Source organism: Erythrolamprus reginae, chromosome 2 (assembly GCF_031021105.1).
Source record: "Erythrolamprus reginae isolate rEryReg1 chromosome 2, rEryReg1.hap1, whole genome shotgun sequence".
Classification (NCBI taxonomy): Eukaryota; Metazoa; Chordata; class Lepidosauria; order Squamata; family Dipsadidae; genus Erythrolamprus; species Erythrolamprus reginae.
In genome coordinates, this window is record NC_091951.1 from 14493289 (window position 1) to 14565377 (window position 72089).

The window sequence follows — 72089 nt, forward strand, 5'->3', positions numbered from 1 at the left end:
AAATATCTAAAACCCATAATTTAAAAGAACATACAACACAAGCATACCATACATGAAGCTATATAGGCCTGGGGGAGATGTCTCAATTCCCCCATGCCTGGCGGCAGAGGTGGGTTTTAAGGAGTTTGCGAAAGACAAGGAGGGTGGGGGCAATCCTAATCTCCAGGGGGAGCTGGTTCCAGAGGGTCTGGGCCACCACAGAGAAGGCTCTTCCCCTGGGTCCCGCCAGACAACATTGTTTAGTCGATGGGACCTGGAGAAGGCCAAATTTGTAGGACCTAACCAGTCGCTGGGATTCATGCGGCAGAAGGCGGTCTCGGAGATATTCTGGTCCGATGCCATGAAGGGCTTTATAGGTCATAACCAACACTTTGAATTCTGACTGGAAACTGATCAGCAACCAATGCAGATTGCGGAGTGTTGGTGTAACATGGGCATACCTGGGGAAGCCCATGATTGCTCTCGCAGCTGCATTTTGCACGATCTGAAGTTTCCGAATATTCTTCAAAGGTAGCCCCATGTAGAGAGTGTTACAGTAGTAGAACCTCGAGGTGATGAGGGCATGATGCCACAGCTGAAAGATGGTTCTCTAATGTGAGCTGTGTATCGAGGAGGATGCCCAAGTTGTGGACTCTCTCTGAGGGGGTCAATAATTCCCCCCCCCAGGGTGATGGATGCACAGATGGAATTGTCCTTGGGAGGCAAAACCCACAGCCACTCCGTTTTCTCAGGACTATACCTATGATTTTGTACTAACATGCTGCTCTCCAGCTTCTCTTCTCCATGTGGAGTTCTTGGAGAAGCTTAAGATCTCCAGAGAGATCTTCTCTCTCTGTAATTATCACCATCCTGTACTTTGTCTGAAACTTTTCCTGTGACTGCCTTTGGCGTAAAGTCAGTCGAGAGCAACATGGAAGCAAACCTGCACCAGAAAAGGATAAATACTACTAATGTTGGGTATTTTGCACAACATTTAGGACAGGCAGGGTATGTACATTTGAGTGTACCTTTCTGTCCTTTTCCTGTGAAGCTCCATTTGTCTCTGCCTAACATAGAAAACCAGAGGCATTTCCACTTTATGTGAGGGCTTTGAATTCTTCTAACTTCTTGAGGTTTAAAGACAGAGAAGTGACTAATTTGGACAAAGGGGGAATAGACATCGTGCTTTTGCTTCTTATGTTGCTGCTGGTTCTTACCCACATAAACAGTGTGAAGCTCAGACCCAAATGTCCCCTGATTTTGAAGAATCATGACAAAGGAAATCCATGGAACTATTAAGGGGCAGGAGACCACATAATTAGTGTGGTTGATACAGTAGCAAAACCTTCCCCTGAGTCATTACAGTTCAATGGGGCTCGTTATATTTCTTCTCCTCCGTAAGTAACGTGGTGTGATGGAGTTGCTTTCCCTCCATTTGCATTTCTAACATTGTTCTTCCTATTTTTTATTTCATTTATTCTTAAATTGTATTATATGTTTTTTTAAAAATTCATTGTTTTTATTGCTTAGTCTCTACCTCAGTCCAAATGTGTGGAAAGTTGTCATCCTGGATTTGTCAAGCGGAAGCGAGAAGAAGAGCCAATTTGCTGCTATGACTGTGTTCCCTCTCCAGAGGGGACTATCTCCACTCAGGAAGGTAGGAGACAGGGAAGGGAAAGGAGTGGGGCAGGCCTTGTGGAGTAGATACATCCCGAGCAGTTTCATGGAACTGCAAGTTAAAAGGCAGATTGAAGCTCAGCTATTTATTTTGAAATTGTGAAATTTCATTGGAGTGGAGTGGAATAGACGGGAATAGACTGGAATAGACTGGAATAGACTGGAATAGACTAGACTAGACTAGACTAGAATAGAATAGAATAGAATAGAATAGCTTTATTTGGTCAAGTATGTTTAGACATGGTGCAGAATCATGGGGAAGGTATTGCTGGTCCACTCTTTCCACTCATATTACCAGTGCTCTCATCAGCTATTCCAGAACATATCCATAGCTAGAGCTTTCTTGGACAACTTATTAGAGAAATATCCTCTGAATCCAGTATATTAAGAATGTCTATGAAGATCCAAATTATCAAAATTATGATTGTCTAAAAGGGACTTTTTCAAGAGGCAATTGCACTTTTTTCAATTTACATAAAAGAAGTTGGCGTGGACTGAAGAAGCCTCTTGGATGAGAAGTGAAATGTCTTCAAGGAACACAAAGAAAGTCCATTTGCCTCTTGAAAAGCACTTTTGGCACAGCATAATAATATGTGCCATCCTGTGGGACTCAGAAAATGTATCCACAAAGATTAATTGATTCATTATTAATCTCTAATATTGAAGTTCTCCATTAAGGTAAATCACCTTAAACAAAAATATTTCAGGTCTTAAGACCATGTATATATTACCTTACAAATAGTATTGTTTATCATCTTTAGTTTATTTTGATAAGAGATGTTAGATGTTTAAATATGCATTTAGGAAAATGTTCTTGATATCAGATGTTGCCCCAAGAAGCTATTTCTTGAAACGTGAGTGGAGAGATTTTTGAGAAAAAAACACAGATCCTTTTGGTATTCTCAGATACAGAAAAATGCACTAAGTGCCCAGATGATAATGAGGACAGAATCCACTGTATCCCCAAAATTATAACCTTCCTGTCTTATAAAGAACATCTGGGCATCATCCTGGTCTCCTTTGTCCTACTCTTCTTCTTAACAACAGGATTCATTTTAATCATATTCATTAAACACCGAGAAACTCCCATTGTCAAAGCCAATAACCGGGATCTCTCTTACATTCTCCTGGTCTCCATCCTGCTTTGCTTCTTGTCTTCTTTCCTCTTCATTGGTCAACCAAGGAAAGACACTTGTCTACTACAACAGGCAGTATTCAGCACTGTCTTCTCAATTGCAATTTCTTCTCTCTTGGCCAAAACGATCACAGTGGTGCTGGCATTCCTAGCCACAGAACCTGGAAACCGAGTGAAGAGATGGTTGGGAAAGAGCTTGGCCAACTCTATCATATGGTCTTGTTCTGCTGTCCAAATAATTATTTGTTCCATCTGGTTGGGCGTTTCTCCCCCTTTCCCTGATTTTGATCTCCATTCTCAGTCTGGAACAATCATTCTGCAATGCAACGAAGCCTCTGTTCTTATGTTCTACCTCACTGAGCTATATGGGTTTTCTGGCTGCCATCTGCTTCACAGTGGCTTTCCTTTCTAGGAATCTCCCTGGGTCCTTCAATGAAGCCAAACTGATCACCTTCAGCATGCTGGTCTTCTGCAGTGTCTGGGTAACTTTTGTGCCCACCTACCTGAGCACCAAAGGGAAATACATGGTGGTTGTTCAGGTCTTCTCCATCTTATCCTCCAGCGCTGGTCTGCTGGGCTGCATCTTCATCCCCAAGTGCTACATTATCATTCTGAGGCCAGACCTGAATACAAAGGAGCACCTTACAACTAGAAGAAATGTGGCAATGTGAAATAGAGGAATTTTAAGCCTCAACATTTTCCAACTCTATACACCTAGGAAGTGGTCAAATTGTTCTTCATACATAAATGGTCCAATTATTTTGCTTGTGATAACTAAAAGGCATTTGGAAGATAGCGTCCCCAACAAGGTATAGTAAAATTCCAAAATGTCCACTGAGCTTTTTTGAATTCTCAAGGTAGTACATCAATCTAATGCTCTTAACCTAGCTTGGAAAAATAAACCTCTGGTCCTAGTGACTGACTCAGATTGGATCCTGAAAGAACTAGTGTGCATTTCATCTGTGGATATCGAGTTGGCTGTGCAGTCCAAGCCTAAAGGGTCAGAGTTTAACATAACATGAAAGTCCATTGTTATATTAGCTGTGAGCAGAGGTGGGTGTTGCTAGGTAGGAGCATATGAGTTAATGGCCAACTTGACAGCACTCACACACACACAGTCACATGACCCACTACCAAGCCCCCCCCAAATGGTTGCATTTTTTTTACTTTTAGATAATGCGGTCCCATATCCTGGTTGGGATGCCGTGGGGTGGCGGTGGTCATCTCGGCTTTCCCTCCATTGCCCTTCCTGAATAAAAGGCACCCCTTCTCACCTCTGATGGGCCTTTCCTGTGGTTGCAGCCAGAGCAGCCCACTCCTGCTGGCGTATGTGAGAGAGTGCAGGAGGAAGGTTTCCCTCTGGACCAGCTTCACGGAGGATATGCCCAAGCTCCCAGTCAAGAGGATGAACCTATATTCATGGCCTGCCAACCATGGCTTTTCATTCAGGAAGGGCAAAATAACCAATGGGATGAATGAGGGGGAAGCAGCAGCATGGGTGGCAGAACTCTACGATGAAGCTGCCTCAGAATTTGAGTATGCTGACAAATCTGTTTAGTTGATGCGGGTCCACTTTAACAATGCAGCCTAACATGTGAAAGCTGAGGAATAGATTAAGCAGTTTGTTTGTTTGTTTGTTTGTTTGTTTGTTTGTTTATTTCCTTCCTTCCTTCCTTCCTTCCTTACTTATTTCCTTCCTTCCTTACTTATTTCCTTCCTTCCTTCCTTATTTCCTTCCTTCCTTCCTTATTTATTTCCTTCCTTCCTTCCTTCCTTCCTTCCTTCCTTCCTTCCTTCCTTACTTATTTCCTTCCTTCCTTCCTTCTTTACTTCTTTACTTCTTTATTTACTTACTTACTTACTTACTTACTTACTTACTTACTTACTTACTTACTTATTTATTTATTTATCTATCTATCTATCTATCTATCTATCTATCTATCTATCTATCTATCTATTTATTTATTTATTTATTTATTTATTTATTTATTTATTGGGCTTGTATGCCACCCCTCTCCAAGGACTCGGGGCGGGTCACAAAATATATAAGAAACATAGCGGTACATCCTATTCAATTAATATAATTAAAAACCCTAAAAAACCTACAATAATTAAATCATTCATATTCATTCCATAAAACACACTAAAAACCACTCATTGGTCAGTGGGAAAGATCCAATGACTCCAGGCCTGGCGACAAAGATGAGTCTTTAAAATCTTTCAGAAGGCAAGGAGGGTGGGGGCAGTGTGAATCTCCGGGGAGAGCTGATTCCAGAGGTCCGGGGCCCCCACAGAGAAGGCTCTTCCCCTAGGTCCTGCCAGCTGACATTGTCTAGCTGATGATACTCTGAGAAAACCAACTCTGTGGGACTTAACTGGACGCTGGGATTTGTGCAGCAGACGGCAGTCTCAGGGATAATCTGGTCCTATGCCATGTAGAGCTTTGTAGGTCATAACCAACACTTTGAATTGTGTCTGGAAACCAGTTGGCAGTCAATGCAGTCTGCAGAGTGATGATGAGATATGGGCATGTCTTAGAAGGCCCAAAATCTCTTGTGCGGCTGCTTTTTGGATAATTTGAAGTTTCCAAACATTGTTCAAAGGTATCCCTATGTAGAAAGCATTGTAGTAGTCGAAACTCGAGGTGATAAGGGCATGAGTGACTGTGAGCAAAGACTTCCTGTCCAAATAGGGCCACAACTGGTGCATTGGGCAGACCTGGGCAAATGCCCCCCTCGCCACAGCTGAAAGATGGTGTCCTAAAGTCAGCTGTGGATCGAGGAGGACACCCAAGTTGCAGACCCACTCTGAGGGGGTCAGTAATCCCCCTCGAGGGTAATGGATGGACAGATGGACATGACCTTGGGAGGCAGTACCCACAGCCATTCAATCTTGTCTGGATTGAGCTTGAGCCTATTGGCATCCATCCAGACCCTGACAACCTCCAGACACCAGGACATTACTTCCACTGCTTCACTGAGTGGACACGGGATGGAAATGTACAGCTGAGTATCATCAGTGTACTGGTGGTAACTCACCCCGTGCCCCAGGATGATCTCATCCAGGAGCAGGTTAAAGCAAGTGGGATACCCAGTTAAAGAGTTGATGTGGGAGTTCATAAGAGCAGAAGGGAAGGTGCAAGACTGGCCTGAGCAACTCATGGTGCACACATTCCGGGAAACCCTTGACCCAGAATTGATAAATACATGTAATATCCAGGCAGGTCCTGGACCGGATCCAGGACTGCTACAACATGGCCATCATGAGACCTGAGACCCCCAAAAACCCTGGCCAAAAGCCAAGCCAGAAGGTCACCAATCTGAAATAAAGCATGCTACGACCCCAGGCCCTGAAGCAACGAGAAGCGTAAAGTGCCATAGATGCGGCCAAACCAACCATCGCATTTCAGAATGTTTAGCACTGGCTCCAATTCTGTTATCGAGAGCCAGGCCAACCCCTGGGACATGGGAAAAGCCCCCAAAGCCACTGGAGTGGAGCTACCTGGCCCAAGAAGAATGTCCACCCCCATCTGACAAGACTGAGATATTGCCAGGAGAAACAACATCTCTGTGTTGGGATGAGGAGGGAAGTGGTGAAGACAACCCAATAGTGACTAAAGCCATCTCCTCTTTCCTCCTTAAGGTGAAAATTATGGTGCAACAGACAGGGGAGGAAGTTTAGTTTAGCTTAGTTTAATTGGATTTGTATGCTGCCTCTCTCCAGGGACTCAGGGCAGCTTACAGCATATGTAGAAAACAAACAATAAAATATATCCAATTAATACCATTAAAAAACTTTTTAAAAATTCTAAAACACTTTTAAAAACGTTCATTAACATTCACTCAGTAAATTACGCTTAAAACATTCGTCGGTCAGGGGAAAGATCTAATATCCCCAGGCCTGGAGACAAAGATGAGTTTTTAAACTGTTTCGGAAGGCAAGGAGGATGGGGACAGTGCAAATCTTCCGGGGGAGCTTATTCCAGAGGGCCAGTGCCCCCACAGAGAAGTCTCTTCCCCCTGCTGGCCGAAACCAGCCAGGAAGAACACGAATCCAGTAAACAGGTGGTGGAACTCACAGCTCCAATGGCCTTGTCCACTTCATCAGGTGTCACCAGATCAAATTCTTCCCAGACAGATGGACCCCAGTCACCTTGACTCCGATTGGATAACAGAGTCGACTGACAATGAGTCAGTCGACTCTGTTATCCAATCAGAGTCAAGATCTGCCCGGATCTGAGCGACCTTATCAGCGAAAAATGTATTAAAATCCTCGGCATTACTCTGCAAGGGCTCCCCAACTCACCCATGGTTAAGAAGGGAGCAGGTCACCCTAAACAGAGTGGCTGGGCGAGATTCCGCTGATGCAATCAAGGCAGCATGATATGTGCATCTTGCCGCCTTGAGTGCCACTTTGTAAGTCTTAATATGAGCTCTTACAAGTGCTCGATCAGATTCGGACTTACTCTTCCATCGCTTTTCTAGACGTCTCTTCTGGCATTTCAACTCCCAGAGCTCCTCGTTGAACCATGGAGCTCTACGGGGTCTAGTGCCGCAGAGAGGTCGCAATGGTGCAATCCAGTCAAGAGCCTCCGCTGCAGCCTTGTTCCAGGCCTCAGCAAGAGACTCTGCCAAACTGTGGACGAGTGCATCTGGAATAACCCCAAGCGTCCTCTGAAAGCCCTCTGGGTCCATCAGATATCTGGGAAGGAACCACCTAGTCAGTTCCGCCTCCCTGCAGGGAAGGATTGGAGCCAGGAAGTCAAGCCACAATAGAAAATGGTCTGACCATGACAAAGGCAACACTTCTAAGCCCCTTAGTCTCAGACCATTAGTCAGTTGCTCAGAGAGGAATACTGTGTCAGGTGCATGCCCCCCCCTCGTGAGTCGGACCCTGAACTACTTGAGTCAGGTCTATGGCTGCCATGGTGGCCATGAACTCCTGTGCCAGTCCAGAGGATTCACCGAGCGACGGCAGGTTGAGGTCCCCCAAGACAATAAGTCTCGGGAAACCCACCGCCAGCCCGGCTACCTCCTTGAGCAGCACAGGCAGGGCTTGTGCCACGCAGCTGGGAGGCAGGTACGTGAGAAACAAGCCCACCTGAACCCCTAAGTCCAACTTCACCAGGAGGGACTCACAACCCCCAATCTCCGGAGCAACGAGTCTACGCAGGCAAAGGCTCTCCCTGGCTATAATAGCCGCTCCTCCCCCCCTTCCCCGGGATCGAGGTTGGTGCCATATCTGAAACCCGGCTGGGCAAATTTCAGAGAGAGGAACTCCTCCCTCTGGGCCCAGCCAGGTTTCAGTTACACATGCCAGGTCGGCCTCCTCATCCAGGATCAGATCCCGTATGAGGAGAGCTTTATTTACCACCGACCTGGCATTGAGTAGCAGCAACCTGAGCCCAGGGCCAGATTTACACTCATCACCAGTATTCTGGGTTGAGCTCACGGAGCCGGAACAAGGGATCATTATTAAGCAACGATCCCTCCTTCCCCTGGAACGGCTAGCTCTGTGGCTCCCACCATATCTGCCTCTCCCCAGCAACACTGGAATATTCTGACCCTCTGCCACCTCAGAGATAGGTGCCCTCTCCCGTCCTGCCTCTCCAGCACCAGGTGGGCCTGTTATGTCAATCACACCATTTCCATTCACCTCATCCATGCCACACTCCCACCCACCCATATATATTCCTAGACCCGCCCCAATTTTCCATTTCTTAAAAACCACCCAATAATTTAATTAAGATATAGATTAATTATTAAAACAAGGAATAGAAAATCTAAAAATATAAATAAGTTCTGAGTTATTAGAATGTTCAGAGTCCCGAGGGGGAATGTCGCAGTCCTGGGTAAAAAGTCTCTTCTTGATGTTAATTACCCTTTTTCTGGCTCTTTGGTGCCGGCCAATGCCACCGGCCAACACTCCCAGGTTTCCCCTCTGCCACCGGCTTCTTGGCTCCCACAGGACCCCAGACCTCGCTGGTTGCTCCCCGATAGCTTCCAAAGGCATTGCTGATTTCCGAGCAACATCTCTGGTTCCCTATCTGCCAAACGGCACTGCATGGCCTCCAGACGTCCGTAGTCCAGTGGAGCAGCATCTCCAGTTGAATTTGAAGATTTGATTGGACCATGTGATGAGCTTTTGGGTGCGGGGCAGGCTTGTGAAATTTCAACTGGGTGGGAAAACCCTGGAAGCTTTCAGATTCATGTTTCCCCAGATGTGCCAACATGACATCTCTAATAAATTGGAGGTTTGAGGAACTTTTTGCCTTGGAGTTTAATTTTGTTGGGGGTATTTTTTCTGGAACCTTGACATTCAGCCATCTTTGTATGAAGGTTGTCAGAAAAGCAACAGATGAAAATGACCCAGAGATCTTACTAAGGCTTTTCAGAATGGGATAACCATTGCTTATTTCCAAGGGTTCTGAAAGAATGGCTGGCTTAGATTCACCAAACTGGCTTTGTGTCTAATGAAGGATTAGAACTGATGGTTTTCCAGTGCCTTAACCACAGGTGTGGGTTACTGCCCAGACAAGGGGGAACACAGTGGGGTAGGAAAAAATGGAGCTCCACCCCATAGCACCCAATTTGCACTGAAAGATGTCGAAAGAAAATGCAGGGTATCCTGCATAAGCCACACCCACAGTGTGGTAGTAAAACCTTTTGTAGCCCTTCACTGCTTAACCACTACAATAAAATGACTTCAATGATATTCATATAACCCATGTAACCCAGTCACATCACTAATGATGGCATTCACACTGCGTGGAAGCAAAAAAACCTTGCCGGAACACAGATGCACCTGCATCTTCGTGTGTGATTTGCCACCTGCATGGGCGCAGAAGCATAATTCCACTCAAACTCACGGTACCTCCAGAGCTGCAGAACTGACTCTAATTAGGCATCCTGGCTAGCAGCCCACCCCTGGGAACAATACTTGAACAATATTTTATTACTGAAATAAGCTAACTTTTCTTCTTGCAAAGAACATAATCACACAATATATTTCGCCAGACCAGGGAAATGTTTTCTCAGCTACCCTTAGACAAAAAACAACAAAATAAAACAAAACAGGTCTAGCTACAGCTTCCTAAAAGAATAAAACAAACCATAGATGACACAGGAGCCCAGGAGAGAAGAGGACACAACAAGGCTTCAGCGTAGGACAGCAGATAACACAATGGTCAAGAAGAGCCTTATTATGCATCAACTGAGTGTTCAGAAGCAATATCTGGAACCTGGCACCATCAAGGAGTTGGGTGCCAGGCACTGAGAATATAAAGTCAAGGACCATACAGTGGAACCACTTTCAAATAGCAAATCTGGAATATGGGACATTTTAAAATCATCTCCAAATTAGTATTACATTGTTATTTACTGCTGTTGTTATTTGCTGCTGACTGGGTTCACTTTAATCAACTGAATTGCTACACTATTACCTATATTTTATATATTCTATATTTTCTATTTGTATTTATTTCTTTTTTATTAGTATTTTAACCTTTAGTATTTTTAATTATAAATTGATTCATTTTTTAACTAAATTATTGGGGGGAGGTTTTAGTGATGGATAATTGGGGTGGGCATAGGGTGTATGGAGCAACTGATTGGTATGGATGGGACGGGTGGGATGGGTGGGGTCATAGTATGGGTGAGATGAATGAGAGTGATGTAAATAATATACTTGGCCAACCTGGCGCTGGAGAGGCCGGAGGGGGGAGGGGCGGCTATCTCTGGGGTGACAGAGGGTCAGGATATCTCAGTGGTGCTGGGGAGAGGCAGATATGGCGGGAGCCACGGAGCTAGCCGTTCCAGGGGAAGGAGGGATCGTTGCTTAATAATGATCCCTTGTTCCGGCTCCGTGAGCTCAACCCAGAATACTGGTGATGAGTGTAAATCTGGCCCTGGGCTCAGGTTGCTGCTACTCAATGCCAGGTCGGTGGTAAATAAAGCTCTCCTCATACGGGATCTGATCCTGGATGAGGAGGCCGACCTGGCATGTGTAACTGAAACCTGGCTGGGCCCAGAGGGAGGAGTTCCTCTCTCTGAAATTTGCCCAGCCGGGTTTCAGATACGGCACCAACCTCGATCCCGGGGAAGGGGGGGAGGAGCGGCTATTATAGCCAGGGAGAGCCTTTGCCTGCGTAGACTCGTTGCTCCGGAGATTGGGGGTTGCGAGTCCCTCCTGGTGAAGTTGGACTTAGGGGTTCAGGTGGGCTTGTTTCTCACGTACCTGCCTCCCAGCTGCGTGGCACAAGCCCTGCCTGTGCTGCTCGAGGAGGTAGCCGGGCTGGCGGTGGGTTTCCCGAGACTTATTGTCTTGGGGGACCTCAACCTGCCGTCGCTCGGTGAATCCTCTGGACTGGCACAGGAGTTCATGGCCACCATGGCAGCCATAGACCTGACTCAAGTAGTTCAGGGTCCGACTCATGAGGGGGGGCACTCACCCGACATGGTATTCCTCTCTGAGCAACTGAGTAATGGTCTGAGACTAAGGGGCTTAGAAGTGTTGCCTTTGTCATGGTCAGACCATTTTCTACTGCGGCTTGACTTCCTGGCTCCAATCCTCCCCCGCAGGGAGGCGGAACCAATTAAGATGTTCCGCCCCAGACGCCTGATGGATCCAGAAGGTTTTCAGAAGGCGCTTGTGGTTCTTCCAGATACACTCGTCCGCAGTCTGGCAGAGTCTCTGGCTGAGGCCTGGAACAAGACTGCAGCGGAGGCCCTTGACCAAATTGCGCCGCTGCGACCTCTCCGTGGCGCTAGACCCCGTAGAGCTCCATGGTTCAACGAGGAGCTCCGGGAGTTGAAGCGCCAGAAGAGACATCTAGAGAAGCGATGGAGGAAGAGTAAGTCCAAATCCGATCGAACACTTGTAAGAGCACATGTTAAGACTTACAAAGTGGCGCTCAAGGCGGCAAGATGCGCGTATCATTCCGCCTTGATTGCATCAGCGGAATCCCGGCCGCTCTGTTTAGGGTAACCCGCTCCCTTCTTAATCAGGGGGGAGTTGGGGAGCCCTTACAGAGTAGTGCCGAGGACTTTAACACGTTTTCCGCTGATAAAATCGCTCGGATCCGGGCCGACCTCGACTCCAATTGTAAAACAGAGTCGACTGACAACGAGTCAGTCGAGGTGACGGGGCTAAACGTCTTTGTCCATCTGTCTGGGAGGAGTTTGACTTGGTGACACCTGATGAAGTGGACAAGGCCATTGGAGCTATGAGTTCCGCCACCTGTTCACTGGATCCGTGTCCCTCTTGGTTGGTTTCGGCCAGTCGAGAGGTGACACGGAGCTGGGCCCAGGAGATTACCAACGCTTCCTTGGGGAGGGGAGTTTTTCCAACACTCTATAAAGAAGCGCTCGTGCGCCCCCTCCTCAAGAGGCCCTCCCTGGACCCAGCCGTACTCAATAACTACCGTCCAGTCTCCAACCTTCCCTTCATGGGGAAGGTTGTTGAGAAGGTGGTGGCACTCCAGCTCCAGCGGTCCTTGGAAGAAGCCGATTATCTAGGTCTCCAGCAGTCAGGTTTCAGGCCCGGTTACAGCATGGAAACTGCTTTGGTCGCGTTGATGGATGATCTCTGGCGGGCCCGGGACAGGGGCTTGTCCTCTGTCCTGGTGCTTCTTGACCTCTCAGCGGCTTTCGATACCATCGACCATGGTATCCTTCTGCGCCGGCTGGAGGGGTTGGGAGTGGTAGGCACTGTTCTCCAGTGGTTCTCCTCCTACCTCTCCGGTCGGTCGCAGTCGGTGTTAGTGGGGGGTCAGAGGTCGACCTCTAGGTTTCTCCCTTGTGGGGTGCCTCAGGGGTCGGTCCTCTCCCCCCTGCTATTTAACATCTACATGAAACCGCTGGGTGAGATCATCCAAGGGCATGGGGTGAGGTATCATCAATATGCCGATGATACCCAGCTATACATCTCCACCCCATGTCCAGTCAGCGAAGCAGCGGAAGTGATGTGCCGGTGCCTGGAGGCTGTTGGGGCCTGGATGGGTGTCAACAAACTCAAACTCAATCCAGACAAGACGGAGTGGCTGTGGGTCTTGCCTCCCAAGGACAATTCCATCTGTCCGTCCATTACCCTGGGGGGAGAAACATTGACCCCCTCAGAGAGGGTTCGCAACTTGGGCGTCCTCCTCGATCCACAGCTCACATTAGAGAAACATCTTTCAGCTGTGGCGAGGGGGGCGTTCACCCAGGTTCGCCTGGTGCATCAGTTGCGACCCTATTTGGACCGGGAGTCACTGCTCACAGTCACTCATGCCCTCATCACCTCGAGGCTCGACTACTGTAACGCTCTCTACATGGGGCTACCTTTGAAAAGTGTTCGGAAACTTCAGATCGTGCAGAATGCAGCTGCGAGAGCAATCATTGGCTTTCCCAAACATGCCCATGTCACACCAACACTCCGCAGTCTGCATTGGTTGCCGGTCAGTTTCCGGTCACAATTCAAAGTGTTGGTTATGACCTATAAAGCACTTCATGGCACCGGACCAGATTATCTCTGGAACCGCCTTCTGCCGCACGAATCCCAGCGGCCAGTTAGGTCCCACAGAGTGGGTCTTCTCCGGGTCCCTTCAACGAAACAATGCCACTTGGCGGGACCCAGGAGAAGAGCCTTCTCTGTGGCGGCCCCGGCCCTCTGGAACCAACTCCCCCCGGAGATTAGAACTGCCCCTACCCTCCTTGCCTTTTGAAAGCTACTCAAAACCCACCTCTGCCGCCAGGCATGGGGGAATTAAGAGTTCTTCTCCCCCTAGGCTGATACAACTGTATGTATGGTATGTTTGTGTGTATGCTGGTTTTATATATTAAGGGGTTTTAAGCTAGTTTTTTAGTATTGGATTTTTTACTGTATATTGTTCATGACTGTTGTTAGCCGCCGCGAGTTTTCAGAGAGGGGCGGCATATAAATCCAATAAATGAAATGAAATGAAATGAAAGCTATACAGATTTTTATTGATTTAGCCTATGACATATCATATCATACACGGACTATATCATACACAGAATTGGCCTTCTCCAGGTCCTATCGACTAAACAATATCGCTTGGCAGGACCCAGGGGAAGAGCCTTCTCTGTGGTGGCCCATTAGTTAATGGTTGTAGATTAGGCGTGATATCCTGAGAAGTTGGAACTTGCAGGCTACTTGATTGTTTTGCAGTACCAAATTAATTTATAAAACAGAACACTACAGCAAAAGAATAATCATGGAAGCCATCGAGATAGAAAAACATCCCCAAAATATGAACAAGCGGGATGATACCTCCCGCCTACCAGACATCTGGAAACCAGCCCTCAAACTTATCCCAGCCATAGAAACTGAAACCAGACTCAGAACACACATTGCAAAACAATCAAGTAGCCTGCAAGCTCCAACTACTCAGGATATCACGCCTAATCTACAACCATTAACTAATCAGCATACCTCAGTTACATCAACGATCCCTATACCAGGGTGATCCGACATAAAATAACATATAGCCCCTCCCTGGTACAGAGCTGGAAGGGAACTGATCTGATAGCACTACTGCTAATTCTCTGCCTTACAAGGCAGAGTCCACCAGATCAAATCCCAGTAAGGAAGGGTGTGGCTAGCTGATGAGGCCAGAACAAGGCCAAAATGGGACCATCCTAGTCTCCCTTAATTTTAAAATTCCAGCTAAAAAAACATTTGACACATACAGAATATAGTTGTTGGCTATAAAATAAAAATTAACTGCCTTGAAGTGGTTCTGGGTTGGGCCTAGAGGCAAAAAAGGAGCTGTGACGTTCCTTTAAATATACCAGAGTGATCTGACATAAAATAACATATAGCCCCTCCCTGGTACAGAGCTGGAAGGGAACTGATCTGATAGCACTACTGCTAATTCTCTGCCTTACAAGGCAGAGTCCACCAGATCAAATCCCAGTAAGGAAGGGTGTGGCTAGCTGATGAGGCCAGAACAAGGCCGAAATGGAACCAATTTTCTGTTTTGTGAAGTAATTTAGTTTTTTCAAAGTCAATTTCGTGCCCTGTTTTTTTAATGTGCTGGACAAGGGAGGAAGTCTTTTCTTCTTTTTTAATTGCAGAACATAAAAATGCAATTAAAAAAGAAGAAAAGACTTCCTCCCTTGTCCAGCACATTAAAAAAACAGGGCACGAAATTGACTTTGAAAAAACTAAATTACTTCACAAAACAGAAAATTTATATAGAAGAATTACTTTGGAAGCAATAGAGATTGAGAAAAAACCCCTTTGTATAAATAAAAGAGATGACACGTCCCGCCTACCAGAGATTTGGAAACCAGCCTTAAACAAAAAAACACCTCATAAAAATCACCATGTCAATCCTTCTAATAATTATGATTCCACCAACCAATCAGATCACTAAAACATAATCACCCAATCTATTTGCTACATTCAAACCAAATCTCCACCCCCACACTATATACTAGGAAGAAATGACAGTTGCAAACATTCCATTTTTACAACAGCACGAAACTTGAAACTTCAGCCTGATGATGGTGAATGTGATTTCACCGAAACGTCGCATAGACATGCAAAATATTACGCAGGGCAAAACCCAAACTCAGAACAATCTACATATATACATAAAAATATGTAACCCTTCCCTGGTGCAGAGCTGAAGGGATTGGATACTGTAGCCTAGAGGACAATTCTCTGCCTTACAAGGCAAAGGTTGCAGGTTCAAGTCCCAGTGGGTATGGCTAGCTGATGAGGCCAAAATAAGGCCGAAATAGATCTATCCTAGTCTCCCTTAATTTCAAATTCAGCAAAAAACATGTCACACACACACACAATATAGTCCATGGATGATATGTTAATGTTATATATTAACATTTCACCTAGATTAGTAGAACCCAATAAAATGTAGATGTTAAAAATATCTATGTTCAAATATCATTGTCTAGGTGAACTAACCATTGAAGCACAGGACTGGTCATATTAAAAAAAATGAGATAATGGACCGATATATGCCTTCAGCTTCCAGCTGGTCATGATGTGATCTACAGTGACAGAGTTCTAAATAGCATCCAAATCTAAATCAGAGTCCGAGGAAAAGTATTCCTCAAAATTCCTATTTATTAGCAGAGAAACCGAAATCTGAAGTCCCTGGGATTTCTCCACTAGGTTGAAAGTTCAAGCTCTTGTCTCCACATCCTCAAGTCCATTACATTGACCAATCTTCAATTGCCAAACTGCTAGAATCAACCCATCTCCTTCCATTAAAGGTGCAGGAGTGCGAAGGCAAAGGATGACATTGACCATCTAGAAATAATTTATTATTATTTATTATACAAACAGCTTTCATGCAATTCTTAAAGTCTTAAAGACATGGCTCTGCTGGCAGGCCTGGAGCTGTTGAGCAAACAATACATCTTTTTAGATCTGGCCACAAAAGATTTGAATGCTTTTATAAAAGGGGTTTTAAATTGTTTTTTGAACTGTTTTTTTTTAATAATCCTTGTAATCCACCCAGAGTCCTTCTTTACATAGGATGCAACCTGACCCCTCCAACTCTATTGTTGAATCTATTTTTTTTCTTTTTTGGACAATTGATATCCTTCTGGTTCTGTGATCCAATCATGAGTTTTATCCCACAATCAACCTGTGCTGTGTTTCTGGTACTGATGCATCCTACCCATTTCTCCACAGACAGAATAGGATGGTAATTCATTAAAGGGGACAGGCAAAGCAGACACATGACAGAACTTGAGAAATGCTCAGTGGTTTTGGAATCATGTGTGAGTAGACTGGTCTCCTCCACTCTTCCACATACTTACAGAAGGGTGATTTACCCAGCAATTTCAATATATGGATACGTGTTGAAATGGTATGATTTAGATTTATCAAGCAACATAAGGTATAGATAATAAAGCTGCTCATTGCAATGTAAATTAAGATCGAAACTTGAATAGAACTAATGTAATAATATGAATTGCTGTATAATAATGTATATATATTAAGGAATATAATGGATTTTTGTAATTTTTTGCAATTTTTACCTTCAAAATCAGTATAAATATATTTTCCTTTCCCCTCCTCTCCCCTCCTTTTGATTTTGTACTCCCATTTTCCCCTTCCTCTTTCATTAAATTAATAAATTATATTTTTTAAAAAGAAAAGAAATGGTATGATTTCAAGACAGCCATTATTACAGAAAAGACACCTCCCCTGAGATGGTCTGGTGGCCTGTAATAGTTTGCTGACTCTATTCCATCCAGCTCTGGAGTAGAAGCACCTCTAAAGTCCAGCTTGGTAAACAACAAGCATTTTGGAAGCATTCTAGGACAGTGATGGTGAACCTTTTTTGGTTCGCATGCCAAAAGAATACATGCCAAGTATTCTTTAAGAATTCTTGCTTATACTTTTGAGCACCAAACAATAGCGTGTGTATCTTGAAAGTCTTTAAATATACTTGAAGGGTTTAAAACAGACACCCAGACTGAAAAGAGCAATGTAATCCATAAATTTGCCACTTATTTAAAATCAGAGTTTTCCATTTTTCAATGTAATTGAACATATAATCAATTCCTTTTGTTTTATTTATTTATTTATTTATTTATATACTGATCATCTTGACAAGAGGTATCCCTAGGGGGTTTACAATCAAGAAAAAACAAGATTAAACATTCAACATTAAAATAAAAAAAAGCATATGAACAATAAAATTAACTTTAATAGTTTGATCACTTGCTTTCTAAAGTATTACATACACCAAATGGGCTCTATGTAACATTTGTTTCTGTACCTTATAAATCACTTGAACCACTTGAATACATTTACAAGTTGCAGGTTATGTATAGAATCAGTAACAATCTTTGGTGACATCATAGAACCAGTTCTGTTGGTGCTGGTCCTTGGACCCCACCATCTGGGAGGGGGGTAAAAAAGAAATTCTGCACAGAAGACAAGTTTCTTGCACTGCACATCTACCACTATTTTGTTTTTGGCTTGGGGGGGGGGATTTTTTGATTAATTTTTTGCACTGGGAGGATGTGAACCGGCAGTGAGGTAAGTTAGAACCCATCTCTGGTGCAAATCCTAATATTGTAATTGATAAATTTGCCGCTTGTGGAATGTTATGTGGAAACAAAGTTTACCATTATTGAAGTCCCAAATATAACCATTGTCTTTTAATGTTTGAACATATGCTTTCTGTTGTAAAATATATTGTATCATTTGTTTCTACCCAAAAAACCCATAAAAAGATCCACTTTTTAATAAATATTTTTTGTTTTGCCAAAATTATTTGGTGATTTGTCTTTTCAGATGGGCAAAAGTAAAAGTATTTTACTTAGAAAATTGGGGACATTAGCTTCCAAACACATTTTAATTACTTCAAGAAAAATGATTGGCCTTTATATGTATTGAGAGCAACTGGGGCCATTTTCTAAATGTGGACTGTTCAAAAACAGTCTTTGAATCTCCTTGCCTCATATTTCTTAATTTCTTCTGGTTGTAAGCTGCTTCTTTGTATTCAGGTCTGGCCTCAGAATGATAATGTAGCATTTGGGGATGAAGATGCAGCCCAGCAATCCAGCACCGGAGGCCAGGATAGAGAAAACCTGAACAGCCTCCATGTATTTCCCTTTGGTGCTCAGGTAGGTGGGCATAAAACTCACCCAGACACTGCAGAAGACTAGCATGCTAAAGGTGATCAGCTTGGCTTCATTGAAGGCCCCAGGGAGATTTCTGGCTAGGAAAGCCACTGTGAAGCAGATAGTAGCCAGGAAGCCCATGTAGCTGAGGGTGATGTAGAACATAACAGTGGACCCTTCATTGCATTGCAGAATGATCGCTCCAGGCTGGGATTGGAAGTCAGAGTCAGGATATGGGGGAGAAACTCCAAGCCACATGACACAGATAAAAACTTGGATAGTAGAACAAGAAAGGATGATGGAGTTTGCCAAACTTTTCCCCAACCATCTCTTCACTTGATTTTCTGGTTTTGTGGACAGGAAAGCCAGCACCACAATGATTGTTTTTGCCAAAAGAGAAGAAATGGTAACTGTGAAAATAATGCTGAAAAGTGTTTGTCGGAGAAGGCAGGTGGCTTTCCTTGGTTGACCAATGAAGAGAAAAGGAGATAAAAAGCAAAGCAGGAGGGAGACCAAGAGGATGTAAGAGAGGTCTTGGTTGTTGGCTTTGACAATGGGTGTTTCTTGATATTTAATGAATATAATTAAAACAAGGCCTGTGATTAGGAACAAGAGTAGAGCAAAAGACACTAGGATGATGCCCAGATCTTCTTTATACAACAGAAAGGTTATAACTTTGGGGATGCATCGGACTCTGTCCTCATTTGGATATTTATCATCAGGACATTTGGTGCATTTTTCTATATCTGAGAAAATAAAAACAACAACAACAACATTTTCTCAACATTCTGTCCTTTTAAATTTCAAGAAGTTACAACTTGGAGCTACAGCTGATACCATAAAGAAGCATTTGTTAATATTTGAAATAAAAAACTTCTAAGATGCAATTCTATCTATCTGTCTGTCTGTCTGTCTGTCTGTCTGTCTGTCTGTCTGTCTGTCTATCTATCTATCTATCTATCTATCTATTTATCTATCTATGAATGATCTAATCTATTATCTGTCTATCATCTATTGCCTATGAAATGTGTAGAACCTACATTGCCGCCCCGAGTTTTCAGAGAGGGGCGGCATACAAATCTAATAAATTAATAATAATAATAATAATAATAATAATAATAATAATAATAATAATAATAATAATAATAATAATTATTATTATTATTATTATTATTATTATTATTATTATTATTATTATTATTATTATTATTATTATTATTATGTCAGTACAACACAGCAAACGAGATCACTATGCTGGATTTCATATTTTATCACCAGTCGGGCGCTTCCCAAGCACGTAGGACTGCGTGATGTAGCGGCGAATTATGTTTGCCGATCCCAGTAAAGCGGCCTTTTGCAATTGACAGATCACTACGGACTGCGTGATGTAGCGGCAAATTATGTAAAGCGGCCTTTTGCAATTGACAGATGGAGATTTTGTCAATTCCCATGGTTTTCAAATGTCTGCTGAGATCCTTTGGTACTGCGCCCAGCGTGCCAAGTACCACCGGGATCACTTTCACTGGCTTATGCCAGAGTCGTTGCAGCTCGATTTTTAGATCTTTGTATTTCACTAATTTCTCTAGCTGCTTCTCCTCAATTCTGCTGTCTCCTGGGATTGCGATGTCGATGATCCATGCTTTCTTTTTCTCCACAATCAGGATGTCTGGTGTGTTATGCTTCTGAATTCGGTCAGTCTGAAGTCGGAAGTCCCACAGTAGTTTTGCTTGCTCATTTTTGACCACTTTTTCGGGCTTATGATCCCACCAGTTGGTAGTTCCGACACAGGTTCCAGTGGATCATCTGTGCCACAGCATCATGTCTATGCTTGTAGTCAGTCTCTGCGATCTTTTTGCAGCAGCTGAGTATGTGATCGATTGTTTCGTCTTTTTTATTATTATTATTATTATTATTATTATTATTATTATTATTACTATTATTATTATTATTGTTATTATTATTATCATTATTGTTGTTTAGTTGTTGTTGTTGTTGTTGTTGTTATTATTATTATTATTATTATTATTATTATTATTATTATTGGAATCTACAGTATTAGAGGTTAATAATGAATGAGCTAATCTTTATGGACTTCCTAAGCTCTGCTGGATGGCACTTCTTAATTTAATGAATTGAGATGATGTGTATCTTGACTCTAGTAAGCTTGGCAGAGAAAGTGGGGAGAAGTGGTAATACAGGAGATCCACATAACTGTCTACAGCACCACCTTGTAGACCAGCAATACCTTCCCACATAGCCCCCCATAGAATAATTGCAGTAATCTTTCCAATAATTATTCTCAGACAATTCCTCAAGTTTCAAAAGAAATCTGATCTTCCTAGAAGTCAAAATGTAGAAGGAAATTCTAAAATGAAAAACACAAGAGATATTTTACTTACGGGACAGCCTCCTGCTGCATGAATCCCAGAGACCAGTTAGGTCCCACAGAGTCAGCCTTCTACAGGTCCCATCAACTAGACAATGTCACTTGGTGGGACCTAGGGAAAGAGCCTTCTCTGTGGAGGGCCCGGCCTTCTGGAATCAGCTCTCCCCAGAGATTCGTAATCCCCCCTCACCTTTCATAAGAGTCTAAAGACTCACCTATGTCATCAAGGTTGGGGTCATTAGATTCTCTCCCATGACCAATGAATGTATAGTGGGTATGTTGATTGAATGGATATGTACATATTTTAATTGGATCTTTAGTTTTTTAAATGTATTATTTTTAATTTTAATCATTTGGATTTTGTTATATATTATCTTTTTTATATGTTGTAAACCACCCCGACTCCTCAGAGAGGGGCGGCATATAAATTCAATAAACTTAATTTAAACTTAAACTTTTTCAGGCAATAGTACATTGCCACACCATCTTATCTCTTCCTGGCCCTAGATCATTTTGCTGTCCAATTACAATAGAAATTGCACAGATCCAAAATAAAACAGGAACATGCTCGATCTGTTTTTAACTTGCATTTTCATGAAAATGCTCTGCATGAATCCTATTCCCCAAGGTCTCACCTTCTAACATAGAGATGGTCCCCTCCGGACAAGGAATGCAGTCATAGCAGCAAACTGGCTCTCCTTCTCGAGCTTGTTTCACAAATCCAGGATGACAATTCTCCACACATTTAGAGTGAGGCAAAGACTAAAGGGGAAAAAAACAAGGAACGCCAAACATTAGGATTAACCATCTATCAAATATATAAATAAACATGAACATTAATGAAATAATATCTGGCATACATTTTGACAGAATAGTAAAATAACAGAAAAACAGAGTTGAAAGGGACTTTGGAGGTCTTCTAGTCTACCTCCCTGATCAAGCAGAGCACCTTATATCATTCCAGATTGTCCAGGCTCTTCTTAAAAACCTCCAGTGATTGACACCCACAATCTCTGAAGGAAAGCCATTCAATATTTAATTATGTATGTATTTGTGTGTGTGTGTGTGTGTGTGTTTGTTTGTTTGTTTGTTTAAACCAAGCAAGCAAGCAAGCAAGCAAGCAAGCAAGCAAGCAAGCAAGCAAGCAAGCAAGCAAGTAAGTAAGTAAGTAAGTAAGTTTTAAGTTACTTACTTACTTGCTTGCTTGCTTGCTTGCTTGCTTGCTTGCTTGCTTGCTTGCTTGCTTGCTTGCTTGCTTGCTTGCTTGCTTGCTTGCTTGCTTGCTTGCTTGCTTGGTTTAAACAAACAAACAAACAAACAAACAAACACATACACACACACACACACACAAATACATACATACGTAAGTAAGTAAGTAAGTAAGTAAGTAAGTAAGTAAGTAATTAAGTAAGTAAGTAAGTAACTTAAAACTAAGGAGAAATTTCCTGACAGTTGATCATTGGAACAGCTTGCCTCCAGAAGTTGTGAATGCCCCAACACTGGAAGTTTTTAAGCAGATGTTGGATAACCATCTGTCCGAAGAAGTGTTGGGTTTCCTGCCTAAGCAGGGGGTTGGAGTAGAAGACCTCCAAGGTCCCTTCCAACTCTATTGTTGTTGTTGTTGTTGTTGTTGTTGTTGTTATACTATAGATAATGCTGGTAATATCTGGCCTATTTAATACTTTACTGACTATGGGCCTTCCTTTTCAGGAGACACAGGAATCCTGAGATACATTTGCCAGAAGGATATGGGGGTATTTATCCAGACTTGATTCATTTTCATTCAATTCAATCCAAACCTGAATTGGGGAACTATTTAACAGAATTGCCTTTTCCTTCAATGTTTTGGAACAAGGAACAAGCAAAATTGAATCTATGAGCACCACTAACCTCAGCACTGGATGACCCCTGTCCTCCTTTTTATGGAGATACCAGATTCTATAGGATATAAGGTCCATAACCTATGTCCTAAAAAAATTGTCACACAGCATCCCATGTTGGATAATTCAAAATCAGCTTAGAACAGTGTCCCAAAGGTGCTTTTTCAAAGAGGCAACTGAACTTTGTGTATTTTCTTTGAAGAAGAAGATGATCATCCAAGAAGCTTCTTCAGTTAAACATCTTCAAAGAAAAACCAGAAAGACAACTTGTCTCCTGAAAAAGCATCTTTGGGACAACCATGACCTGGATGACTTAGAATCTCCATAGATACTTAGAACAGTGCTCCATATTTTAGCATGTAAAGGATACTTTGATCAATAGTACTGATGCATTCCAAACAGTCTATGAAAATGTAATATTTCTACTCCCCACATTAAATTCTCAGTGGCCAATTTGCTGATTAGGATAGGCCAACTTGAAATAGGTCCCCACACTTTCAGAAATAAAGAAAGAACACCAAAGTTTTCCCACCTTGCTGTTCAAGCTTATCCATGACAGAGTATCTTTATTGACAATAAATCTCTGCCCTTCAAAACTCCCCAGTTGCTTGTCGATAGGATTCAACCTGGGAAGAAGCACCCAGCTTATAACGTTCAGATCTGCTGCTACATTTCCATTTTGGTCCAAATACAATTTCCGATGGGAAATATTGCAAAAGTCATTCTTCTCCAGAAATGGATGGAACTAGAATAGAAACATCCAGGAATTTTAAAAGCAGAAAACTTGGTTACTTATCTCACATTTGATTCTTTCTTCTACAGTTGGCTAACTCATGAATATTGCGAGTTGGGAGAAGAGATGTTCAAAAGTAAAAAGAAAAAAGAAAAAGGCTCAGATAAATTGATCAATCATATATTGAAAAAAATACATATTGAAGAATATAATGGACCAAATTTGACCAAAGTCAGCAAGTAGATTGCTTGGTTGCATAGCTAGAGGTATAACAAGCAGGAAGAGGGAGATTATGATCCTGCTTTATAGAGCGCTGGTGAGATCACATTTGGAATACTGTGTTCAGTTCTGGAAACCTCACCTTCAAAAAGATATTGATAAAATTGAACGGGTCCAAAGACGGGCTACAAAGGTAGTGGAAGGTCTTAAGCATAAACCTTATCAGCAAAGACTTAATTAACTCAATCTGTGTAGTCCAGAGGACGGAAGGGAAAGGAGGGGACACGATCCAAACATTTAAATATGCTAAAGGTTCAGGGGGTTAGTGAACACAAGAACAAGGGGCACAATCTGAGGTTAATTGGGGGAAAGATCAGAAGCAACATGAGAAAATATTATTTTACTGAAAGAGGGGCGGCATATAAATCCAATAAATCTAAATCTAATCTAGTAGATGCTTGAAAAAAACTTCCAGCAGACGTGGTTGGTAAATCCACAGTAACTGAATTTAAACATGCCTGTGATAAATCATCCATTCTAAGATAAAATACAGGAAATAGTATAATGGCAGACTAGATGGACCAGGAGGTCTTTTTCTGCTGTCAATCTTCTATGTTTCTGTGTTAAGTTGAATAGAGAAAGAAACAAAAAGAAAATTGGCAGATGAATCTTCTTCCGGATGGGAAACTGATGAGCTAAGACTACCTTGTTGTAAGAGTACATTAAGAGAATCATGAACATCTTTGTTAGTACATGGTACTTGCATGTTTTGGGGGTTGTCATGTATTAAACTACCAATGGTAGTTTACAACTGTAAACCAGCTTTGACTGGTTTGGCCATAAGGGGGTGCCAGTACCTGTGGGGGGAGTTTACTTTGAGATATTCTTAGCTGTGTACAGCTGTGTGCGGTTTGTTATCTTTTGCCACTTTGTGTTATATATATGTAAATAATACTTTGTTAAATACTAGGTCTGTATCTTTTACTGGCTGGATCACACAACTACACCACTGCAATAACTCTGCTGTGTGTATGCCAATGGTTTCGCACAAGGCTGCACCGAGACATACTAATATTGGTTATGGGCCCAGTGGTGGCAGAGTGGACTGTATTTAGCCAGCATTGTATTACAGTTAATATTTGTTGTAACAGTATTATTAAGATGGCAACGTTCCAGTCCAGTAAGGCTTTCTCCATTGCTCAGTTGGGTGGAAGCAACTACAACACAGGGTCTATCAAATGTGCTATGTTGTTGAAATGTGAGGGATTTGACTGCCTTGGATCCTGATGTGGAGGAGGATGCCAAGAAGAAAAAAGACTTTGACCAGGACGATGATAAGGGTCACAGCTTTATTGGACTTATACTTGCTGACCAGCAACTAACTCACATTCATAGTGAGAATTCAGCTGCCAAGTGTTGGGGCATTTTGTGGAGGATATGTGTGCAGGACAGTGTTGGAGCACATATACAGTTAACAAGGAAACTTTTTCATACCCGCTTAGCCTGAAATGGAGACATGCTAGCTCATTTGACTGTGATGAAGGAGATTTTGGCAGCGCTGCATGAAAAACAGCTTATTGTCTCAGAGATTCATCAAGTGTACATTATCTTATCTTCACTTGATGACAGCTACGATACCTATGTATCATCGTTAGGAGTGTTGACCAAAGATGAACTTACTTTAGCTGAGGTGACTGGGCATCTGTTTGAGGAATCAAGTATGCAGAGAGACTGTTTGCTGTTCAGAGAAGAAAAGCCTCAGCAAGAAAGGGACGTTGTGCCTATAAATATTTCTGTGAGAAAGTGCTACAACTGCAAAAAGCAAGGACCGTTAGCAAAGTTTTATCGACAGAAAGAAGTGCCTGGTGATATTTTTGTTGCTACCAGGAATGTAAAACAAACCAGAAATGTGAAATGTGATTTGTGGGTTGTTGATAATGGTTCGACACATTGTTTGATTAATGATAAGAAATGTTTTGAAAAGCTAAATGCCATTGAAGGAAGTATCTGTTTACTAACAGCTGGAAAATTAATGCAGCTGGGGAGGGGAATGCACACTGTTTGTTTCTTAAGAAAGTTGTTAGCATGGTAACTGACTATGGTACAGAATTTACAAACAAGAGGTTTGTTGTCTTGTTAAAGAATTGCAATGTAGAGCATAGGCTATCTGTGCCCTATAGGCCACAGCATAATGCATTTGTTGAGAGAAGAGGCGAAACGCTGCAAGCCATGATGAGAACCATGATAAGAGATTCTGGATTGTCGGGTCAGTTATGGGCTGAGGTGTTGCTGTGTGCGAATGTGATCTTAAATAATGTTATTCACTCAACTACTGGAGAGATACCGTTCACGAGGTGTTATGGTGGGAAGCCTGACTTGAGCTATCCTCATGTGTTTGGAGCACCAGCATGGTTGCACATTCCATCACAGGTTAGGAGAAAAGATCAGCATAGAGCAAGTTTGTATTTTGTTGGATATCACAATAACCACAGATTTTTAAAGTTCTGGGATAAGAACAGTGGTGCAGCTGCTATAGCGCAAGCACCATGTTTCTGGAAAATACTGGATGAAATAGGGTAGAACATCCTGAAGGGACTAGTAAGGAAGTTGTCATTCAGACTCCATTATTTAAGGAGAAGAAGGATAGCTGCCAGAGACTGTGTAGCAGTGTGGAAGTGAGTCAGAAGAATCAGGTGATGAGACGTTGTCGAATGAGGAAACTCCAGATACTAGTGAGAGTGTTCCTGTAGTAGATGTAAAGAGTGAAGTGAAGGAAGAGCCAATGCCAAGCGGTAGCAATGTAGTTGTTCCCAGGAGAGGTTCTAGAATTAGGCAGGAATCTGATAGGTACCAAGCTAATGTACCTTGTAAAGCAGTTGTAGAACCATCACATTATGGCAAAATTAAAATGTATCTAGATAGAGAGAAGAAGCATTGGCATGATGCTATGAGAAAGGAGTTGGGTGCAATGAAGAAGTTGGATGTTTATGAGGAAGTTCAGTTGCCTCCTGCAGAGCATTTAGTAGGATCTTGCTGGGTCTATAACAGTGGTTCTCAACCTTTCTAATGCCGTGACCCCTTAATACAGTTCCTCATCTTATGGTGACCCCCAACCATAAGTCTAGTGCCAATTCTTCCAACGGATCTTTAAGCTGATTGGCAAGAGGTCAGAAGGACACCCCCCTGTAAACGCCTGATTGGTTGGATTGTAAAAATATGTTCCAAGATGCCAGAATAGAAGCTTTAGTTGCTAACACCATTGGAAATTTGTCTTTTCCCATGATCTTGGTCGACCCCTGTGAAATGGTCGTTCGACTCCCAATCCCAAGGTTGAGAACCACTGGTCTATAAGATTAAGACCGGATCCGATGGTGCTATTAAGTATAAGGCTAGATTGGTAGCATAGGGTTTCTCCCAGATAGAGGGTGACTATGATAAAGTATTTGCTCCAAGTTTGAGAGCTGCAACTCTGAGGACAGCATTGGTTTGGGCTGCAAAGCACAAGTGCTGTGTGCACCATGTTGATGTGGAAACTGCGTATTTGCATGCGCCATTGCAACATAGAATATTTATGAGGATTCCACCTGGTGTTACGCATGACAAAGGTAAATGTTGGAAGCTAAAGAAAAGCTTGTACGGATTGAAGCAACCTGGATTCGAGTGGAATTCAATGATTGTCAAAGAGTTAGAGAACATGGGATTTCATGCAAGTAAGGCTGATCCCTGTATGTTCATTAGAGAGAGAAAAGATTCCAAGGAGGTATTGTTGCTTTTCACAGATGACATAGCAATTATTGCTCGGTTTGTAGAGTCCGATAGTGAAAGACTTAAGGAACAAGTTTAGGATACAGAATCTGGGTGAGATTAGCCAATATTTGGGCATTGACATTGTGAGAACTAAGAAAGGATTTAGATTGTCGCAAGCTGGAAAGATTAACAGTCTGTTAAAGAAATACAATATGGAAAGTTGTAAGAATGCTAAAACTCCGATGGAGAGTTGCTTCGTGCATGGCAATAAGGATGGAAAGGCTGTTGATAAGGGACTATATCGTTCGCTTATAGGAAGCTTGTCATATTTGGGAAATTGGTCACGGCCGGATATAGCATGAATCAGTTGGCACAATAGAATAAGGAGCCAATGAATATCATTGGAAGATGACAAAGAGGATTTTGCTGTATTTGAAAGGTACCATGCATCATGGTTTATATTTGGAACCTGATGATAGTTTGAAATTGATGGCATATACAGATGCCAGTTTCGCCTCTGATAATGTGACCAGGAAATCTATGAATGGTTTAGCTATTCTTTTTGGAGGAGCCTTGGTAGGATGGAAGTCAATGAGACAGCAACACCTTAGTCTGTCTACAATGGAGGCCAAATTTGCTAGTCTGTCACAGTTATGTACAGAGTTAGTGGTATATCGGCATTTGCAGCTTGACTTAGGTATAGAGTGCCATAAACCTATTATGGTATATGAAGACAATAAGTCAACTTTAAGTATGGCAAAAGGGAAAGCTGTCAAGACAAGATCGAAACACAGACTTACAGTACCTGAACATAAGAGAGTGTGTTAAGGATGGGATGATCAAGCTTGAGTACTGTGAGAGTACAGATAATGTAGCTGACAATTTCACCAAGGCACAAGGAGCTAAACTACATGTTGAGAATACTAGGTACAACCTGAAACAGTAAGTGTAAAACTGTATTAAATGTACATTACAGTGGTACCTCATCTTACGAACGCCTCTTCTAACGAACTTTTCAAGATATGAACCCGTTGTTTAAGATTTTTTTGCCTCTTCTTCCGAACTATTTTCACCTTACGAGCCCAAGCCACTGCTGCTGGGATGAAGGGGTTTCTTCCCCCCCCTTTTTTGAAGAAAGAAAAGGGAGGGGCTGCTTGGAGGGGGAAAAGACTGCATTTAAATAACTAGGAGAACAGTGTGTTTGCAGGAACTGAAAGGGTGTCTTTTGAAGAAAGAAAAGGGAGGGGCCGCTTGGAGGGCGGAAAGACTGCATTTAAATAACTAGGAGAACAGTGTGTTTGCAGGAACTGAAAGGGTGTCTTTTGAAGAAAGAAAAGGGAGGGGCCGCTTGGAGGGGGAAATGACTGCATTTAAATAACTAGGAGAACAGCATGTTTGCAGGAACTGAAAGGGTGTCTTTTGAAGAAAGAAAAGGGAGGGGCCGCTTGGAAGGGGAAATGACTGCATTTAAATAAGTAGGAGAACAGCGTGCTTGCAGAGGCACTGAAAGGGTGACTTTTGAAGAAAGAAAAGGGAGGGGTGCCCCCCTTGCCTTTCTTCCTTCCCACTCACCCTTTAGCCTAGCCTTGCTTCTTCCACCCGCCCCCTTTAGCTGCTCCTCCCTGCCCTCTGTTCACCTCCCTTCTAAAGTTTGGGATTTTCCCGAAGGATTTGCACGCATTATTTGCTTTTACATTGATTCCTATGGGAAATATTGTTTCATCTTACAAACTTTTCACCTTACGAACCTCCTCCTGGAACCAATTAAGTTCGTATCATGAGCTACCACTATATATTGTCAACCCAAGGGGGGAAATTGTTAGTGCATGGTACTTACCTGTTTTGGGGGTTGCCATGTATTAAACTACCAATGGTAGTTTACAACTGTAAAGTTGTAATATATCTTTAAGAGCTTTGAGTGGTTTGGCCATAAGAGGGCTCCAGTACCTTTCCCCTGTGGGAGGAGTTTACTTTGAGATATTCTTAGCTATGTGTGGCTGTGTGCAGTTTGTTATCTTTTGCTACTTTGTGTTGTATAAATGTAAATAATACTTTGTAAATACTAAGTCTGTGTCTTTTACTGGTTGGATCACACAACTAGACCACTGTGATAACTCTGCTGTGAGTATGTCGACGGTTTCACACAAGGCTGCACCAAGACATATTAACATTCTTATAGTAGAAATCTTCCATCAACTTCAAGATTGTCCCATGTAGAGTGTATTGCAACAGTCCAGGCAGGTGATAGCTAGGGCTTGAGTGACTGGGCACATGGATTTCTGATCAGAAAAGGGTGCACTCGGTAAACATGATTTTGTACAAAAACTATCAGAGCTGTGACTGTCACTTGCTCTTTGAAAAGGAGTTTTGAACGCAGGAAAACACCAACATTTCAGACCACGTTTTTCAGGATTAATGAAATCTCATCCAAAACTAAAAATGTTAAATTATTGAGTCCTTAAGATATTTGCAGCTAAAGCCATTTGGTCTTGCCAGAATTCATTGAAAGTCTTGTTTTCCCCATCGATACAATATTACTCTCTGAGTGATTAAGTTGACTAAGCTGTTGGCCTTTTATAGTACAAAGGAGGTTGAGAAAGTTATTCTCCCCCTTTGGAGTTTCATGATCGCAATAACACTAAGAAAAGCACTTATATACTGCTTCATAGTGCTTACAGCCCTCTCTAAGTGGTTTATAGAATCAGTCCTCATTTTACCGACCTCAGAAAGATAGAAGGCTGAATCAACTTTGAACCAGTCAGGATTGAACTGCTGGCAGAAATAGCCTATAATACTTCATTCTAACCACTGTGCTGCCACAGCTCTACATAGCCTTTAGACTGATATACCTCTTCACAGTGCTTTACAGCCCTCTGTAAGTGATTTAAAGAGTCAGCATATTGCCCCCAGCAATCTAGGTCCACATTTTACCAATCTCAGAAGGATGGAAGGCTGAGTCAACCTTGACCCCGGTGAGATTCAAGCTGCCAAATTGCAGGCAGTTGGCAGTTAGCAGAACTAGCCTGCAGTACTGCATTCTAACCACTGGGCCACCATGGCTTTTACATACCTGCCATGGCTGCAGCCTTGGAGCCCCCAACTTCTCTTTGTCCTTCTTGTTTCTCCTCCTGGACTTGAAAGAATATGCAGCTTTCAAGGTATAGGCCAGAGTCTTCATAACACTGTGCAAATGGCGGTGAAAAGGGATCCATATCCTCCTCCTTTCCTTTATAGGCTTCAGTGGTGCTTTTTGGGTGCATCTTTTTCGACCTTTGACAGAAAAATGGTGTTTTGAAAAAGAACAACGAAAATACTGATCTTCCAGTTTCACATACAGTTTGGTTCCAAGGGGATCATCTTCTAGCCTTTTCTTTTCCTGAAAAGCAAAGCTCCAAATACTGTGGGCATATTTATAAAGGTCCTCCCGTCTCAATACCAAGTACTCAATGGATCCCATGATCCAGACTTTCCCTTCAGTAGGTCCTGGCATACCTTCGAATTTAAACTGGAAAATTCGAATTCTGTCCCAAAGACTAACATTTTCTATGTAGTTCACAAAGACATTGACTTGTCTCCACTTAGACACATCATCACCGAGAGGTGCTGTATATCCACTTGCTGAAAATCGTCGTGATATAACAACACAAATTCCATTTCTGACAAGCACAGGAGTAAAAGTTCTCATGAAATTCTCTCCTTCATCTGTATCTGAAGTAATGAGACCAATCAGGATCCATCTGAAATGGAGGAGAATTTGAACAATTGCTGGATACGTGATTGCTTTTTTAGGGAGTAACTGGTGGAAAAAAGGGAATTGACTTTTATCATGGAGAACCTCTGAAACAATTGCATCATTGATCTGAAAAAACAATGAAGAGTACTATGTTACATTTGGAGTCAGATCAAATCCAAAGTACTAGATTTTAATAAATCCAACTTGCTACTCATGAACGTATTAGAATACTTTATAATAGATTATTTATTATTTATCATTTATTAATTGGACTTATTGTTAATTACTCCTTAAACCATATCAAAAAACGAGGACATAAGTGCAAAACATTAGCAAGTTAATTACATCTGTCATGCCAGAAGTGCACATTTCATCTGGGTATTGACCTTCAGTGCATGCACAGTAGCCTTTGCACATGCACAGAGGGTTTATTCCCAGCCACTTTCAAACATTAGTGACTGGAAAGCTGGTTTGGAGGTGTGGCAAGATGGCAAATGCTACTGGTTCAGTGAATGGGGCCAAATTTCCACCACTTGCTTGTGTGAAGCGGTCCAAAATGGTAGCAACCCACCACTGAACACCAACTAGCAGTAAGAGGACATGATAAAAAGTCCTTAATTTCACAACAAATGGATAGGCTATGTCCATGATGATATCATTTTCACAGAATAAAAAAATAGTGTTACAATAGGTAATGTAGCTATTACTATTCCTGGTAAGTGATTAATGTCTAGACTCAATAAAAATGGTGCATGTATGCATCCTTCTCTTATCCCTTGGTAAATACTAATCCTTCTTCACATGCCTCCAACTGAGCTCAAATTGCACTCCCAAAAAAGTGCTTATAGAGAGGGGCATGATCACCAGCTCGGCGAGACAGAATCCTCAGCGCTCCAGTGGGAAGATATGTGAATCCCCGCCGTTCGGGGGTGCCAATTCTGTCAAATTGGGCCAAAGCCTCCCTGAAGGGAAGGTGAAGAAGGAGACTTGGCAAAGGGTCCATTTTGGGGTAGGCATACCCCACGGACAGACTGCCTGGAGCCTCCAGTGACAGCGGTGCAAAGTGGCTCCTTTTGCCATAGCCATGGCCAGTGTTCCCTCTAATTTTTTTTTGGGGGGGGCGGAAAAGTATAGTGTCTGAGCGGTAGTCCCTTTGGGACTTGGCGGCACAGAAATATTAAATAAATAAATAAATAAATAAACAAACAAACAAACAAATAAAAAAACCACCCTGTTTTGCCTCAGAGAATTTCAAAATAAAATACTGTACTGTGTGTCTATAACAGTGAGCTCTTAATAGGGCAACTCTATCAATATCAAAATGCCACTTAAATAGTTGAGCTAGTTTCAAACTAGATTTTGATTTTCTTTCTCTCTTCCTTACTCCCATTCTTTTTCTTTCTCTTTTCCTTCCTCTCTTTTTTCTATCTGTTTCTCTCTCTTCCTCTCTTCCTCTCTCTCTCTCTTTCCCTCTCACTCTTTCCCTCTCGGCTTCTGGGCAGGTTTGAAAAACTCTGAGTTGATGATGATTTTTAAGTGAGCGATTGCTCACTGCTCAGCTTAGAGTGAACTATGCCCACGGCCTGACTGCATATCAGGAAGAGAAGGGCTAGTATGTTGGAAGTCATCTGGAAAAAAGATAGGAACTTCTAAAGAGTTGTGCTGGAGGTGGAATGCAAGAAAATTGTGAGTTGTGTTGAATGATTTGCCAATTTTTTTTCTTTTTAAAGATAACTGTTTTTTTCTTGAACAAGAAGAAAAAGATACAAGGAAGCTGAATAAGCTGACTAATTAATACTGGAACTGTTCAATTATTGACTGGATTGGAAAGTGATAGCTAAGACCCAGATGGCAGCTTTTGGATGCTCAGTTTGATTAAGAATTGATCTAAAAGAATTTAAACTGTTTAAATTTTGGATTCCTTCCTTCCCTGTTTGGGCTAAATATTTTAAAATTGGAATCAAAGCTTTTTTTCCCCTTGCTGGATTAATGGTGCTGCCATCTATTGGAAGGAGGTCTGCTGGTGGAAAAATTATTTGCTTACTTAATTAACATTATATTTTTATAAGCTTACTTAATTAATTGTTTGGCCTTGGAAAAAGGAAAAAAAGAGAATTTAACCAGAGGACAGACATTCTTTAAAAAGCTGATAAGAGACAAAACCTTGATTGTGCTAATGCTGAGTTGGACTTGATCTTTGAATGAACTTTCTGAAGAAAAATCCTTGAAGCTGCAATACATCTTATGAAATTGGTGGAAGTAACATATTAGGCTGTTGAAGAGAACTTTTCCTTTTCTAAACAGCTGGAATATAAAAGTTCTTTTTGCAGATATGGAGAAATCAGAGATCCAGGAGATTAGAGAAATTCTTAACATTATTTGAGGAATTATGAATAAATTTAGAGAATCAATTAGAGACTGTACAGGAATCACTAAAGAAACAAAAGAAGTGAATGATCCAAAGGAGAAAAGAGGAGTAGACGATCCTGCAGGACAACTAGGAAGATGTGGAAAACAAAATATTGGCAAGATGGAGAATGGACTGATTAAAGATGCTATTAAATCGGATGACTCGGTTATTTTAACAAATGACAGTATTGAAAGCACTAAGAATTGTTTGGTCAATGATAGGGCTGTTGATTGCATGTCTGAAATTAGCACAAAAGAAAAATTGAAAGGATGTGATTGGGAACCAAGGGTTGACCAGATTCAAAAAGAATCTAACACTGAAAGTGATTGGGTGAAAAAATTTAAAAAGCTGATATTCGAAAAAATTGAAGGTGTCAAGATAAGAAATAGAAAGAATAAAATGGAAAAGGAGACTAAAAGGGGATATAAAATAAAAATAAAAATAAGGGGTTTGGTTTAGAGAGAAATATTATGGAGGAAATTGATTGTCATGAAAAAAGAACTCAGGATGTAGGCAGTGATCAAAATCCTGACTACAAGCCCTTTTTTTCTGGGTATTTTTTTCCCCACCATACATTCAAACAATGCAATATACCATCTAATTTTCCATAAATAAAATGCAGTATTTTGTTAGTAACTGACATCAATCATCAAAAAAGTTGCAGTTTTTTCTAGTTTTGTCATACAATACATACATTTTCTTTTGATTAAATTCCCTCCTTAATGTTCCCTCACAGTCCTTCTTTCCTTTTTTATATGCACTGTTCTATAAGCTAAGAAAACTTTATCAAATGTTAGCCAAAATAAATTTAAAAAAGCAAAACATAACACAAAAATTTCAGACTTCTTCCTCCCCTCTAAATAGTACATTTCTCAAATTTTTAAGATTATTTTAACCCATTAGCCAATTAATGCTTATCTACATTTATTTACTTAATTGTTCATCTTAAACATCAATCAATTTCAATCATTTTTTAAAAAGAAAAAAGAGTTTCCAAATATTCTCTAATTTCATTCAATCTTTAATATTGTAAATCAGTATTTTATTATCATCAATACTAATAATTCTATTAATACTAATAAGCAATTCCTAAATTCATATACTGTATCTAATTAAAAATAATAATTAAAATTAAACAAAACAATTAAGAAATATTCCAAACTTAACCAACCCTTCCCAAACTCCTCTTTCTTTAATCTGAGCCAAACCCCTTTCTACTTTGTCAAATGCCTTGCTAAATTTTAACTATACTATGTCAACAGCATTTCACTGGTCTACTAATTTAGGTTGTTTTCTCCCCCTTTTTCAAGATGGGAACCACGTCGGCTCTTTTCCAATCCTCTGGTAGTCCCCCAGTGCTCCAACATTTTTCAAAGATAGAATACAGTGGTTCTGAGATAACATCTGCTACCTCTTTTATTTAGAGTGCTGGGATGTAATCCATTAGATCCCAGTGATTTATATTCATCAAGGTCAGATAGGGGTTGTCTTACAATTGTCTTGCTTATTTTAATTTTTATTTCTAGTCTGTGTTTTACAGTTATGTTGTTGTTAAGTTGTGCAGTAGTTTTATTTTGTGTGAAGATGGAGGCAAAAGATTGAGATTTTTTCATGAATCATAGATTTGTTTACCGTTCAAAATATTAATTTTTTTTAAAGAAAAGATTATTTTCTATAAAATTTCCCCTCACAACTGCACTTTTTTTAACAGAAGACCATTTGATTGGATACAGAGCTTTTCCTCAACTTCATAAGGATGCAGAAGGAGCTCCCAAAGCAATGGGGATGTTGTCTTAAGAGGATATGTCTGATTTCCCTCCCCCCTTCCCCATGGAATACTCTAATCCAGAGCCTTGACAGAAAGTCATTGTGAAAAGCAGCTTTTGAATTCCATAGGCAAAATATGGTTGGACATATTGCTCACCCACAGCCTCCCCATTCATTTTACCATATAGACACCCCCCCCCCCCACACACACACCCTACACACACCTGCGGGACTTTGTAGGGGCCTACTAATGTTGACATCTGGATGGAGGTTTCTCTTTTAGCTGCATCAACAACAACTAAAAGCTTTTCCTTCCTTCCACAGCTGTAGTTGGGAACATTGGCTTGTCCAGTAGAGAGGATGTCCAGCAAAGCTTCTGAAGTTGCAAAAGTGCTCACATAGTTGTCATGCAGGTTGTAGCCAAGAGTGAGATTGGGCAGGAGCTGAGGATTCTTGTTGACCATTTGAATGGCAAAAGCCAGGATTAGTAGTTTAAAATAAAGTCCTGCACTGTAAAAAAAAAAAGTTTGTGTCATTACCATCACCATCAACAGAAATAACAAAATTATTTCCACCCAATTTAATCCTTTTTGTCTCCACACATCTATTGTGTATTAAGCCAACACAGTTTCACAGCTAAAGACAAATGATAGTCACATATCAGCATATTTTTTTCAGCATTGAAAAGCTGGATATTGTCTTCCACCATGGTTAAGAATCACAAATATATCATTATTTCTACCAGTTCTAACTTTCATCTCCCCAGAAACCTGTATTCAAAATCATTATTAAAGTAAAACCACCAAGAAATAACCATGGCAGTTAGAAATGAAACCGAGTCTTCATTTAACAATTGTTGGGATCCCTTCTACAGGTGGTTAAAAAAAACCCCAATTTGCTTAAACAATGGAATGAACTGTATATATTAGATTAGATACAAATCTGGTATAAAACCTTTCCTCCCCCCCCCCAATAGTTGTAAGAGATATTAGATATATAAATAAGAAATATAACTTTTACTTTTAAAATCTCTATACCATGATTTATTCAATGTTTGCTTCTACCTATCCATACTACTAATTTTGATGTAAGGTAATGAGCTACTAAATTTAAAACTAGCTCCTATTCTTAACACAGCTCCACTGTACACTCGTCCACCCTTTTCTTCCTTTCTTTTTCTCTCTTTGTTTTTTTTTCTTTCTTTTCTCTACTTTCTCTCTATCCTTTGTTTGTAAGTCTGTATGTTTACTGATTGTTGTATTTTTATATTCTGACATATTGCTCAAATTCACAATGTAATGTATTAGGTTTCAATTGTCAACTGTTATTATTGTTTTTTATGTATTTATTGTATACTTGTAAATAAAAACTTTTATAAAAGAAAAAGAAAAAAAGAAATGAAGATGTTTCATAAGTTATCCAGAAAAGTAACTGTAAAAAGAAATCATTCATTTATTCCTCTCGGGCGCTTAATATTAATTAGCAGTTATTTAACTATGGAAATGGGCTGTTCAGAGGCACCTTAAGCCCTCTCAATCAATAATTTCAACCAAATTCAGTATCCCAGTGATGAACATAGTATTTGAAGGGAAAGCATAAATAATATGGACAAAACATGGTATAAATATTTGGAGACAAAAGAGGAAAGCCATAAAAATCAAAAGTATTCAAAAAATTAGACAAGTCCTGCAATATAGGATTAAGTGAAATGAAGAGTGTTTGAAGTGCAAATGATGGGAATGCAACTCCATTATACAATAACTTACGAGCGAGATTGACTAGGAGGAGCCATGTTGAAAGGCAACCTTCTAGGTGGTGACATTGTTTCAGTGGAGATTGTAGCAATGAGATGGTCTCCTGGCCTGTAATAGTTCCATGGTTTTTTCCCATCCCGGATCTCAAAGGTCAGTGGGCATTTCTTTCTAAGCTTCTCAGAGACTGACTGAGACACCAGCAGCATTAGAAGCAGAAGATCCATAATTTATAGGACTTTTTCTAAACAAGAGCAAGAATAATTCAAAAATCTTCACAAAATGGAAATGGTAGCGGCTTTCCTGATTCAGACAAACCAAACTTCATGTGGAAAGGAGAGATAGGTACATTCAAGAGCACAATCTCTCTTGTCCTAAAACATCTGCCACACAGAGAGTGAGCTGTGAGATTTATCCATTTCTGATTAAAGATCCCTTTCTTGTTACTTTAGTATGATGTCAACATCAAAGGCAGTCACTACAGCAGATGTCCCAAAGACCGATAATTACAATGAAAAACAATTTATCCTCTGGGGATCCTGAAGTTCTTCCAAAACTCCATGTGTAGAGTCAGCTGGAGAATAGCACATAAGTGAAAAATCATTAAAAAAAAAACACCTGAGGGTATTATGGTCTTTCCTGCCAGGACATGTCCAGAAATGGAGGAAAATAATTCAACACTGTCATTGACTTCTACTGTCCTTCATAATGGTATCTTCTCTCTGAGGAAAATTACCCAGAGCTGTGGAGTTGTCTGTCTTCTAATTCAAATATCCTTGAGCCCACCATAAAGTTAAGAGTAAGGTCTTTTTATGATTTTATTTTCTATCATAGATTCATTTTTCAATTGGAGCTGATTTATAATTTTTGTGCTGAAGAGAAATTTCATTTTCCATCAGTTTTAGAAATGTCATTTGTTGCATAAGAGCTACCTATCAAATAGAAAATTGAACAAACACACACAAACACACAGTAAAGGTAAAAATTCCTCTGCATATTTGTGCTAATCATTCCTGAGTCTAGGGGCCATTGCTCATCTCTGTTTCTAAGCCAATGAGCCAGCATGGTCCAAAGGTGTCTCCCTGGTCATGTGGCTGGCACAACTCAATCCCAAAGGCACATGGAGTGCTGTTACCTTCCCACCAAAGTGGTCTCTATTTTTCTACTTGCATTTTTTACATGCTTTCAAAGTGCTAGGTGGGAAGCTCGGACAGCTGGTGGGAAGCTGGAACAAGTAACAGGAGCTCACCCCGTTACGCAGTGCTAGGGATTCAAACTGCTGCCAATCTTCTGATCAACAAGCTAAGCATCTTAGCCCTTGAGCCTCTGAATCCCACATTCACATATATTATATTATACAAACACACACACATACACACACACACATAGCGATAAAGTCATGGAATGGATAGAAGTTTTTCTTTCTCTTGACACTTTGTGTATTGTCTTCCACAGTATCTTCATATTTTGAAATTTCTTATTTATCAAATAAAGACTGGGCTTGTGAGGTCTGCAGCTGAGTTGGTGGCAATGTCCATGGCATAGTGGGTGATGTAACCTGCACCCACCCAGAACCTGTTTTGGGGAAATCTGGCGGTGCCACTTCATTTTCTGTGGATATGATGGAATGATGCACTTTTGACCTTTCTATCTCTGAGGTTGTCTGTAAACCCTCCCCAAATATTGGCAAATGGTTGGAAAATGGTGTTGGGAGTCGTTATATTCCCGAGTGTATCTAATTGGGAGAATAATGTTTCTTATCTGGAGAGGAGAATATTGATATGTACATTTTACAGAGATGTAGATGGGAATATTGATATGTACATTTAACAGAGATAAAGATCTGGGCTTGAAGAGTCAAAGCTAATTAACATTCCTCAATGAAATAATGTTTCTTCGGTCACACATGCCTTTCATGGCTCTCCAGGTTTTCCTCAAACAGCTGTATCTCTGCTTGATGAATTTAGAAGGATAAGAGCAGGTTGTCAGTGAAGCATTTCTGGAACCCCGAATCTAGGACTTCCACCATTATGAAAGTTGGAACTTCACATCCCTTTACCCAGAAATCCTCCCTTATATACTGTCGGGGGTGGGTGGGGTCAACTGTTTCCTTGAGATATAACTTTCTAGACTTTCTTTCATAGATTCATCTTCTGAACCTTTTCCCATAAAGATATTCCTGTCTCCTTCATGACCTTCTGACACAGGCCTCTAATAGGGGCTCCTGATCTCCCATGTCTCCCTCCTCCTGTGACTCAGATATTACAATCATTGGAGTTTCTACAGTCTCTGGAGGTTCCTTGGGTATCTCAGGTTCCAATTCTCCCTCACTTTCACTATCTGACTCAGTTATCAAGAATACTGGCCTATTTTTTTTGTCCATTGGTACCATTTTGTCCAGGTTTCATAATAGTCCGATTCTTTTCGATTATTAAGTTCCATTGTCAATCTGTCCATCTCTGCACAGTCGTATATTTTCTTGATGATCTCATTGTCTTCAGGTATTTGCGGATTTTTCCAGTTCTGTGCAAATACAATCCTTGCAGCTGTTGTAATATGCAAGCTTAAATATTTTACATTTTCATAATACCCAATAGAAAAAATTCTGGCGTATATTCTATTTTTGTATTTGTTATTTGACACAACCAATTGTTTATTTTTTTCCAGTATTTTCTTGTCTCTGGACATAACCACCATAGGTGAAAGAAGGTGCCTTGAGTGTTTTTACATTTCCAACACGTTGGGCTGTAATTTTTGTGCATTTTAGCTAGTCTTTTGGGTGGAAGATGCCAACGGTATAGCATTTTATATTGGTTTTCTTTATATATTGTGGATTTTGTTAATTTAATATTTCTCTTCCAAATCTGTTCCCATTCCCCTATATATATTGTGGCCAACGTTTTTCGCCCAGGCAATCATTGTACCCTTAACTATCTCCTCTGGTCTTTCATATTCCATCAGATATTTATATATTTTAAAAGAAGCATTGAAATAAAACATCAAGAAATCTAAAAGTAATTAGAAGACAGTGTCGATAGGAATGTATATACGATGTAGAGTCATCTGTAAATATGACTATGTACTTTTTTAAAAAAGGAAAAAATTAATAAATATATATTTTTTTTTAAAGAATACTGGCCTAAGGTACCAAGATGGACCTGGTTCATCCTCCTCAGAATCTGTGACTAACTGATCTGGTCATGGACTATTCACAACAGGACCACAATAGAGACATATAGAGTTGGACATAATGTGTGGCATCTGACCTGCCACTCAAAGGTTGTTGTTCCACTGTATGGCCCAAGACTTCTAATCTCAGTGCCTGGCTACCATCTTTATTGTCATTGCACCTCATACAATGAAATTAAATATCATATTCAGTGTATAACTATAAAAAAATAAAACAAAAATTCACATCCTCCACATTCTATACAATTGAATTGATTGTATAGAATGCATTTCCTGTAATGCATTAATATTACACTATACAGTAGAATTCAGTATATTAGTTACTGCCCTGGGATAGTAGCTGTTTTTTCAGCCTATTTGTCCTTGTTTTTATTATCCTGTATCATTTGCTAAATTAACCCTCTGGAGCACTGCCCTATCTGCCATTGTGCATAGGACAAACCATATATAGGTGCAAACCACACTCTCTATGATGCAGCAGTAGAAGGTCATCAGCAGTTTTTCATTCACTTGTTATTACCTGAGAAATCTTCAGTAGTATAATCTTTGTTGGGCCCTTTTGACCACTGCTGCAATGTGAGTACCTCAAGTTAGGTCCTCTTTTTATGATAACACCCAGAAACTTAAAACTGGCCACTTGCTCCACTCAGTCTCCATTGATAAGCAAGGGCTGGATATCTGATCTATTCCTTCTATAGTTTACTATAAGCACTTTGGACTCATTGGTGTTAAAGACCAAGTTACTGTCTCCACACCGCTAAAGCAGCCAGTCCACCTCATCTCAATAGGCAGATTCATTCCACACCCCACCCCACACTCAGAATGAGTCCCACCATTGTTGTACCATCTGCAAATTTAGTAATAGTATTACTAGCATGTGTGGGAATGCAGTCATGCACAAAAAGGGTATAGAGCAAATGACTCAACACCAACTCCGTGTTGTACTGATGTTAAGAATAAGGGCTGAAGAGATATGATTACCTAATCTAACCCTCTGAGAATGGACAGACAGGAAATCCATAATCCAAAGGCAGATTGAATAAGATTGGTGGCTGTAGGTTTTGACTGCTGGTTTGGAATGCCAGGTTGATGTATGATGTATGATATGTTGGCTGCTATATTTTGCTAAAACTAGTCTAAGTGAAGACATGTTAGAGGCCACATTGGGGATTACCTCATGATGATAAGGGGGAAACAGCAATATTTCTCCACCCTTACTGTGTCTGCCAATAGTCATACAGCAGCCATATTTAGGGTGACTTGGTCCTTATGGGTTAAGGAGACACCTATCCCCACCTTAGATCATCTGCTTGGTCTCTGGGAAGAATATTATCCAGGCTATGTGGAGGATGAAATTATTGAGATTTGCCCAGATCTGAACAAGGAAGGTCAAGGGGCCTGGTACCTGGTCTAGTGTTGTGGGAGGAGTTTGAGCCAGCGACTCCAAAGAAAATAAACAAGGTCCCCTGAGAGATCCAGAAGCCCATCACAATGCTGTTCTTTAAGGGTTTTGAACATTTTGTTCTTTCTTCTTCTTGTGCCATAGCCGTCATTGGATGTTGGTGATCCTATCTTTTTATCAACAGCTACATTAAAAGTGTTGTTGAGTTTTTTCCAAACGAGTCCTTTAGATCTTGAAACCATAATGTTCTTCTTCTGCCTAGACCTCATTTGTCTTCAATCTTTCCATGGAGGATTAAGTGAAGTATGAGGTATTTTTCTGGGTATTGCATTAAATGTCCAAACTATTCTAACTTTAGCTTTTTAATGATTTTGATTATTTCCTTTGGCTTTCCCAAACAGCTTAATTCCTTCTCATTTCTAATTTTGTCAACCCAACGTATACGTAATAGCCCCCTTTGCTTTTTCTATCAGTTTCAATTTGGGAGAGACCTACTAGTAAGAGAATAATTGAGGACAAAGATGAGAGAAATTGCATGTAAAAGATTCTGAACTAATTCATCTAAAATAGATTTCTGGATATTTATTTGTTTGTTTGTTTGTTTGTTTATGTGTCAAACAATTATAGGATGGTAATTTGTACAAATAAAATATTAGAGAAGTAATGATAAAAAATAATGATGGAAGACAATAGAACTGTAGGACAGGGATGGTATTGCATCATGGGCCTTTTATTGAAAAGCTTTGTAGGCTGGGAAATGTGAAAAATGTGAAGGGACATTTTGTTATGACAGTAGACAGGGACCGCCTTCTGCCGCACGAATCCCAGCGACCAGTTAGGTCCCACAGAGTAGGCCTTCTCCGGGTCCCATCAACTAAAAAATGTCGCTTGGTGGGACCCAGGGGAAGAGCCTTGTCTGTGGCGGCCCCGGCCCTCTGGAACCAACTCCCCCCAGAGATTAGAATTGCCCCCACCCTCCTTGCCTTTCATAAGCTACTTAAAACCCACCTCTGCCGCCAGGCATGGGGGAAAACCCTGCTGTTCTGTTTCGGGTCTATGTGACCCGAAGCCAAGTTTGAGTCCCTGTAAAAAATTTTCCCTGCATATCTGAAACTTGAAATTTCATTACTGTTCATCATTTCAGGGGTTCTCTCTATGAGAATTTTTTTTGGGGGGTGGGGGGCTTAGTTTTTGCTGGGCAAAAAAAGTTACAAATCTTCTGTTCCCGGGTCACCCTGACCCGGACAGAAAACTCTTCATTTGCAGTGCTTATGTTTGGTCTTTTTGAAAGCTTTTTTCACTTGGAAAGTAGTCTGAACATTTCTGCACACAATGATATGAAAATTGAAATGAAAAAAGTAAATTTTATTTGTTTATTTTGCTGATATAATGCATGCCCCCCCATTTTTGTGAAAGTTTTTTCAATTTATGGATAGTTTTGCTTGCAAAATGCATTCTATTTTACTGAAGTTGGTGTGGGATTGGTAGCTTGAACATTTCTGAATATAAGAAAAATATAAAGGAACTGAAAAAAATGATTCTTACTGGTTTTTTAACATCAGAAAAAAGGCCTCCCCCCCCTCAGCTGCTTGCAACCATTTTCACTTTTTTTTTTAATGCTCCAAATCCGAAATATTCTTTAAAATCTTGGGCATTCATTTACTCAATTTAACAATGCTGATCATCAAAAAAATATTTGTGGGGGTGGGGGAAATTTTTTTTTTTCTGGGCAAAAAAAAGAGTCACGTTTAGTCTGTTCGGGTCATATAGACCCGGACCAAAATGATTTTTTTTTTAGGTACTTGAATTTGGTCTTTTTGAAAACTTTTTCAACTGGAAAACTAGTTTGAACATTTATGAACATAATGATATGAAAATTGAACTGGAAAAAGTGAGACTTATATTTTTATTTTGATCAAAAAGCCCCTCCCCCCATCCTTTCTGAATTTCGTGTCAATTTATATTTTTTAAGGCTACAAATCCTTAAGGAATTTTCCCCAAAAAGGTTTGATACACTAAATTGAACATTTTTGAATATAAGAAAAATATAAATGAACTGGAAAAAATGGTTCTTATTGGTTTATTTTTGCCACAAAAGGGCCACCCCCCCTCGGCCTTGCTGTGTGCCATTATTGTCACTTTTTATACATATTTGGCTAGAAATATTTGGAATATCCTTTTGAAAATCAACCACATTGTAGCTAGAGAACTAATTTTATGAAACAAATCCATTTTACTAAAAGTATGTAAGTTTGAAATTAACAGCATAATTTTTATATAAATTGAAATAATTGAACACGGGGGGGAGGCATACATTTATGTGCAAAATAAACCAATATGCATCAATTTTTCCAGTTCAATTTTCATATCATTATGTTCAGAAATGTTCAAGCTACCAATCCCACACCAACTTTAGTAAAATAGAATGCATTTTGCTAGCAAAACTATCCATAAAGTGAAGACTATTTTTTAAAAAATGGGGGGGGCGTGCATTTCATCAACAAAATAAACCAATATGCATCAATATTTCCAGTTCAATTTTCATATCATTATGTTCAGAAATGTTCAAGCTACCAATCCCACGCCAACCATTTTGCAGGCATAATTATCAATAAACATAAAATAAATTCACAAAAACGGGGGGGGGGGGAGGCATATTTATGTGCAAAATAAACCAATAAGGATTAATTTCTTCAGTTCAATTTTCATATCATTGTGTGCAGAAATGTTCAGACTACTTTCCAAGTGAAAAAAGTATTCAAATTGACCAAACATAAGCACTGCAAATGAAGAGTTTTCGGTCCGGGTCAGGGTGACCCGGGAACAGAAGATTAGGGAGTTTTTTTAAACAGAACAGCAGGGTTAAGATTTCTTCTCCCCCTAGGCCGTTACAATGGTATGCATGGTATGTTTGTATGTGTGTTTGGTTTTCTATATTAAGGGGTTTTAATTTGCTTTTAGTATTGGATTATTATTGTATATTGTCTATGATTTCTGTTAGCCGCCCCGAGTTTTCGGAGAGAGGCGGCATATAAATCCAATAAAACTTGAAACTTGAAACTTGAAACTAAAGTTAAATTTTGGGGCTGTGGAGAAGAAACTACAATGTCAGGTAATGTTTTCCAAGAAATGACCACTCTGTTGCTGAAGTCAAATGTTTTCCAGGCAGTTGGACTAGAAAATCTCCATGGTCCCTTCCAACCCTATTATTCTGTTATTCATGACCAAATAACTGTAGAGTGTCCACCATCAAAAGAATGAGATGGATAAATTGTTGCAATTTAGTAAGGAGAATTTATGCCCACCTCCCTCCCTTACACCACATATGGAACACTCAAGTATGAATACTTTCAATTCTTTAGGAATTCTTTTGTAAAAATCTTACATAGCTGTATTTCAGCTTCCCTCTTATTTTATTTCTACATAATTTAACCAGTTGAATAATCCAGATTAATTATTTCAACCAAGATTGTTGCCCCAGCTCATGTATGGGGACAGCTTGAAATGATTTCTATGTTTGGCCTGTTGGCTGGTTGAAATATGTTGAGAATGGAAATGATCTAACTCACATTTATATATTTCTTCTAGTCACAAGATGCTCCTTTGTATTCAAATCTGGCCTTAGAATTATAATATAACACTTGGGGAAGAAGAGACAGCCCAACAGTCCAGCACTGGAGGCCAAGATGGAGAAGACCTGCACAGCCACCATGTATTTTCCCTTGGTGCTCAGGTAGGTGGGCAGGAAGGAGACCCAGACATTGCAGAAGACCAGCATGCTGAAGGTGATTAGCTTGGTTTCATTGAAGGCCCCAGGGAGATTTCTGGCCAGGAAAGCCACTGTAAAGCAGATGGCAGCCAGGAAGCCCATATAGCTAAGGGTGATGTAGAACATGAAAACAGAGCCTTCATTGCATTGCAGGACGATCTCCCCACGCTGGGAGTGAAAGTCTAAGTCACAGAATGGGGGAGAAATTCCCAACCAGATGGAGCAGATCATAATTTGGACACTAGAAAAAGAAAGTATGATGGAGTTGGCCAAGCTTTTCCCCAACAATCTCTCTACTCTGTTTCCTGGTTTTGTGGCCAGGAAAGCCAGCACCACTGTGATGGTTTTGGCCAAGAGAGAAGAAAGAGCAACTGAGAAGATGATGCTGAAAACTGTTTGTCGTAGAAGGCAGGTGGTTTTCCTTGGTTGACCAATGAAGAGAAAAGGAGACAGGAAGCAAAGCAGGAGGGAGACCAGAAGGATGTAAGTCAGATCTCGGTTATTGGCTTTGACAATGGGAGTTTCTAGATATTTAATGAATATGATTAAAACAAGGCCTGTGGCTAAGAACAAGGATATGGCAAAAGAGACCAGAATGATTCCCAGGTGTTCTTCATAAGAAAGGAAGGATATTCTTTTTGGGATACATTGGATTCTGTCTTCATTTGGATATTTTTCATCTGGACACTTGGTGCATTTTTCTGTATCTGAGTAAATCAAAAAGAGCAATTAAAAATATTCTATACTTCCATGAAATAACTTCTTGTGACCACAATTGTTACCAGCAGCATTTCTGAAGAAGCATTTTAAAATCCCTGCAGCGAGAAGATAAAAAGAATATCATTTTATATAACAAAAGTTATATTTTTATAGTTTATGAAATTGGAAGAAGTCCTGGAGCTTGAATGATTTACTGTGTAATTTACAGAAGCTACATTATTAGAGGTATATTATGAATCAATCAATCTTTTTTGCCTCGGTGGCACAGTGGTTAGAGTGTAGTACTGCAAGCTACTTCTGCTGATCAGTTTGGCAGATCAAATTTCAGTAGGCTCAAGGTTGACTCAGCCTCCCATCCTTCTACGGTCGGTAAAATGGGGACCCAGATTGTTGGAAGTAATATAGTTACTCTCTGTAAACCGCTTACAGAGGGCTCTAAAGCACTGTGAAGCGGTATATAAGTCTAAATGCTATTGCTATTCTAGGCACATTTCCTGGATCCTGCCAGATGGCATTTCTTAATATACTTTGCTTTGGAGGCCTACCTTTCAATATCTAATTATTTAGGGGGGAAAAGTTAGTTCTGCAAATAATCTGGAATCCAAACTAAAAAGCAGAAGATATATTTGGAGGTGGCGGGACTAGAGAAGTTTCTCCAATCTGCTACATGGTCAAAGCAATGGAAACTGCAGTTTAATGTCTCCAAATGTAAAATAATGCACTTGGGGAAAAGGAATCCTCAATCTGAGTATTGTATTGGCAGTTCTGTGTTAGCAAAAACTTCAGAAGAGAAGGATTTAGGGGTAGTGATTTCTGACAGTCTCAAAATGGGTGAGCAGTGTGGTCGGGCGGTAGGAAAAGCAAGTAGGATGCTTGGTTGCATAGCTAGAGGTATAACAAGCAGGAAGAGGGAGATTGTGATCCCCTTATATAGAGCGCTGGTGAGACCACATTTGGAATACTGTGTTTAGTTCTGGAGATCTCACCTACAAAATTGAACGGGTCCAAGAATGGTGGAAGGTCTTAACCATAAAACGTATCAGGAAAGACTTAATGAACTCAATCTGTATAGTCTGGAGGACAGAAGGAAAAGGGGGGACATGATCGAAACATTTAAATATGTTAAAGGGTTATATAAGGTTCAGGAGGGAAGTGTTTTTAATAGGAAAGTGAACACAAGAACAAGGGGACACAATCTGAAGTTAGTTGGGGGAAAGATCAAAAGCAACGTGAGAAAATATTGTTTCACTGAAAGAGTAGTAGATCCTTGGAACAAACTTCCAGCAGACATGGTTGGTAAATCCACAGTAACTGAATTTAAACATGCCTGGGATAAGCATATATCCATTGTAAGATAATATACAGGAAATAGTGTAAGGACAGACTAGATGGACCATGAGGTCTTTTTCTGCCATCAGTCTTCTATATTTCTATGTTTCTACACTCTTTTAGGCCTTCTCTCAATCCCCCCCCCCATTCCTCTCTATATAAGAAATTTGAATATTCCTCTGAATTGATCTAATTAACAATAGTTTTTCCTATCTGTATTATGAAGACTTCTATTTTGAGACGAGCAATTGTAGCTCCTTTTCATGTTATGTATTTTGTTTGGTTTTTTATGTTTGTTTGTGATGGGTTTTTTTTTTTGAAAGATAATAAAAATTTAAAAGAAATTTTAAAAAAAGAAATTTGAATATAATAGCACTTAGACTTATAAACAGCTTCATGTGCTTTAAAGTCTTCTCTATGCAATTTACAGAGTCGACCTATTGCCCCCAACAATCTGGGTCCTCATTTTATCAACCTCAGAAGAGTGGAAGGCTGAGTCAACCTTGAGCATGGTGAGAATCAAACTGAACTGCTGGCAAAAACAAACAATCCCCCCCCCCCAAACAAACACAATCGAGCTTCAATCTATCTTTCAACTTGCACTTGGATCACAGTGCTTCAGATGACTCCACTTCCACAAGACGTGCTCTTTTTCTTAGTGTCTCCCACCTTCATGGATGGAAATGGTCCCCTCTGGACAAGGAATGCAGTCATAGCAGCAAGTAGGTTCTCCTTCTCGCTTCCTCTTGACAAACCCAGCATGACAGTTTTCCACACATTGAGACTGAGGCAAAGACTAAGGGGGGGGGGAAGGAATTTGAAAGAAAATAGATTGGGACAATGGATGCAGACATTAGCATTAGCCAAATAGTTCCTGGGTTTCAATAGTTCATGGTCTCATTCCAAACAAATTTAGGAGAGATAAATACTGGCAGATTTTTCATTTACTCACTCCCTTTTGCTCTTGGCATTTAACTTTTTCTAGTTAAGCAACTCTACATGGATGGAATTGAAAAGATTTAAGCCTTAAGTTACAAGAGTTTGGTTCCTCCACCTAGACTTGTTAACACACATTTCTCCATTCTTGATGTAACTATGATTTTAAGGTACAGTACGGTGATCTTGCATTATATTTTGGAAAAGGCGTTACTGTAAGAGATTTATTAAAATGTTATTATATCTATTATATTAGATTGACAGATTACAGTTGAAAGGGATCTTATAGCAGGGGTGAGTTCTGGTTTTCTTCACTTCTGGTTCACTTAGTGATACATCATGTGGGCATGCTTCACCGGTGCTTTGCACATGCACATGCTTCTGCATATATGCACAGAAGCAAAAAATAAGATGATTTGGGGGTATGACCTATAAAGCCCTTCATGGCATCGGACCAGAATATCTCCAGGACCGCCTTCTGCTGCACAAATCCCAGCGACCAGTTAGGTCCCACAGAGTGGGCCTTCTCAGGGTCCCATGGACTAAACAATGTCATCTGGTGGGACCCAGGGGGAGAGCCTTCTCTGTGGCGGCCCCGACCTTTTGGAACCAGCTCTCTCCGGAGATTAGGATTGCCCCCACCCACCTTGCCTTTCGGAAACTTCTTAAAACCCACCTCTGCCATCAGGCATTGAAGAAATGGACCATCTCCCCTGGCCTATATAGTTTATGCATGGTATGTTTGTATGGATGTATTGTTATAAATAAGGGTTTTTTGATATTTTAACTATTAGATTTGCCATTGTATATTGTTTTTTATTATTGCTGTGAGCCGCCCCGAGTCTGCGAAGAGGGGCGACATACAAATCTAATAAATGAAATGAAATGAATGAAATGACAGACCTAGGTCACTGCGGATTTAATGACGCAGGCCATCAAGTTACTACCTGTTCTATAGAACTGATCCGAACCGTGAGGAACCCACCTTTGTCTTATAGGTCATGTAGTCCAAACCCCCTACCTAAGTAGGAGAACCTACACCATTTCTGACAAATGGCAGTCCAATCTTTTCTTGAAAGTCTCAAGTGATGAAAATCCCAAAAATGCAAGATTTATTAAATAAAATAAAACTGGAGTAAAGAAGGAAACTTTGGACCAGTAGGATCTGGATAGGCTTCTTCTGGAGTATATAAAACTTTGCAAAACTGCTTCCTTTTGAAAATAGTCCAAAACCATCCGTCAGTTAAGATATAAAGGGGGGAAATCCTTAAAAATTAGGGTTCTCTTTATTTGCATGTTTCTTTTCTCAATTCACATGGCTCTCAACCAAAACTATGTAAAAGGGATATTGAGACTCTTTCTAGAAAAAGTATAGAGAAGAACAACAAAGAGGACTGAAGGCTAAAATATCTAAAGAATGATTGTAGGAACTGGGTATGTCTCAGGGGTTATCACAAGAAGAGGGAGTCAAACTGTTAAGGTATGTGCAGAGTAACCCTTGAATAGCAAGGATATGCACATAGAAACTTTGTATTGGAGTAGGCATGAATAACCATTCAGTCGCACATAGATACATTAAAGGGCATACTTCAGGAAACAGTACAGTTCAATAAACAGTTCAGGTCATAGATGCTCAAATCAGTCAATGGTACAAAGTCTTCTTACCAGCTATATCAATGTAGCAGAACATATAGCAGAATATCACAGAGAGGGAATATCACAAAAGAGAATAAGTTATAAGCAGTATTGGGTTGCTACATGGACGAGGGGGGAGTAGTGGAAATGGAGCTATGCATGCAGCTCCAGCTGACTGGCATGTGTGCACGCATCAGAGCAAGATTTGCTTCCTGGGCATGCAGGAAGCCAAATCCAGCGCAAGGATGAATGAGCAAACAGAAATTTGGCAATTTTCCCCAATTTTTTGCATCTGTGAATGCGTGGAAGCAAAAAAATAAGCAAAATTTGCTGAAATATCATACTCACATGTGTCCTTGCATGATTTGGCTACCTGCGCATGCGCAGAAAGCAAATCTCGCTCTGATGTGCATGTGTACCAGGGTCACAGAACTCTGTGGGAAGCGCACTGGGAGCGGCGGTAGGTGGAATCCGCCCTGGTTATAAATAAGTTATATTACAGCTCTCTCTAATTCCCTCTTATGGAAACCTACAACACTATTAGCCAATCACTGCCTTCCAGCTGGACCTACTTCCCAGTAGCTCTTAAGTGGCTCGCAGGGACTGCTGGGAAGTGTGGGCATGGCTACTGGCCTATTTCAGGGGCTGCTCTCTACCCACGCTTCCCTTCACTTCTCTGCTCTTCGCCTCAATGGACACTCACCCACCCTCCACTCAATCCAGGGTGACCTTTAGAAGTCCCAGCGACCGATTAGGTCCCACAGAGTGGGCCTTCTCCGGGTCCCATCAACTAAACAATGTCGGTTGGCGGGCCCCAGGGGAAGAGCCTTCTCTGTGGCGGCCCCGACTCTCTGGAACCAACTCCCCCCAGAGATTAGAACTGCCCCTACTCTCCCTGCCTTCCATAAACTCCTTAAAACCCACCTTTGTCGTCAGGCATGGGGGAACTGAAACACCTCCCCCGGGCACGTACAATTTATGCATGGTATGTTTGTGTGTGTGTCTGTTAGAAAAATGGGGTTTTTAAAAAAATATTTTAAAGTTATTTAGATTTGTTATAAATTGTTGTGTTTTGTTGTGAGCCGCCCCAAGTCTGTGGAGAGGGGCAGCATACAAATCTAAATAATAAATAAATAAATAAAGTCGCCCAGTAAGGGGGCGAGTTGGAATTGTTTGCAATCTTGAGATTTTATTCCAGATTGTTTTTTCGCCTTCTCCATCCTGGATGGATGAGATGGTATAGTGGTTAGGGGGTGAATCTGTTTGTAAATAGATTTTGGTTTTGCAATTCTATGTTTACATTTGGTCACTATATGGTAGAAACAGGGCGGAAAGGGTATCAGTAGCAACTGTGTGTTCAATTTCTGCCTTGCTATTTCCAAAATGGAGAAGGGCTTTTCTTTCTATCAAACACTTGCTTTGGGGCTTTAGTTTTCCAGGTTATGGGCATTATCTCACATCAAAACAGCCTTTATGATTTCATATGAAGCATAAACATCTTTGGAGCTTCTTCTTTAGAGGAGCAGAAGGCCTATTGCTTATCCTAGTGGGATGAAAGATAGATATGGATAACTCTGGCCAAATTTGGGATGCTTAAAAACATTATAGAACATCAATGGCCTCTCAAGAGAGAGATTCTTCAACCTGGACAAGGTGAGGCTTATTTCTCACATGAACCAACAGAATCTCTAACCAGTCATGACTATATTTCATCTGATTCAATCCAAACCTTAATGCAGACACTGGTTAAAAAAACTTGATGCTATTAGCAGCACAATTGCCAGCACTTGAATATTTCTCATCAGCTTGATCCATAGTCTCCATCCTAAAGAATAATCATTCAGCATCCAATATTGGAATGACCAAATGACTTTAAAATAATATTCCTTATCATGGCATCTGAAGGATACTTTTGTCAACAATAGTAAAGTCCCCACAATTCATCTAATAAAATGTTCAGTATTTTCTTCCCAGTAAGGGTCATCCACCATAGTAACTAGAATTAATTCACTGAAATGGGTTTAGAAAAAAATGGGTTTAGGTCTTTAGAAAAAAGAGAAAACACAACAATATTTTATCTACCTTGTTGTACAGATTTAGCCATGAAAGAGCAATTTCATTAATAATAACCCTCTGTCTTTCAATACTCCCCAGTTTCCTTTTGATCAAATCCCCCTCAGGCAAAATCACCATGAATTCAATGTCCATATCTGCAGCTATTTCTCCATTATGGTCCAGGTAAAGTTTCCAATGGGAAAGATTGTAAAACTCATTCTTCTCCAGAAAGGGATGGAACTAGAATGGAAACATCCAGGAATTTTAAAAGCAGAAACCTTGGTTTGTTATCCCACCTCTTATCCTACAGTTTTTTCTTAATGTGCAAACATGCTTAATTAGGACAAATGTTACCACTAAGTTTATAAGTGAATGAGAAAGGTTCAGCAAAATTTGTCAATTATATATTGACATATTTATTGAGAAAATATAATAGACACATCTGACCAATTATAGGGAACATTCTACAGCAGGTATCAAATAAATTGAACTATAGCAAAAAACAACAATAAAGACTTAATGAACTCAATCTGTATAGTCTGGAGGACAGAAGGAAAAGGGGGGACATGATCGAAACATTTAAATATGTCAAAGGGTTAAATAAGGTTCAGGAAGGAAGTGTTTTTAATAGGAAAGAACAAGGGGACACAATCTGAAGTTAGTTGGGTGAAAGATCAAAAACAACATGAGAAAATATTATTTTACTGAAAGAGTAGTAGATCCTTGGAACAAACTTCCAGCAGACGTGGTTGGTAAATCCACAGTAACTGAATTTAAACATGCCTGGGATAAATAATATATCCATCCTAAGATAAAATACAAAAAATAGTATAAGGGCAGACTAGATGGATCGTGACGTCTTTTTCTACCGTCAGTCTTCTATGTTTCTATTTATAACTCCTTGAAAATAAAGTTTGCCATTTTTCTAGTTGTTAATCCATAATTTTAATTAAAAAAATAGAAAAAGAAGTAAGATACCTAGTTGTACATATACTAACAGCTGCCAGAATAGTATATGCCCAACAGTGGAAAACAGATAAAATACCGGAAGAAAACATAATAATTAAAACCCTGCTGTTCTGTTCGGGTCGTATGTGACCTGAAGCCAGGTTTGAGTCCCTGTAAAAAAATTTCCCTGCATATCTGAAACTTGAAATTTTATGACTGCTCATCATTTCAGGGGTTCTCTCTATGAGAATTTTTTTTGGGGGGGTGGGGGGCTTAGTTTTTTCTGGGCAAAAAAAGTTACAAATCTTATGTTCCTGGGTCACCCTGACCCGGACCGAAAACTCTTCATTTGCAGTGCTTATGTTTGGTCTTTTTGAAAGCTTTTTTCACTTGGAAAGTAGTCTGGACATTTCTGCACACAATGATATGAAAATTGAAATGAAAAAAGTAAATCTTATTGGTTTATTTTGCGGATATAATGCACCCCCCCCCGTTTTTGTGAATTTTTTTTCAATTTATGGATAGTTTTGCTTGCAAAATGCATTCTATTTTACTAAAGTTGGTGTGGGATTGGTAGCTTGAACATTTCTGAATATAAGAAAAATATAAAGGAACTGAAAAAAATGATTCTTATTGGTTTTTTAACATCAGAAATAAGGCCTCCCCCCCCCCCCTCGGCTGCTTGCAACCATTTTCACTTTTTATTTTTTTATGCTCCAAATCCGAAATGTTCTTTAAAATCTTAGGCATTCATTTACTCAATTTAACAATGCTGATCATCAAAAAATATTTTTGGGGTGGTGGCTAATTGTTTTCTGGGCAAAAAAAAATCATAACTTTGAGTCTGTTTCTGTTCGTATGTGACCGGACCAAAAATAATTTTTTTAGGTACTTGAATTTCATCTTTTTGAGAACTTTTTCAACTGGAAAACTAGTTTGAACATTTATGAACATAATGATATGAAAATTGAACTGGAAAAACTGAGACTTATATATTTATTTTGATCAAAAAGCCCCTCCCCCCATCCTTTTTGAATTTCGTGTCAATTTCTATTTTTTAAGGCTACAAATCCCTAAGGAATTTCCCCCCAAAAGGTTTGATATACTAAATTGAACATTTCTGAATATAAGAAAAATATAAATGAACTGAAAAAAATGGTTCTTATTGGTTTATTTTTGCCACAAAAGGGCCACCCCCCCCCGGCCTTGCTGTGTGCCATTATTGTCACTGTTTATACATATTTGTCTAGAAATATTTGGAATATCCTTTTGAAAATCAACCACATTGTAGCCAGATAACTAATTTTATGAAAGAAATCCATTTTACTAAAAAAAGTATGTAAGTTTGAAATTAACAGCATAATTTTTATATAAATTGAAATAAATTTATGTGCAAAATAAACCAATATGCATCAATTTTTCCAGTTCAATTTTCATATCATTATGTTCAGAAATGTTCAAGCTACCAATCCCACACCAACTTTAGTAAAATAGAATGTATTTTGCTAGCAAAACTATCCATAAAGTGAAGACTATTTTTTAAAAAAAACAGGAGGGCGTGCATTTCATCAACAAAATAAACCAATATGCATCAATTTTTCCAGTTCAATTTTCATATCATTATGTTCAGAAATGTTCAAGCTACCAATCCCACACCAACTTTAGTAAAATAGAATGCATTTTGCAAGCAAAACTATCCATAAATTGAAAAAAAAATCACAAAAACGGGGGGGACATGCATTATATCCGCAAAATAAACAAATAAGATTTACTTTTTTCATTTCAATTTTCATATCATTGTGTGCAGAAATGTTCAGACTACTTTCCAAGTGAAAAAAGTTTTCAAATTGACCAAACATAAGCACTGCAAATGAAGAGTTTTCGGTCCGGGTCAGGGTGACCCGGGAACATAAGATTTGTAACTTTTTTTAAACAGAACAGCAGGGTTAAAAAAATACTAGACTGTGCAGAGATGGACAGGCTATCCAAAAGATTAGAGGGAAAAGAAGAATCAGATTACTATAAAACATGGGCAAAATTTTATGATTGGCTAAAAGAAAGAAAGAAAGAAAAATTTATGCAAAGCAACACGTCAAATAAAAGAATTCAAAAATTAATATTATGTAAAAGAAGTGTAATTCTCTGATCAAATATCCAAAAAAAGGGGGGGAAACGTTCATTTCCCAAATGTTGTATATATATGTTTTTATGTATGTTTTTTCCCTTTGTCTTGTATGTCACATTTGTAAAATAAAAAGAAAAAAGAAAAAAAAAGAAAATAAAGTTTGATTACCCCAAATCATATATTTTTTTATGATGAAAGTTCCCAAAATAATCTATTCCCAGGTAAACCAAACAGGGAATATGACCACAGGAGCTAACCCTAGTTTATTGGAGTGCTATTAAGGAAAACCTTGCAAGTCTAAAAATCCACATCTCCAGTAGGAAGTACAGTACACCCCATTGCTGAAACCTCTAAAGCAGTGCCAAAAGATTTTAAACAGCCCTTCCTTTTTAAGAAAACCAAAAAGCCATAGTAAAGAGGAGAAAAAACTCAGGCTAATTAAAAATCTGGGTATGCTGCCAAAAGACATTAATGACTGTTATAACAAAGTTACAACCTGACCAGGAAACAATTAAGCAGAGCAATAAAGATAAGCAGAATCAGGCTAAAAATAACTCACTGAAGCACACCAGAACACATTTTTTACCTGCCTCTCTGCCAGGATTAACCCTTAGGATAGGAAAGAAAAAAGATCTAGGACCAGGATTGACCTATTAAAGCAGGAAAAAAAAAAACCCAGGGCCCACCTCAGCTGAAAGCATATCAAAGCCTATGAAACTGCAGGATCTTCAAAGGAAAACTATGTATAAATAGGTACAGGCTTGCCATCCCAATCTGCTGGGTAGGCAGGAATGCTTGAGATGTGTTACTATTTCCTCTTGCTTTCCTGAATTAAAGAGTTTTGCTTTCTGGCAGCTTGGTTCAGTGTCAATTTCTTCTCAGTGCCAGTAACGGCTTCACAACTAGGGAATGAACCAAGGAGATTTCTTCCAGCACTCCCACCAATTCATTTTTCAGCCTGAAAATTTAGGGAGGATTCTTTGTGAGTTTCTATTGCTGGCTTTTAGGCAACTACAGGATCTCCCACATTATCTGATCACTCCCAGGGCAGGTTATCTTCTCCCTGTCCTCAAAGTTATTCTTGCATATCAGTACAGTTCCTAGCTTTATGGGAAAGCTTTATGGCAAATCCAGATAGTCCTCAATTTACGACAGTTCATTTAGTGACCATTCAAAGTTACAACATCAATGAAAAAGTGGCATGACAAATTTTCACAAGACCATTGCAGCATCCCCATTGTCATGTGATCAAATGATGAAGAATATAAAATAAAGGAATCCTTCAAATGGGAAAAGTCCCCTTTAAATTCTAGAGGAGGAGTAGGGAAAGCAATACCCTCTATAGGAAAAGAATACTATTCATAAGAAAAAGTTTGAAATAACATTTCAACACCAAAACAGCCAGGAAGTGATCATGTAGAAACAAGCCACCAAAAGTTAGAGGTGATTAAAATAAAAAACTAACAAACTACATACAGCAAGAAATTCCTGAGAATTATAAGATTATAAAGTTTATTTTCTATCTTGTACTAAATGTAAACCTGTAACAAAAGGATGCAAAATGTAAGCAACCTAGTGTGAATTCTGATCTTGTGAAAGAAGTTGCAGAGGTTGACATGTTGTACACAATAAAGAACATTTTGTATCAAGTTCTGAGTACTTGGAATAGACTTCTGTCCCAAGCCTGAAACTCTATTTCAGCAAAAATAAACATCTGAAAATTGCCTTCCTCTTTCCAGCATGATTCGTGAGCCACTCACATTGGGAAAATAGAACCCAGCCGAGGCTCAGGCCACTAGTTGTTCTAAGGGTCTCTTTCAAATTTATAAAAATAAAATTCTGCAGTGCTAATCACAAAGTCTGCACACAGGAATGGTGTTAAAAGTACAATCATCTTTTTTAAATTAGAAGTGTTTAATATCAAAATATATCTGCACCTCTATAACTGCCTGGTTTGGTTCTGCAACCCAACAAGACAGACACAGACTTTAGAGGATAGTTAGAACTGTGGACTAAACAATTGCTACCAACCTGCCTTCCATTGAGGATAAACTGAATAAATAAAATCGGAATAAACAAAATCTCACAGCCAACCTCCACTCAGTAAAAGACCTTGGAATACTAATATCAAATAATCTAAGTACCAAAGCCCACTGCAACAATACCACCAAAAAGGCTTCTAGAGTGTTAACCTGATCCTATGCAGCTTCTGCTCCAATAATCTCTCACTACTCACCAGAGCCTACAAAACTTTTGCCAGACCCATCCTTGAATACAGTTCATCTGTCTGGAACCCATACCACATCTCGGACATCAACACCCTCAAAAATGTCCCAAGATACTTCACCAGAAGAGCCCTTCGCTCCTCCACTCGAAACAGAATACCCTACAAAAGTAGACTAACAATCCTGGGTCTAGAAAGCTTAGAACTACGACGCCTAAAACATGATTTAAGTATTTCCCACAAGATCATATGCTGCAATGTTCTACCTGTCAATGACTACTTCAGCTTCAATCGCAACAACACAAGAGCACACAACAGATTCAAACTTAATATTAACCGCTCCAAACTTGACTGTAAAAAATATGACTTTAGTAATTGAGTTGTCGAAGCGTGGAACTCATTACCTGACTCAGTAGTAACAACCCCTAACCCCCAACATTTTTACCTTAGACTATCCACGATTGACCTCTCCAGGTTCCTAAGAGGTCAGTAAGGGGCGTGCATAAATGCACTAGTGTGCCTTCCATCTCCTGTCCAATTGTCTCTCCTTATCTCATTTATCTTTTCTTCCTTCCATATATCTTCTCTATTTTTATATCTTTTTTTCTATTCTTTTCTTTATATATATTACTACATGTCTATTCTCTTCAATGTGTATTATGTATTGGACAAAATAAATAAATAAAATAAATAAAATGTATACTGTCAAAAAGAGGGCTGTGAAAATATTTAGATACCTCACATCCTGGACACAAACTGTTTCAACTCCTACCCTCAAAATGATTCTATAGAGCACTGCATACCAGAATGACTAGACACAAGAACAGTTTTTTTCCTGAACACCATCACTCTGCTGAACAAATAATTCCCTCAACACTGTGAAGTTATTTACAAAGTCTGCTCTACTATTAAGCTCATTGTTCCCAGAGGTGGGCTGTTAAGATGGAACTGTGACATGTGCTCGCCCCGTGGCTCTGAGACCTAGTGGAGTCCATCCCAATTATACTACTGCACCTGTGCAGGTAGCAAAATTGGTTGTGGAGACATGGGTATGCCCGTGTTTCGGAGCAATTTTTTGCATGCGCGGAAGCAAAAGACATGCCAAAACATGGCCGCACTTGTGTCTCTGCATGCGATTTTGCCACCTGCAAAGGTGCAGTAGCATAATTGTGCCACGGAGGTGAGCACGCATCACCATTCCATCTTAGCAGCCCACCTCTGATTGTGCCCATCTCCCATCTCTTTCCACAAATGATTGTATGATGGTAACTTTGTTGCTTCTATCCTTATGATTTATATTGACTGGTTCCAAATATGATTTGATTGCTTATTTTGTTTCTGGACTATCATTAAGTGCTGTACCTTATGATTCTTGGTAAATGTATTATTTTTTAATGTACATTGAGAGCATATGCATCAAGACACATTCCTTGTGTGTCCAATCACACTTGGGCAATAAAAAATTATATTCCATTCTATTCTATCTGGTACCACTTGCTTTGTAAATTATCTCCCAAGCAACTAGATTGGCCAAATCCATTGGCCTTTTGTAGCACAAAAAGGTTGATATGATTCCACTCTTTCTCTAATGGATTCCTTCTCCAGAGGAATCTAGGTTTTTTGTATCATTGTTGGGACCCCATACCTCCCATGGTTGCAGCCGTGGAGTCATTTGGGTCTCCTTCCTTCTCCTCCAGGATCTGGACGAATATGCAGCCTTCAAGACGTGGGCCAGAGTCATAAAGATAACATAAACAGAGTCACTGTTTTCAACAAAAATCCCATTCAATTCATCTTCGGTCTCCACTGGAGTTTTTTGTGTGCATCTTTTCCGGCCTTTGACAGAATAACCATATTTTGAAAGAGAACATTGGAAATTCTTGTCTTCATACTGGGAATCTACAAAGGAAAAGGGTTCAAAAGCACCATATTTTGGGCTTATTTTTTGCATAAATTCAAAGCTCCAAATACTATGGATGTATTTGTGATACCCAAGATGAGATATTATACAGTTTCCCAAAGTTGTGGTGATCCAGATTTTCTCTCTAATGGGCCCTGATAAAGTGTCAAGTGTTAGATGAAAAATATGAAATGTGCTTGAAACAATAATATGTTCTGTGAAGTGAACAAAGGTATTGACTTGTTTCCACTGAGCAAAGCTGGAATCCCTGAAGGGTTCTGGATATTTAGTTGTTGTGAACTGTTGTGATATAATGATACAAATTCCATTCCTGACAAGTAAAGGAGGAAAAATCACCAGGAAATTTTCTCCCTCCTCTGTGTCTGGAGCAAGGAGGCCAATCAAGGTCCATTTGAAATGCAAGAGCACTTGGACAATACCTGAATACTGAAATCCTTCTTTGGGAAGCATTTGTTGGAAAAAAGGGAATTTGCGTTTATCACTCAGTGTCTCTGAAGCAATTCTGTGACTGCTCTGGAAAAGCAAGGGAGAATGCTGTGTTATATTTGGGGTCAGATCAAATTTAAATATGAGTTTTTAAAATAAATCCAACTTGGCCTTCTCCGGGTCCCATCGACTAAGCAATGTCGTTTGGCGGGACCCAGGAGAAGAGCCTTCTCTGTGGTGGCCCTGACCCTCTGGAACCAGCTCCCCCCAGATATCAGAGTTGCCCCCACCCTCCTTGCCTTTCGCAAGCTCCTTAAAACCCACCTCTGTCGTCAGGCATGGGGGAATTGAAATTTCACTTCCCCCTAGGCTTATAGAATTTATACATGGTATGCTTGTATGTATGAGTGGTTCTTTAAATTGGGGTTTTTTAGATTATTTTTAATATTAGATTTGTTTACATTGTCTTTTCATTGATGTTAGCCACCCCGAGTCTTTGGAGAGGGGCGGCATACAAATCTAATAAATAAATAAAATAATAAATAAATAAACATCTTAGAATATGCAAGGCATTGCATTATGTCAGCTCTAGCACACATGTGCACATTGGCCAGCTGACCTTCAGCCTTCTTTTTGGCTGTTTTCACTCTCCCCAGGCCTCAGGAAAGCCTTCTGAACCCTGGCATCCCAACAAGCCCAACAAGCCTACCAGAAGTCCACAGGCTTCAATGAAGCCTGTGCGCATGTGTGAGGGGGACAATGTAGGACAGTTGTGCACATGCATTGGGGCCAGCATAGGGATTGTGCACATGCACAGGAGGGCATTGCATTATGAATGTGGGCACGCACTCATGCGCTATCGCACACACGCCTATTCTTTTGCCACCTGTTGTGGTTAGGTCTGGCCTAGCTCCTGCCCCAAGGACTGTGTATGTGGGGGAGACATCCACATGCTGCAGGCATGTTTTGCCCCCGGTGGAATCTGCTGATGAAGGCTCCTCTGACCAAGAAGACATGAGTGACAGGGAGGAGGAGAGTGTGGCAGACAGCTCAGAAGGAGATCAATTATCTAGCTCCTCCTTGGATTCAGAACAAGAGTTAATGATACAGCCATGCATGCGGAGAGCGATGCATAGGCAACAACAACTGAGAGATTATTATCAAAGAAAATGAGGCCACCTGTGGTTGGGTGGGGCTGTGGTAATTAGTGAGGCTGCTATAAATAGCAGCCTGTGGGTTTGGCCATTGTGGAGGATTATCTGATCATTGTGTTTCGTGACTGCTTTACTGACTTTGACCTTTTGTGTGCTGATTTTCCCCCGCTTTGAAACTAAACCAGGGCAAAGTGTGTTTCACTTTGTGAAAGAAAAAGGACTGTGAATTGCCTCACAACTGCAAACTAAGTATCACAGAACTGATAAGGGACTTGTACAAATTACCAGTTTGTTTGTAGACAAGTGCTCTTTGCTATACCAAAAGAGGGCTTAGTTTAATTGACTTTTCATTATAAAGAACATTGTTTTGAATTTTCAAAAATGTGTGTGTCTGAAAATTGTACCTGTGCATTTTTGGGAGAAGTCTACCAGAGAGCCCGACAGAACAGGCACCTAAGCCAAAAAAGGTTCATCATCACTGCCCTATACCATTTCAGACAAATGGTTGTCTAATCTTTTCTTAAAATCATTTATAGCATCTGAAGGAAGGTTGTTCTACTGATTAATTGTTCTAACTGTCAGGGAATGTCTACTTCATTCTAGGTTGCTTCTCTCTTTGATTAGTTTCCATCCATTGATTTTTATGTTGCTTTCAGGTCCTTTGTAGAATAGCTTGACTCCCTATTCTTTCTGACAGCCCCTGAAATATTGGAAGGCAGCCTCCAAGATTTTGGAAATTAGTTCATCTATTTGGTTGGGTGGTCTATAGTATACGCCTATGACAATGTCACTTTCCCAACTTTTATATTGACCCAAATGTATTCAAGACCGTTTTCAACATTGTTATGCTTTCTTTCTTTCTTTCTTTCTTTCTTTCTTTCTTTCTTCCTTCCTTCCTTCCTTCCTTCCTTCCTTCCTTCCTTCCTTCCTTCCTTCATTCATTCATTTATTTATTTATTTATTTATTTATTTATTTATTAGAGTTGTATGCCGCCCCTCTACGAAGACTGTTTCTGTAAAGATGTAGCTATTTCTTATATATCATGCAACTCCACCTCCTTTTTTATTTGGTCTGTTTCCTTTAAATAATTTAAATCCCTCTAGCTGTGTATTCCATGTGTGAGATTCATCCCACCACATTTCCATAACAGCAACAATATTATATCAGCCCACATTTCCTTGAATTTCTAATTCATCCTGTTTATTCCTCATACTCTGTGCATTGGTGTACAGTGATCCCTCTATTATCGCGAGGGTTCCGTTCCAAGACCCCTCGCGATAATCGATTTTTCGCGATGTAGTGGTGCGGAAGTAAAAACACCATCTGCGCATGCGCGCCCCTTTTTCCATGGCCACGCATGCGCAGATGGTGTTTTTACTTCCGCACCTGGGAAGACCCAGCAGCTGAGGAGCCGCCTGCCTGCCCGCTTGTCCGCCGCTTGTCCGCTTGTCCGCCGCTTGTCCGCTTGTCCGGCCGCCACTTTTCTTGTCCACCGCTTTTCCGCTTGTCCGCCGCTTGTCCGCTTGTCCGGCCGCTGCTTTTCTTGTCCGCCGCTTGTCCGCTTGTCTGCCGCTTGTCCGCTTGTCCGGCCACTGCTTTTCTTGTCCTCCGCTTTTCTGCTTGTCCGGCTGCCGCTTGTCCGCTGCTCTGGGAGTTGAAGACCCAGGGAAGGTTCCTTCGGCCGCTCAGCAGCTGATCTGCTCGGCAGCGCAGTAGCAGCGAGGAGCCGAAGATGGGGTTTCCCCGTTGCCCACGCAAAGGGGAAACCCCATCTTCGGCTCCTCGCTGCTCCTGTGCTGCCAAGCAGATCAGCTGCTGAGCGGCCAAAGGAACCTTCCCTGGGTGCCGCCCGCCGCTCGAGAGCAAGAGGGGGAAAGATAGAGAAAGAGAGAGAAGGAAAGAAAGAGATGAGAGAGGAAGGAAGAGAGTGTGAGAGAGGAAGAAGCAAGATAGAGAAAGAGAGAGAGAAAGAAAGATGAGAAAAGAAGGGAGTGATGTCATCGGGTGAAAAAATCACGATATAGCGTTTCGCAAAGATCGAGATCGCGAAACTCGAGGGATCACTGTATAACATTTGAGTCTTTTTAAACTGACCCTGTGTTTACTTTCTACAGAACCAGAGGTGGATTCCTGCTGGTTTGGACTGGTTCTATAGAGCTAATAGTAACTTGGTGGCATACGTAGCTAGAACTGGCAATGACCCAGGCCTACCATGTCCTGAACCGGCTCTCTTGAAGGCGCCATAGGTGCTGCCATCTTGTTTTTTAATTCTGTGCATGCACAAAAGTTGTTTTTTGCTTCTGCACTTGTGCAAAAGCTGTGTTTTAAGCACTATGCATGCTTACCCATGCGCCCACATACCACATCACTGAGCAAACAGGCAGTGAAGAAAACTGGAATCCACCCCTGTAACAGAACCTGTTTTATGCCTGAATTCTCCTATTTCCTTATCACCTGCTTTATTAGTGCACATGGTATAGCTATAAAAAGCTTGATTTTCCTTGACAGCAAAGTTGATAGTCTTACCTGCACAAACATCTATGTTACAAGCACTGAGTGATTACCTTATTAGTTTTTGATAGCTTGGGAGAAAAATGTTTTGTATCAATTAACTTTATGTCCCAAGTATTTAGTTGAAATGTTTCTCCATGAATTTAATGCCAAGTAATTCAGTCCCTATCTTTGATGGATGCAAATAATATCTTTCACAATTATTTTCATGAATATAGCATTTCACGAATACAGCATTTTTATATTTTTTTCTGATATCATGTACAAAATGTGAGCTTTTTATCAGTACTACACTTCCTTGTTACACATAAGCTCCTTTGATTGGACACAAAGCCTCTCCTCACCTTCTCAAGTATGCTGCAGAAACCTCCAAAACAATAGAGATGCTATCATGAGAGGATACGACTGTTTTGATACATGCTTCCCTCCTAATGTTATCCCAACCATGATATCTATAATAGAAATAGTGAAAAGCAGGTTTTCAACTCCATAGAGAAGATATGGTTGGATTTATCATGCACCCATTATCACCCCACTCATGTTACTATATAGAGAAAAACAGGGACAAACCTGTGGGACTTTGTAGGGTCCTACTAATGTTGACATCTGGATGGAAATCTCCCTGTCGGCTGCATCAAAAAGAGCCAAAATGTTGTCTTTCCTTCCACAGCTGTAGTTGGGAACATTGGCCTCTCCAGTAGAGAGCAAGTCCAGTAGGACTTCTGAAGTGCCAAGTATGTTCAAATAGTTGTCATGGATGTTGTAACCAAGTGTGAAATTGCCCGGGAGCTGGATATTCTTGTTGATCTCTTGAATTGTGAAAATAAAGCGTTCTATTCCTTTGGAAGCATAAGGTATACTAATGTAAAAAAAAAATGCTTTGGTTAATACAAAGACCATCAACAGCAATAATACATTACAATTTTTCCAATTTCATGCTCATTATCAACAATTGACTATTGAGTCTGAAGTCAATTCTGATCAAAAACAAGAAGCAAATGATAGTCACCCAAATTTAATTTTTGTAAATGGTCATCCAAATTTAATATTTATAAATATTAAGAAAATGGGAAGCAGGTAAAAATTACAAATAGCCTATTATTTATAGCAGCAGTAATTTTCATCAGCATAGTACTAAGTCTGCAACATAATTCCTTTTTTAAAATGCAATCATAAAAGTAAGATGATATTTCATAAGCGACCCAGAAAAGCTGTTCTAATAACAAGTCAACCTCTATTCTTAAAAAGATCAAGCATTGAATACCAATGAGCAGTTATAAAAATATTGAAATTAGCTGGTCGGGGTTCAATCAACAATCACTACTTTAAACAAAAGTCACTATTCAAGTCATAAATTCCAGATTGGACGTGGAGAGGAAAATAATGTGGACTTATGTATTTATTTATTTTATTTATTTATTTTGTCCAATACACAATGAGGGTTTTAGTGGGTATATATATATACACATAGTAAAATACATGATGAAGGTTATAGAGGAGATACTCATAATAAAATATATCTAAGAAAGAATAGAAAAGAAGATATAGTAATAGAACATATCAATGAAAGAATAGAAGAAGAAATATAGGAATAGAATAAATGTATAGGAGATATAGGAGAGCAATAGGACAGGGCATGGAAGGCACTCTAGTGCACTTGTACTCGCCCCTTACTGACCTCTTAGGAATCTGGATAGATCAACCATAGATAATCTAAGGGTAAAGTGTTGGGGGTTTGGGGATGACACTATGGAGTCCGGTAATGAGTTCCATGCTTCAACAACTCGGTTACTGAAGTCATATATTTTACAGTCAAGTTTGGAGCGGTTAATATTAAGTTTAAATCTGTTGTGTGCTCTTGTGTTGTTGTGGTTGAAGCTGAAGTAGTTGCCAACAGGCAGGACGTTGCAGCATATGATCTTGTGGGCAATACTTAGATCTTGTTTAAGGTGTCTTAGTTCTAGGCTTTCTAGGCCCAGGATTGAAAGTCTAGTCTCGTAGGGTATTCTGTTATGAGTGGAGGAGTGAAGAGCTCCTCTGCTGAAGTATCTTTGGACATTTTCAAGGGTGTTGATGTCTGAGATGCGATATGGGTTCCAAACGGATGAGCTGTATTGGAGGATGGGTCTGGCAACAGTTTTGTAAGCTCTGGTAAGTAGTGTGAGATTGCCAGAGCAGAAGCTACATAGGATTAGGTTTACAACTCTTGAAGCCTTCTTGGCTATGTTGTTGCAGTGGGCTTTGGCACTTAAATCTTTTGTTGTTAGTATACCAAGGTCTTTAACCGAGTGGGGGTTATCTGTGATAATTTGATTAGATAATCAGATTCTTTTTCCCAATGTGTAGGACAGAGCATTTGCTAGTTGAGATTTGGAGTTCAGGTCTTTTTGGAGAGTAGTTGTGTTATCAGTGGTGTTGAAGAGTTTTACTTCTTTCAGGTAATTTTTTTCTGCTCCATCTTTGAATTTGTGGAATCCCTTCCACTAAATAATACAAAACAGGAAACCTACGAAATCTGATCAATCAACAAAATTAATCACTTCCTGAAATATAAGAGTAAGCAGGATAAAATGAAAATAATGGGAGTGTTAGAACTGCAGATGGAAGGAATATAATTTTATCACACTGAATAACTTACAAGTAAGACTGATTATTAAGAAGCTGGTTGAAAAACAACATTGTCTGGTTTTGTGTTACTGCACTGGTGACTATACCGATGAAATGGTCTCCTGGCCCATAGTAGCTCCATGGTTTTTCTCTACCCAGGTGCACCAAATTCAATGGGCACTTCATTCCAAGCTTTGCAGAGACTGGCTGGGCCACCAGTAGCATCAAAAGAAGAAGCAGGAGTCCCATAATTCATGGAGCTGAATCAATCGCCTGTTTTCAAAGAAGAGTTAGATTATTTCAAAGCACTCTCAGAAAATGGAATATCCAGGGGCTTTCCTCATTAAAACAGAAACAAATCAAGCTTCATCTGGAAAAGAGAGAATGGTACATTCAGCAGAAGAGCCCCTGCGTGTGTCATAATCTTGTGCAAACCATTCAGTACGAGTAGAGGCTTATATCTTTTTCTGATGCAAGATCCATTCCATGTTGCTTCAGTCTGATGTCATATCAAAGGCAGTCACTTGAAAAGTAGCAGTAGACATTTCAAGTATGGGATTGTGATAATTACTGTGAGTGATAATTTGTCCTCCGGACCTCTTCCAGGGCTTCATATAGGAAAGGATTTTTATGAAAGGTTGCAGATACGCCCCTGGATACATCCTTATACATTAGTTGTCATCTTTCCTCTCAGGACATATCCAGAAAGTGATGCTGAAGGAAGATGCTCCAATACCCAGAGAATTGATTTCTGCTGTCCACCAGTGTCTCCAGAGAATGCTAGAAAAGGTCACCCAGAGCTATGCACTTTGGTGGCAATCTGGATTCTTGATTGTTTCCGGATTGCTTATTTGACCCATATAACAATCATAAAGTGTTGTACCTCATGATTCTTGACAAATATATCTTTTTCTTTTATCTACATTGAGAACATATGCACCAAAGCCCTTCATGGCACCGGACCAGGGTATCTATGAGACCGCCTTCTGCCGCATGAATCCCAGTGACCGGTTAGTGTTTTGTCGGGATCTCTGGTAGAATCCTCCCAAAAATGCACAAATACAATTTCAGACACACAGACGTTTGAAAATTCAAAACAATGTTCTTTATAATGAAAATTCACTTAAACCAAGCCCTCTTTTGGTATAGCAAAGAGCACTTGTCTACAAACAAACTGGTAATTTGTACAAGTCCCTTATCAGTTCTGTGATACTTAGCTTGCAGCTGTGAGGCAATTCACAGTCCTTCTTTTTTCACAAAGTGAAACACACTTTGCCCTGGTTTAGTTTCAAAGCGGGGAAAAATCAGCACACAAAAGGTCAAAGTCAGTAAAGCAGTCACGAAACACACCGATCTGATAATCCTCCACAATGGCCAAACCCACAGGCTGCTATTTATAGCAGCCTCACTAATTACCACAGCCCCACCCAACCACAGGTGGCCTCATTTTCTTTTATAATAATCTCTCAATTGTTGTTGCCTATGCATCGCTCTCTGCATGCTTGGCTGTATCATTAACTCTTGTTCTGAATCCAAGGAGGAGCTAGATAATTGATCTCCTTCTGAGCTGTCTGCCACACTCTCCTCCTCCCTGTCACTCATGTCTTCTTGGTCAGAGGAACCTTCATCAGCAGATTCCACCGGGGGCAAAACATGCCTGCAGCATGTGGATGTCTCCCCCACATCCACAGTCCTTGGGGCAGGAGCTGGGCCAGAGCTAACCACAACAGTTGGGTCCCACAGAGTGGGCCTTCTCCGGGTCCTGTCAACAAAACAATGTTGTTTGGCGGGGCCCAGGGGAAAAGCCTTCTCTGTGGTGGCCCCGGCCCTCTGTAACCAACTCCCCCTGGAGATTAGAATTGCCCCCACCCTCCTTGCCTTTTGTAAGCTCCTTAAAACCCACCTCTGCCGTCAGACATGGGGGAACTAAGATATTCTTCCCCCCTAGGCCTTTACAATTTATGCATGCTATGTTTGTTTGTAGGGATGTTTGGTTTTACAATAAGGGTTTTTTAGTTGTTTTAGTATTGGATTTATATGATGTTTTTTATTACTGTTGTTAGCCGCCCCGAGTCTACGAAGAGGGGTGGCATACAAATCCAATAAATAAATAAATAAATTAAATAAATAAATTAAATAAATAAATTCCTTGTATGTCCAATCACACTTGGCCAATAAAGAATTCTGTTCTGTTCTGTCCTATTCCATTCCATTCTATTCCCAGCTAAGCGATCAACTCACTAAATGGGAAGATTTTTGAGCTGGTTGCTCGGTGCACGTTGGCAGGAACCTGCAATCTTTACCAGGAAAACAACTTTTATGCCCTCGTGAAAAAAGTGATGAGGTGATGAAGCAGGGGTGATCCTGAAGGCCAGGGAATTGCAGGAGGTGCATATCACTTTATTGGCGAGCACAGGGAAGATGAGCTGGACAAGAGAAAACTGGCAGAACCCCACGCCCAATCTGGCCCAGGCAACCTCAGCCTTTTGCAAGGTATGGGGGGGGAGTGACAGTGATATCACTGATGTGGGTGGGGGAAAGTGCTACCATGCAATATCTCTTGCCAGAATCTGAGTTTGGCTAACTAGCTTTGGAGCCACCCATGTGGGTGTTATTCCCCCAGGTGTTAGGTGTTTTGTGAGCCAGCAGATTCACTGATCCTGGCCAGATCATCAGGCTGAGATAGAATCAGAGTTTATTGTGTTTCTCTTGGGAGATTCCCTGGGCTTTTGAAACCTTTTGGGGTACTATGGTTTATTTTATTTATTTATTTATTCATTCATTTGTCCAATACACAAAACATAGGAAGAAAAATAGACATGTGGTAATATATATGAGGGTGAAAGTGAATTTAGAGGAGAGGATATATGAAAGGAAGAGAATATATAAGATAGGTGAAAGAAAGGAAAGACAATTGGACAGGGGATGAAAGGCATACCAGTGCACTTATGTACACCCCTTACTGGCTTCTTAGGAACCTGGAGAGGTCAATCGTGGAGAGCAGAAGCTGCGTAGGATCAGGTTAACAACTCTAGAAGCTTTTTTGGCGATATTGTTGCAGTGGGCTTTAGCACTTAGGTCATTCGATATTAGTATTTCAAGGTCTTTTACTGAGTGTGGGTTAGCAGTGAGAGATTGTTTATTCAGTTTGTAGGTGCAGTTTGGATTCTTTTTGCCGATGTGGAGGGTAGAGCATTTGTTGGTTGATATTTGAAGTTGCCAGGTGTTAGACCAGTCTGAGACAAAGTCCAGGTCTTTTTGGAGAGTGAGTGTGTTGTCAGTAGTGTTGAAAAGTTTCACATTGTCGGCAAAAAGAGCAAAGTTGCTTTTGATATGGTCACAGAGGTCATTGATGTAGAGAATGAAGAGAGTAGGACCTGGTATGCTTCCCTGGGGAACGCCGCTTATGACAGGGGCGGGGGTGGAGATGGCGCTACCAATTTTGACAATTTATTGTCTGTTTGACAGGAATGCAGTAATCCAGTTGTGGAGGAGTCCTGTGATGCCATAGGATTTGAGTTTTAGGAGTAGTTTGTCGTGGACCACTAAGTCGAAGGCTTTGCAAAAGTCTATATAAATTGCATCAATGGATTTTCCTTGGTCGAGGAGGGTAGTCCAAATGTTTTTGCAGTGAAGCAGTTGTAGGTTGCAGGATAATTTATTTCTGAATCCAAATTGTTTGAATTGTGGTTGAATTTGTTCAGCCTCAGCCAAGCTCCGCATTGGTGGGGCCCCATCATATATTCTCTAGAACAGAGGTCTTCATAGCTGGCTGGAGAATTCTGGAAGTTGAAATTCACAAGTCTTAAATTTGTCAAGTTTGGGGACCCTTGCTCTAGAAAATCAAATGAATAATGCTTGAAACCGAATGTTTTGCCAGAAGCCTTGATTTTGTTTGGTAATTAGGAGGAGGGTTAAGTCTGTTATGCGGAATGGAGCATTTTGGGAAGTTCACTTAGGCTGTGAAAGTAGCAAGGAACACTTTAGATTGTTGCCTTTGTGTAAGTGATTATTTTGTGAGTGGCCATTTTGATTATGAAAGCACCTTTACGACAATGCTCAAAATATGCTTTCAAAATTCTAAGTGAAATGTTTCTGTCATTTCACTGTTTTGTAGCTGCTCACTTCTAGGATGTGGGTGAATTCGATGCCCTGCTTGTTTTGAGTCCATTGATATGGGCCTTGTTTTGAGGTTCCTGCAAAATCCTCAGACAAGTCAAGTCACATGATTGTCAAGCCACTCCCACCTGGTCCCATGGCTGCTTGCAATTTATATTTTATGTTTGGTATGTATGTGTTGTTTGGTTTTAAATGATAGGGTTTTATATGTCTTTTTTCTCTTTTAATATTAGATTTGTTTCACTGTAACATTGTTTTTATTATTGTTGTGAGCCGCCCTGAGTCTTCGGAGAGGGACAGCATACAAATCTAATAAATTATTATTATTAATAATTATTATTAATTTAATAAGAAAGTGAACACAAGAACAAGGGGACACAATCTGAAGTTAGTTGGGGGAAAGATCAAAAGCAACATGAGAAAATATTATTTTACTGAAAGAGTAGTAGATCCTTGGAACAAACTTCCAACAGACGTGGTTGGTAAATCCACAGTAACTGAATTTAAACATGCCTGGGATAAACATATATCCATTGTAAGATAAAATACAGGAAATAGTATAAGGGCAGACTAGATGGACCATGAGGTCTTTTTCTGCCATCAGTCTTCTATGTTTCTATGTTTCTATGACAGATCAAATCCCACCAACCTCAAGGTCGAGGCACCTATCACCTTCTTTTCTCATATGTTGTCACCTGAAGAGTGCAACTATAGCCCAACTAGCAACTCATCTGATGCTGTACTAGTACAGTACAATCAGAGGGTTCCTCTGACCTTAGCTGCCGATGCATCACAGTATGGAATTGATGCAGTTTTAAGCCATTTTTTAGCCAATGGGTTCGAGGCACCTATCGCCTTCTTTTCTCATATGTTGTCACCTGCAGAGTGCAACTATAGCCCTTCTCAAGGTTACTCAGGGCAATGTACAACATTAATATAACAATATATTGCTGCGAGAGCGATCATGGGCTTCCCCAGGTATGCCCATGTTACACCAACACTCCACAGTCTGCATTGGTTGCCGATCAATTTGCGGTCACAATTCAAAGTGTTGGTTATGATCTATAAAGCCCTTCATGGCATCGGACCAGAATATCTCCGGGACCGCCTTCTGCCGCATGAATCCCAGCGACCGATTAGGTCCCACAGAGTTGGCCTTCTCCAGCTCCCGTTGACTAAACAATGTTGTCTGATGGGTCCCAGGGGAAGAGCCTTCTCTGTGGCGGCCCCAACTCTCTGGAACCAGCTCGCCCCTGAGATTAGAACTGCACCCACCCTCCTTGCCTTCCATAAACTCCTTAAAACTCACCTCTGCCATCAGGCATGGGGGAATTGAGGCATTCTGCCCCCCTCCCCCTGGCCTATACGATTTATATATGGTATGTCTGTCTGTATGTATGTCTGGCTTAGTAATGGGGTTTTTAAATTTATTAGATTTGTCATGAATTGTTTTATTGTATGCTGTGAGCCATCCCGAGTCTACGGAGAGGGGCGACATACAAATCTAATAAATAAATAAACAAACAAACAAATAAATGAATGAATGAATGAATGAATATAAGAAATCTAATTTATTTATTTATTTATTATTTATTTATTTATTAGATTTGTATGCCGCCCCTCTCTGCAGACGAATATCTGTAAAATATGAAAATTTACTAAAAAAAATTTAAAGACCCCACAATCAGCAATTTTCCTTGAACCTGGAAGTTGATAGGTAACCAATGCTGGGTTTGTGCTGTTGGTGAGAATCCAGGACACTCCATTTATAAATTGCTATTCTATATAATTCTAATTTTTATGTACATACATAATGCCTTTTAATTTTAAATTATAGCAATATACATTCTTGTATAAAATATTTTACCATTTTAACATAACTCTTGTGATCTTTATGTATGGGCTTTACATCTATTTTCTAACCAATTGTTATTTATTGCAATTATTATTGATTTGTATGCTTATTATGCATTTATTTGACAATTAGGGT

At 40.3% G+C, this 72089-nt stretch overlaps 1 protein-coding gene across 1 annotated transcript; it reads right to left on the bottom strand.

Annotated features, from left to right (window-relative positions):
* Window positions 1-17336: 17336 nt before the first annotated feature.
* Window positions 17337-59785, bottom strand: LOC139158328 (vomeronasal type-2 receptor 26-like). Its single transcript, XM_070735632.1, has 7 exons — window positions 59701-59785; window positions 59006-59259; window positions 35502-35787; window positions 30438-31226; window positions 23201-23413; window positions 21424-21550; window positions 17337-19148 (listed from the first exon to the last, which is right to left on the bottom strand). The coding sequence occupies exons 3-7, from the start codon at window positions 35739-35741 to the stop codon at window positions 18247-18249; spliced, it is 2271 nt and encodes a 756-aa protein (XP_070591733.1). The 5' UTR covers window positions 35742-35787; window positions 59006-59259; window positions 59701-59785; the 3' UTR covers window positions 17337-18246.
* Between the last annotated feature and the right edge of the window lie 12304 nt (window positions 59786-72089).

Coding starts and splice junctions, on each gene's coding strand:
- LOC139158328 (XM_070735632.1), bottom strand. CDS start 35,741: ATGGTCAACAAGAATCCTCAGCTCCTGCCCAATCTCACTCTTGGCTAC. Junction 23,414..30,437: donor CAAGGCTGCAGCCATGGCAG/GTATGTAAAAGC, acceptor TTTCTATTCTAG/TTCCATCCATTTCTGGAGAA. Junction 19,149..21,423: donor GACCATCTCTATGTTAGAAG/GTGAGACCTTGG, acceptor TTATTTTCTCAG/ATATAGAAAAATGCACCAAA.